We start from the raw sequence: 52,243 nt of genomic DNA, 5'->3' as shown, positions 1-52,243 counted from the left end.
GGATTTGGTGAATGGAAATTATACAGAAGAGAAGGAAGATGCTGCCTTTTGGAAATAATTTCCCTATCTTTTTTATAATTAAATCACCCAAATAAACCTGTATTATCATGAGAGGACTGGATGAAGCATATATATTTTGAATGCAACTCTTACCTTGCAAAATTCCACATAGAGGAACTGATGTTCTGAAAGATAGGAAGATGGCAGGTCTGACAGTTTACAGGTGACAGCTTCATACTAGGGTTTGGTCTTCTGACCATTTTGAACTGGGCAATTCATTAGGACCCCTTAGAGGCTAGACTGCCTGTAAATTAGTGGAAGCCACACACACCTACCAGCCTGTGCTTGTCCCATGTCATAGACATCCATGTGTTCCTTTTGAGTAACCTGGGGAAATGAGGGTCAGGGAGAAAGGGCTGTATTGTCTTGCATGGCATTTTGGCTACAGTGAAAAGGTTGCTGAGACATGCTGCCCCCAGTGTGACAGTGCTGCACTAGCATGAGTGTGTGCATTTCTCTGCCATTCTGAGCACTGTCTTAGTTTAAAACTCAAGGTTACCTTTGCTCGGGGACATAACTTCTAACAGCTGTGCAGCACATCTGCGCTAACAGCCTGATCTAAAAAAAGGAAGACTAAAATGGTACGTAGATAGACTATAGAAAGCTAAACAGAAATGGTTGTCCAAAACCTACCTTTCTGGGTTCACCCTACTTTGCTAGGCACCTCTTCTTTTTCGTGAAAAGTTTCTTAGGTACCTGTGATTTGGCAGTCTGTGCAAACCACCCTAGTGTGAGCATCTGGGACCCCATCACCTTTGATCAGCCTGCTGCACAGAGAGCATCATACTAAGCCCAGGACACAATGAGCACTTTCAGGAGAAAGTGCTGTGTTCCTGTCTTCCCTGTGTAGGAGCCAGGTAGGTAGAGTACTAAATCACATGAGGCCTTGATTCAGTTCCCTCAGCTTCCTAAGAGGATTCAAAGCCACGTTTCCCGCCTCCGAGCAGAGGGTCTTCAGTTGTGCCAAGGTCTCTTCCCATGGAAGCTGGGCTTGCTGGAGCAAAGAGTACCCTATTCATAGGGCTGGTAGGAGCACATTTGAGAAGGAACTGTTAACCTACTGAGAAGACACTCATTTAGTCCAGGGTTTCTTGCAGTCTGGAACTTGTGCTTAGGTTTATTTTTATTTTTATGCAGTGCCTCTTTAATGTATAAGGAGCCCAGTACTCCCCTCTCACAGCTGAGTGCCCAAGCTGCGAGGTTGCAGACCTTTTCCTGGTCCCCCCTAGAGCCCCATGAATCCTGCTTTCTTTGCTTCTTAGGCTCCTGGAGACACCTAAGTCCCTCTGCAGATCTAGGTCCAGGAGTTTTCACCTGTGTAAATAAGACCGCCACCACATCTCTGTCATTCTAAGAAATAAGCAGTTCTGTGTTTATTTACTGTATTTAATTCTAGCACACTGTAAAATAACAGTGATATGTTTTTGAAAGCATTAACTGCCTGCACTGCTTTCTCTTGATCTTAATTTCCTTTTGCTTTCCATTTCCTATAAAAGATTTTGCAATGTCTTTGCCTCTGTTTCTTTCAGATGCAGTTATTTACTCCCTTCTTTCTCCCCACCCTATATCCCTTTCTCCTGGTTCTCCACACATCGCCTTCCTTCTTTTCTTTGTCCTAGTTTAGCCCCCTCCAAAGTGCATCTTGATGTTGATGTTCTGGTCTAGAGGTAATGAAGCAATGAATTGGGGTGATTGAAATGTAGGCACAGGTGGGAGGGACAGGCATACATGATTTAAAAAAAGGGGCAAGGCCGCCGAGTGTGAGGTACACCCGCAGCAATCCCTGTAGACCTTCATGATTAAACTCTAGATTAACTGAAAGAAGGGCAATATTCAAATAAGGACCCACGGTGGTGCTTGGCATCTCACGGGTTTCTGCCTGCAAATCCTGCCCAGGGGCTCCATCTTTTGTTTGAGCCTCCAGTGAGGGAGGTTTTGACAGCCTGCCCTTCTCCCCGTGGGGTCTGGGGGCTGTGTGGGAATGGGGACTCGGAAGGCAGCTGTGAAGCAGGGTCTTCTTCAGCTCCCGGGGTCTGAGCCTCTGGACTGCTTGGTTTTGGGAAGGAAAGAGAAAGAACAATGCTTCTCTGACTTCAATCATACTTTTTATTATTGTGACCTGTGAAAGAAAGAAGCACTCAACTCATTTTAATACCTGTATGCTGCTGGAAAGTTACCTTTATGACTGGGACTGTGTTATAGGGGCTGCTGTCTCTGAGGCATTTCAGCAGCTTTCAAAAAGAGCTGCAGCGTGGGGGAAAATTGGAGGGAGAGAGTTTCTGGTCCTATTCATGGTGTTGCCTGGGGAGAGCATAACCCAGTGAAGGCAGAATGCAGAGGAAAGGAAAGTGAGGAATCTGAACTGTTGTCCTCTAGTCATTTGCTGTTCTTAATAAGCAGCACAAATACTGTTATCAGCACAACAAAATTATAATTATTATTTTCTAGCAAAGACCTGATTGACTGGATCACTACTTTTAGTACTGAGGTTGTTAATATACAGGTTCTTAGGAGATCATTATTATGTACAAGATTGCTGGAGTATTTGAATGGGTTTTTTTGCTCTCCCATTATCTTTGATTCTAAATGTAATTATTCTCAGGGTGATTTTTTCTGACCCTAGCTTCAGATGGAACAAGCCTGGTGGTCTCTGACTCATACCGTACAAACAAACAAAAACAACTACTAAAAGAAATAGCAACTTAACAGCAGAAGAAATGTGTTTGTCACATTTAAGCAGTGGACAAACGAGCTAATTTGAATCGCTTAGTGCTTGTATAGTCACAACTAAACAACCCCTGTAAATTAATTGTGTGACATGTGATTCCCAATTATGTAAAGCAGTATAATAAGCTTTGAGGATGGTGACTGTCATTAGTTATATGTACAGGACTGTGGAAAATTACTTTTTCTCTTGGCCTAGAGAGGCACAAAATAGTGTCTTCCTCGAACAAGCAGAGGGTAGCTCTGTTTTCTTCTGTTTGCAAATTGGGTTTTGCGTATGATTTGAAAGGTGGAGCTGAATGTGAACTGCTTACATTTTCTTTAATTTGGCTGTAGAAGATGGAATTCATTGGGCTCCGTCTGTTCAAATGAACTTTAAGCAACAATCAAGGAAAACATTTATGCTCCTCTCTACATATGTAATAGTAATATGTCTTGTGAAGAAGACATAATGGAACTGGAGGCTTAGGTTACCTTCGGAGAGCAATACAGGAATGTTAACTACTTATGTAGGCATTAAAGGCATTTTATAAAAGCAAGCAGGTTTTTCCTGTGAGGTATTAAAGTGCCTTATTTGATGTTTCTAGGAGTTGCCTTTCTTCTGGTTATGAAATTTAAAATGGGGAAACCTCCCTACCAGCTGTCTCAGTTCTGTTGGTCAGGAACCCCTGTATGTTTCTCCTCCAGTAATCTAACTGTTAATGCATTTAATTGGTGCTCCCAAAGCAGCTTTGAAATATTGATAGATTTTAAAAACATCTGTAAATTATAAATAATTTTTAAAGTTCACATTTCTCTTTTGAATGCCCATTACAGAGTATTAGTTTTCAAGCCATTTAATAAGTTATGAGACAAATGAGTGAGTTTAATGTGGGGTCATTGATGTGAAAAAAATGTGATGGTTGAAGTTGCAGCTTTTCCAAAACTCTGTACGTTTCTATTGAAAGTAAATGGAGAATATTATGTAATAATGTATATTTAATTTAAAGTGACTGTGAAGGTTAGTACTATCTGCTAATTCTATTGAAAACTTCAAAACCATAGTTTGTTTCAGTGACACACATGTTAGGCCATCACTGAAGTCGTGTTAATGCTTAAACACTGTCCTTTGGTCTTCTAGTTATTTAGATATATTCAGCACACAGCACAATATTGTTTTATTTCAGCAATACCTAACCTCTTCATTTACTATTTGTTCACACCTGCATATTCCCTTAAGATTCCTTATCTCATTTTCAAGGTAGCCCTGCAGACAATTAGTGGTGGTAATAATATAAAATGTGTCCAGCACTAAAACCTGAAACAGCCATTACAAGTAAACTATATGATATATAATAACCACTCCACTCAATTACCTGCACAAAAATGCAAGGGTTTAAAACGGTGGAGCTCTATCATACATCCAGTTAACTGACCTACCTACTGGCTATTTAGACCTTCCTTTATTAATTTAAATTCTATCTTGTAGCATGTTGTCTGGTAAATTAGCAGGGCTGGTTTTTTTGTGTGTATTGTCCACCCCTTTCAATATGCGTGTATGAGCACATATATGTGCACCCAGTGGTATATGAACAGGTCTTTGCCTGGTGGTGGGACAACACATAATAACTACAGAACAATTCAATGCATACAGGTGCTTTCATAATCCATATGCCTGTGCTAAGTACGTAGTAGATGTGTTTATGTGCTGCTGGCTGGTGTACATCATTTGTTATCTTTAGTATCTATTGCCGTTGTTATAAATTTTGCACCTGTTAAAGAAGCCTCACTATTTAGTACTTCAGATGGGGTCCTGGAGTTACTGTTAAGGGGACAAAGTAGTGAGAATGTATCAGCAGGACCCGGAGCCGGGGGTGTTTGTCCAGCTAGACTGCGGGGCTTTCTTTTTGGTCGGGTCCAGCAGCTTAAGCATTTTGCCAGCTCTGTGTTTCAGGGGGAGAAGGGATTTTTCTTGCAGGGATGGCTCAGACCTGGGAGATATGGGTTCTGTTTCCTTCTTTGCACAGATTACTTTTGTAACCTGAGGCAAACCACTCCAGCTTGTCTGTGCCCCAGTTACTTGAGCAGCAAAACGGGGAAAATAGAAAACTGCTGCTTACAGGATATTGCAAATATTAATTTGTTCGCATTTGTAAATTCTGTTCTATCAGAGAAACATTATGTATTATGACACAGAAAGGTTTGCTGACATTTGCTTTAGGAATGTGTCCATTTATCTAGTGGCAGCAAAAACATGTTTAAATCGTACAGAAAAATAAGGCGTGATAAAGCAAGTGCCCTGAAGCATATTCCAGCCAAAGCATGCATATGTCATAAACCTTCCTGGTGACTAAGTAACGTTTTTCCAAAGCGATACTGTTAATTCAGTCAGCAGCACTAGGCTTAAGATCAGTTTTAAGACCTCACGATTACTGGAGTTGGCACATGAGTGGCTGACTGGTAACTCCACAGAGGTGCTTTTGTGCTCCAACGCTTCCCCCTTCCTGCCTCCCCATTCATGGGATAACTCCTTCTGGTATTACTTCACTTTTCTCTTAGTGAGCACTTTCCCCCATAAATATGACTGAACAGGTGTTACTCTGCTACTAACTGAGTTTCCAGCTGTCCTCCTCCAACACAGACCAGGCAAAATCTGTTGTTTCATCCTATTAGACAGACTAGAGAACTGTCAAGCCTGAGATGGAGGTCTTCCTCGCAGGATACGGTAGTTTTGTTGCCAGAAGATGGTCAGGAAGGCCTGGCTGGCTAACAAAGACAGTCCTTCAGCTGCTGGGTGTAGTTCCAGTTCTGCATCCCCTTTGGCAGCAGCACAGAGACTGCTGCAGTGTGGCCAGCCAGCAAAATTAGGAAATAAGGACTTCTTTTATTTACTCAGGCTGCTGAATCATGGGCACTCCTGTCTGCTTGAAGAAAAGTCAGGCAGCTCTACTTTCCACTGGAAGTCTCAGGAGTGCTTGGTACTTTCATCTCAGAGTGTTCACACACTTGTTTTAATGTGCTTTATGGAAATGGTGAAACTCAGCAAGTACAGTTGGTGTAGAAAAACATCTGCACTAACTATGCACACACATTTGCATCTTTAAATAGACTTTTAGGCCTCGTAGCCGATTTCCAGCAAAGTTTTTTCATTGTGAGTGCTAGAGCTTTCTTAGAGTCAGCGAGTCTGAAGTGACTGGTTCCAAAAATTAAAAATTTACATGGACATGTTAAGTGCATCACATTGAAACTCAGAATACTTGCCATAACACAAGAAAGGCATTTACAGTAAGTAGCACTTTGTGAATCTGAAGGAAAAAAAAAATGTTGATACAGGAAGTATATTCTGAAACTCCATAAACCCTCTGTCGAATATCTAGAGCCTTTCTGCTCTCAGATAGATGTGACCACATCTGGGAACTTGTATGTGTGTATCTGAATTTGGTCCAGAGTATTTTAAAACAGCTTGTTAAAACATTAAAAATCAGTATTTGTAGTGTTGACATAACTTGGGGGCTAGGTGTCTGCAGATTTATATACACATGGCTGTATGCAGAGTATCAGCAAACCATTCATATTTTCTGTGAGAGTGATCAGCAAAAAGGAGTTTGAAGTCCTTTACCATGACAGCGGGTCAAACTTTACCACCAACAGAGAGCTGGCTCTGTGTGAAGTGCCCCGGGGAAAGCGGGAGCAGAGTCCTCATCCAGCGGGGACCTTCTGTTTAACTCCTCTGCCACAGCTCAGCGTGCCCAGACCTGTGTGCCTAATGCCTGTGCACATGGAGTCTCCTCAGCGCATGGCAGCAAGTGGCGGATTGCTGCCATTTTGAAGGACATGCTCTTTGTGGTTGCATGTCAATTGTATGGGGCAGCATCTTTGTGGGGAAGAGTGGAGAGATGGCAGGACAGGCGGTGCCATCCCTCACGTCCTGCTGCAGCAGTAGTTACCCTCAGTCCAGGTTTCCCTCTTGATCGCTGTCCCCAGATCCGTTCCTAGACAGCCCCTAAGCTCACTGGGCGCCTTAGTCCATCACACACACTGTTCCAGTGTTCAGGTTGGAGTCTGCACAGCCAAAGTCACTGCAGTGAAATGTTTCCCCTGTTGCAGAAGTGAGCTTTCAAAAGTCCTTCTGCGGGTGGCTGTCGGCCGGCAGCCTCGGCTTTGGGAGTGCGTTGTGTGAGCACAGCCCAGGGGCCCTCCCAGAGCGCGGTGGCCGGCTGCCGGTGCCCCTTCCGCACCGCGCTGGGGGGAAGCCAAGGAAGTGTGTTGGCCTCATTGTTAGGCTCGTACTCAGGAAAATCCTGTTGTCCTCCGCCGTGCGCGGTGCAGAATTCCCCCTGCATTGCTGGTTCTTCTGTAGCTCTGAGAGACTGAGAGGTTTTCACGTTTCAAGTTAAAAGGACACAAGTTGGACTTTTAAGTGGTTTCCTCTTCTTTTTGCATGAAGAGATTTACTCTGCAGAATTATTATGGGCTCGGATTAAAAAATCCCACAGCAAAGTGACACACAGAACCATGTATATCTGCCGGCTGGAAAATAAGAACCGGCTCTGTGCTATGGTTGCACTATTCCCCCTCCACTTCCTTACCTTGTCTAAAAGCTAAAGGAGAGACCCCCAAAACAACCAAGGAGAATTGGGTGGGGGAAAGTGGCTGCCAGTGCTTATGCCGTGGTCACGCTCCGTGCTTGATCCCGACCCTGCTGCCAGCCCAACAGCCCACTGGGATCCAGGAGCTGGGGGGAATAGTTGTATAATAGGTAAAACCGAGCAGGCAGTGCCCACAAAAAGGAAGTGATTTACTACCATGTCAGTGATGGTACACTATTTGCAACACTTACTATATATTCCTCTAAACATTTATACAATAATATATCATTTCTGTGTAGGATATACATTTTAATACTAAATTTGGTTACAAAATATGTTGCCTAGACAGTCACAGACTATTTTTCTTCACTCCATTGCTTGACATAAATTCTTGTTTATCTGCTGGCAGTGGTTGTATGTCAGACATATATTTGATTTTTAAAGGACAAAAGGTTTTTCTACTTAAAAAGCCTGGCTGAAAATGTTAAATTAAAATAAAATTTTAAAATCTAGCAGAAATTAACATCTTTTTCTTTGAATAGTTGTTGCACTGTTTTGATCATTTCCAGTTGCACAGTCAAACCCAGCAATGTGAAAAGGCAGTACACAGATTTGCATCAAAAGTCGGCTGTGAATGTTGCAGTCATTAATATACTAACTTAAAAACTCACCTGGCTGGTATTATTTAGTGTGTTTGACAATGCATAACTTTGCTTCAGTACATTGGGAAGCATTTTATCAGGTAATAAAACTTTTGCTGGAAGGGGAGAATTTTTATTTTTCAAATTTAATCTTGAAAAAACAAACACCTTTGTTTGCAGTTCAAAGACATGGTACTTGGGCTAGGGTTTGGTTTTGTAATGTAAATATATACCATTAGTACAGATTCATACGTAGGTAAATGCAGATATATATTTGTGTGTGTCTTTGAAAAGTCTGTAATTTGTGAAGCCGTCCTCTTCAAGATATAAACAAGAGGATAAAAATCCGTGCAGTTTCCAACTTATCCTGAAAAGCATTGTGTCAATGGGCAGGCATCCAGGAATGGTGTTTGGTTGTTTTCTCAGAGTTCGATGGTTGCCATCTGGCATTGATAGTGAGATGGCGTTGTCATCGGTTTCTAGATGCAGGAAAGGAATGAATCCTCATCTGTTTCCTGTGGATAAGCAAGAGGTTGATATCTAGTAAAATCTTGTTACCTTAAAGAAAGCAGGCTTGGAATATGTTTACATAATATAGGCCAGCTCTAACTTTTATGTCGGTGTAGTAAATTTGAGAGTGTCCTGAAGATGTCAAGAAACTTACTACCTTGCAAGAATACCTTAAGAAAGATATTTTTCAAGATGTTTCTTCTGTCTTTTTCTGCACTATTACTGTAATAAATTTTACTTTTAAAAGGGAAAAAAAACCAAAAAACAAAAAACCAAGCATTGCCCCTGGAAAGGAATAAAAGGATTATTTGATGTAGAGTGGTCTTTCAAGCATTCTTTTAATATTTTTAAAGAAGTTTCAGATTAAGATAAGTGTGATCGTTATAGTGTTGTAGTCTATGTTTAAAACAAAATGTGCAAAAATTGTAGAGTAAATCTGTTGAAAAAAATAGTTAACACTTGCCTTGTCTAGAGTTGAGGTGGTATCATGGGTAACTATTGTAGTTTATTATCTGGCTAGCATTCCTGTTTTGTCTTTTCCTTGTTACTCATAAATCTTTCAGCTTTTACCATAATCATTTATCATTTTTCCTGTTGCCAGTTTTTTGCAAGTTGCTTTGTCTGTGATCACCTCACAGCCCAGGTTCTGCTGGTCTGAGGAAGTTCGGCTGGCTGAGGCCTTTGCAAAAAGGAAGAAATGGTGGGCAACCTCTTGAACTTAAAAAGGAAAAAAACTGCTGTTCACATCTGACCCTTTTGAAGCTTTCTCATTTTCCTTGGTCCTGGCTGTTGGTTTGTTAGTTTGTTTTGAACATTTAATGATCCAGCTGCCAGCTTTCAGTAACTGAATTGTATCGTTACTGCAGAAATCTGGTTGCACTTTATTAGAGAAAACATCACTGTTTATACTGTTGTCCTGTTCCTCCCCTGTAATTTTTCCTATTATTGTTTAGAATTAACACACAAGTCTCTCAGTAATAGCCTTTAAAAGATTTCTGTGTTCAAAATCAACTTCAAGGGAAAAAAAGCAACCGTGGCAAAGCAGGGGGAATCTTTTTATTAAACATTAGGCATGTGGGTTGACTGTATTAATTTTAAATCATTCTTGTAATATTTTCTCCTTTCCTTTGACTCTTCAGATGCTCACATAATATGCAAATCACTTTACAATGGATACAAAAGAAACATTAAATATATTAAAATCTGCATTTTAATAATGTGTCAATGTATAATACATATCCTGCAACTGAGAAAGAATGATAAAAAAGCAATAAAAGGTAATATAGGCACAGAACTATTTAATAACTTTTAATGTTTTACAGTCTGATAAAAATAAATGTGTTCTTGAAGCTGTTGGATACAGATGTAAGAAATATCCTAATCTGAGTTTAACGTCTTTTAGCTATTTAGGAGCAGCAGATCTGCGTTGTTCATATGCATTTGCTATCTCCTTTGAACTGTAGGGATTAAGTTTGTGGGCATGTTTCTTTTTCATTGTAGATGGAGTGGATGTTGAGGATGACCCCACTTGCTCATGGCCAGCATCATCACCTTCTAGCAAGGATCAGACTTCCCCAAGCCATGGAGAAGGTTGTGATTTTGGTGAAGAGGAAGGAGGCCCAGGGTTGCCCTATCCATGCCAGTTTTGTGACAAATCGTTCAGCCGCCTCAGCTACTTAAAGCACCACGAGCAAAGTCACAGCGACAAGCTCCCTTTCAAATGCACGTATTGCAGTCGCCTCTTCAAACACAAACGGAGCAGGGACCGCCACATAAAGCTTCATACAGGAGACAAGAAGTATCACTGCAGTGAGTGTGATGCAGCATTCTCAAGGAGTGATCATCTTAAAATTCACTTAAAGACTCATACGTCCAACAAGCCATATAAGTGTGCCATTTGTAGACGTGGATTCCTGTCTTCTAGTTCACTGCATGGTCATATGCAGGTTCACGAGAGGAACAAAGATGGCTCTCAGTCCGCTTCCCGGATGGAGGACTGGAAAATGAAAGACACTCAGAAATGCAGTCAGTGCGAAGAAGGCTTTGATTTTCCTGAAGATCTTCAGAAGCACATTGCAGAATGTCACCCCGAGTGTTCCCCTAATGAAGACCGATCTGCTCTTCAGTGTGTTTACTGTCATGAACTCTTTGTAGAGGAAACGTCTCTGGTGAATCACATGGAGCAGGCTCATAATGGTGAGAAGAAGAATTCATGCAGCATTTGCTCTGAGAACTTTCATACTGTGGAGGAGCTGTACAGCCACATGGACAGTCACCAGCAGCCAGAGTCGTGCAATCACAGCAACAGCCCGTCTTTGGTAACTGTGGGCTACACCTCAGTCTCTAGCACTACTCCGGATTCTAATCTCTCGGTGGATAGTTCAACAATGGTGGAAACGGCTCCCCCTATACCAAAAGGTCGTGGAAGGAAGCGGGCAGCTCAGCAAGTGCCAGATATCACTGGTCCTTCAAGTAAACAGGCAAAAGTTACCTATAGCTGTATTTATTGCAACAAACAGTTATTTTCCAGCCTTGCGGTTTTGCAGATACACCTGAAAACTATGCATTTGGATAAACCTGAACAAGCCCATATCTGTCAGTATTGTTTAGAGGTGTTGCCATCTCTCTACAATCTGAACGAACATCTTAAGCAAGTCCATGAAGCTCCGGACCCAGCGCTGATTGTTTCTACCATGCCTGCTATGGTGTACCAGTGCAACTTCTGCTCTGAAGTGTTCAATGACCTCAACACTCTTCAGGAACACATCCGATGTTCTCATGGATTTGCCAACCCTGCTGCTAAGGACAGTAATGCATTCTTTTGTCCCCATTGCTACATGGGATTTCTTACAGATTCTTCTCTGGAAGAGCATATTAGACAAGTCCATTGTGATCTTAGTGGTTCCCGTTTTGGTTCCCCTGTGCTTGGAACCCCAAAAGATCCAGTGGTGGAAGTATATTCTTGTTCTTACTGTACAAATTCTCCAATATTTAATAGTGTTCTTAAATTGAACAAGCATATCAAGGAGAACCATAAGAACATTCCTTTGGCACTGAATTACATCCACAATGGAAAAAAATCCAGAGCCATGAGTCCCTTATCTCCTGTAACCATTGAGCAGACCTCTTTAAAGATGATGCAGGCAGTTGGAGGTGCTCCTCCTCGTCCTGCAGGTGAATATATTTGTAATCAGTGTGGTGCTAAATATACTTCCTTGGACGGTTTTCAGACTCATTTAAAAACACATCTTGACACTGTCCTGCCAAAACTGACCTGCCCTCAGTGCAACAAGGAATTTCCGAATCAGGAGTCTCTGCTAAAGCATGTTACCATTCATTTCATGATCACCTCAACCTACTACATCTGTGAAAGCTGTGACAAGCAGTTCACTTCTGTGGATGACTTGCAGAAACACCTTCTGGACATGCATACATTTGTGTTCTTCCGCTGCACCTTATGCCAAGAGGTTTTTGACTCCAAAGTCTCCATTCAGCTACACTTGGCTGTGAAGCACAGCAATGAAAAGAAGGTATACAGATGTACGTCTTGCAACTGGGATTTCCGCAATGAGACTGACCTACAGCTTCATGTTAAACACAACCACCTGGAAAACCAAGGCAAAGTACACAAGTGCATCTTCTGTGGCGAGTCCTTTGGTACGGAGGTGGAGCTGCAGTGTCACATTACTACACACAGCAAGAAGTACAACTGCAAGTTCTGCAGCAAAGCTTTCCATGCAATCATCTTGCTGGAAAAGCACTTAAGGGAAAAACATTGTGTTTTTGAAACGAAAACTCCAAACTGTGGAACGAATGGGGCACCTGAGCAGGTTCAGAAAGAGGAAGTGGAACTCCAGACCTTGTTGACAAATAGCCAAGAGTCCCACAACAGCCACGATGGCAGTGAAGAAGATGTGGACACATCTGAGCCTATGTACGGCTGTGACATTTGTGGAGCAGCTTATACCATGGAGACTCTCCTGCAAAATCACCAGCTTCGAGACCACAACATCCGACCTGGAGAAAGTGCCATAGTGAAGAAAAAGGCTGAACTTATTAAAGGGAATTACAAGTGTAATGTGTGTTCTCGAACATTCTTCTCTGAAAATGGGCTCCGAGAACACATGCAGACACACTTGGGACCAGTGAAACATTACATGTGCCCAATCTGCGGCGAGCGGTTTCCGTCTCTTCTGACTCTTACTGAACATAAGGTCACACATAGTAAGAGCCTAGACACTGGGAACTGCAGGATTTGCAAGATGCCCCTCCAGAGTGAGGAGGAGTTTTTAGAGCATTGCCAAATGCACCCTGACTTGAGGAACTCCTTGACGGGGTTCCGCTGCGTGGTGTGCATGCAGACCGTGACCTCCACGCTGGAACTGAAAATCCACGGCACATTCCACATGCAGAAAACTGGGAACGGTTCTGCCGTGCAGTCCACAGGGCGTGCACAGCATGTCCAGAAACTGTACAAGTGTGCTTCTTGCCTGAAGGAATTCCGCTCAAAACAGGATTTAGTGAAACTTGACATCAACGGCCTGCCATATGGTCTGTGTGCTAGCTGTGTTAATCTCAGTAAAAGTGGTAGTCCAAGTGTCAACATCCCTTCAAGCAGTAACAGACAAGGCATGGGCCAAAATGAGAACTTGAGTTCCATTGAGAACAAAAGCAAGGCAGGGGGACTGAAGACTCGATGTTCTAGTTGCAATGTTAAATTTGAATCAGAAAGTGAACTCCAAAACCACATTCAGTCAATCCACAGAGAGCTTGTTCCAGACAGCAACAGTACACAGCTGAAAACACCACAAGTATCTCCAATGCCCAGAATCAGCCCCTCCCAAACTGAAGAGGTAACCCTTTTTTCTTTGCTCTTGACACCTTCCATCCTTTTGGAAAAAATCCCCCTTTTTTCAAGCTGTCTTGCCTCTTGTCATGAAATGCTTAGGCTGAACCATGTTACATTTCCATCTGTAGCCATTAGCTAGTAATGACTTGCTTCTTGATATGCCTTACATCTTGGATTGAATTGTGAGGAATAGGACTAATTCCAGTCTCCCTAGGATATTGTCTTCTGTATCACTGAGGAGACCTATCTTCATGCCAGCACAACTGAGATCTGGAATCTTATCCTTGCTCCCTTACGCATTGGAATCCCCAGCTAGGAGTTGTGCTTACGGCAGAGAGCATTAATGACAGAAGAGTAGAATACAGTGAGCCAAAATGCTGGCATAAGGCGTGGATTTTTAAAAAATATTTGTGAGCAACAAATTGAGGGGGTTTTTTGTAAACTGTGTTGTAGACATTCATTTTCCCCTCTTATAGCATGTTTTGATTAAGTAGAAGTGCAATGCTAGCCTAAGGTAAATAGGGAAATCAGTCTTCTGGAGGCACTTCCTTGTTGTGTTTTTCTTTCCATTCCTGATGAACAACATTTTGATGTCACTAAAACACCTACTGCCTGATGATTTAAATCTCATGCATACAGCATAACTTAGAAAGTAAATATCAAACTCCTGAAAGATCTCATCTGCTTCCTCAGTCACCAGTGACCAAGTAATAACACCTGTATACAGGGAGGTAGGGGGGTCATGTACTAAGGGAAGAGAATCTGTTTCGCTTTCAAAAATGTTATCAATAGAATGACTTAGAGTTAATATTTTAGGCATAATATATTGCATAATGACCCCTTACAGTTCAGGAAGCCTAAAAACACAGCACAAACATGCTAAGAAATAATAGCTTTTGCTTCAAGAAACCTTCTAGCCTGTAATGGTACAAGCTTGGTGCAACCCATTGCTGTGAATATGTATGGATACCCTGTGGCTAGGAAGCTGCTGCTCTTCCATCACCTGCCTCACTCCCTGTTTGTGAGCCCATCCGTTGATGAAGAAATCTCTCAGCATATCATCCAACAGTGTTGTGCAAACTGGAGGGCAGGAGGGAGGCAGAGAGGGAGGAGGGGAGATCTGTAAGGATATGTGGTCCCGGAGGTAAGTATTTGTGGAGCTACCGAGAACACAACTGGAGATAGTCTGGAGAAGACCACTAAGGTAGCACAGGGCCTGGAGTGCCATGAAGAGGGAAGTGGAGCTGGGAGGTGAGGGTGAAGTACCAGGCAGGATGCATCTGCCAGTGAAGGACCCTGTGCTTTCATGACTTCTGCATCTCCAATTTGTACATTGGGTGGTGGTGGGGGACACTTGCGGAATGGGATGTGGTGTGGAGTTTATGGAAGGAGCGGGCTGTTAGACTGAGAACCACAGCTCTAAGGAAAACCTTCTTTTCAAAGAAGAGGGAAAAGGAATGGCCCCCATTAGGGTGCAGTTCAGGCTGTTGATGGTCCTATAGTACTGCTACTGAGTGGGAACCACAGGATTACCGACTGCGTGTTTTTGATAGATTCAGAGTCATCCTAGTTTCTGTTTTTGTCATCTTTCCCTGAGTGACTACAAGAAATCTCTCTTCCCAGTCATGTTGGAAGCCAATTCCTGCTACCTCAAGCACAATCAGAATCACGTATGTTATGAGAGTTACCACGATAAAATGTTACCAACTTGTCTTTCTCTTGCTTGTAAACTAGACAAAGAGAGATTTGGAGGTCCTTTGTGGTGATATAAGGTCAGTTACCTTCAGTGTCATCAGTGACTTCTTCTTGTGCTTGGGTCAGGTATAATCAGAGTTCTTATGTCATCTGCTGATGGCCATCATGTTCCTCTTCTTACTCCTTGAGATTTTTCTCTTAGAAATGTATTTAAGAGGAAAAAGTCTTTTAAACTACAGCAAGATTTTTTAATAGTATTTGCCTGCTTTCAAATCACCATTTGCCTCCTGCCCCCATTCAGAGCATGTTAACTGATTTTTCAGTGTCTGTGGTTCTGTTCTCCAGATAAGTAACCTAGACTTTCAGATTCTTTTCTCATGGGAAGCACAAAGCTATCAAGTTTCTGATAGAGCATTAGTACTTCTGGATGTCATAAATGCGTGTTTGTAAAATCCTAAAAGATAATTTATTTTTCTAACAGATATTACTGGTTTCAAATTATAGTGATGCCAGCATTATAGCAATGAGAATCAAAATTGAAAGTGGTAATACACAAATGTTTAACACTATAGATTGGATGTCCAGGATGAAGGAAATGAAAACATAAGCATATAACACAAACAGTAAAAACAGATTTCTAAAATTTGTTATCAGTCAGTGGCTTTGCTACTCCACTGGAAGGATATTTCTTGAATTTAATGGGATGTTGAAGATGGCTACTTCAACATGCTATTTTGGGGAATTTTTCAACCAGTAAACTCCATAATATTAAGGAGTGAAGATTTCATTTGCATTATTGAGAGTCATGTGGTTTGAGGCTTCAGCCATTATATAAAGAAGATTTCATTCCAGAGGCAAGAAAAATATGGAGACTAGTTTTCAGACCATTAACAGTGCTCAATAGTCTTTGTTGCTCAGTAATACATGACTATGGTAAAAGTACTAGAAAATACTTAGATAGCACTAAAAAAGTCACTTCTGACTTCTTTGCCAAGTATTCTCATGGTTGAACTAGAAAACTTCCCTTTTTAGCCTCTACTCAATTGTGTGATAAGGTACAATTACTTTAACATGGTATAATGTCATCTACTGAGCTATCACCTGCTGAGCTCACCCTGCTTGCTTAAGTGAAAGATGTTGACTTGAATCATCTTCACTGAAAGTTACCTTTTGGTTGAATTGGGAAATGGTGGGCAGTACTCATCATAGAATCATAGAATGGTTTGGGTTGGAAGGGACCTTAAAGATCATCTAGTTCCGGCCCCCCTGCCATGAGAAGGGACACCTTCCACTAGACCAGGTTGCTCAAAGCCTCATCCAGCCTGGCCTTAAACACTTCCAGGGAGGGGGCATCCACAACTTCTCTGGGCAACCTGTTCCAGTGTCTCACCACACTCACCTTTCTTCTTAATATCTAATCTAAACCTACCCTCTTTCAGCTTAAAACCATTACCCCTTGTTCTGTCACTACCTGCCCTTGTAAAAAGTCTCTCCCCAGCCCTCCTGTAGGCCCCTTCAGTTACTTGGAAGGCTGCTATAAGATCTCCCCAGAGCCTTCTGTTCTCCAGGCTGACCAGCCCCAACTCTCTCAGCCTCTCTTCATAGGAGATGTGCTCCAGCAACAGTTACAACAACTCAAGGAACAGATCAGAACTCATTAAGTCACCATACTGCTCCATCTAGTACCTGTAAGCTATCAAACTCACTTAAACAGGCAGGTTGTGGATAGCTAGCTATTGAAAGGGCTCTGAAATTGGTGAATCTGTAATGTGTTCTTTGAACTTAAAGAGATGCTGAATTCAAGTTGAAGATTTCTTCTAAAGATCCTGAATTATTACAAGCACACTGTTAGGCTAGGTTAATAATCTTGGTGATAGTTAATATTTAAAAGTGAAGAACAAGGTCTGATATGGTAGTGAATTGAGAGCTAGACATCAGTCCTTTTTCTGTCACTCATTTGCTGTGTTGACTCAGACAAATCCTCTTGAACATCTCTGCTTCATTTTCCTTATTGAGAAAATAAGATTGATAGTTCCTGAAAAGTGTGTTTCCATGCTTAATTGTGATACATTTTTTGTAAAGCACTTGGAAGAGAAAAATCAGTGTTCTAAGAAAAACTGTGCAACCTTGCTTCTCTTGCTCTTCCTTAATGTGCTGTTATGCACCTAATGAGAGAACTCCTGACTCAGCAGAAGGTGTACCCTCACTTCTTGACCTTCATGACTTCTGTGCATGTGGAATCATACCAGCATAACTATACAATAATAATTATATTGTTAATTGCTTAGCTGACAAGGGAGGAAGGCATGGTCTCCAGCTTACACCAACAGTTTACTTGGTAATCCTGTCTTATGCTAGTGTATCTATATGTGCAACAAATCTTGGTTTGGGGTCCTGTTGGTACCTTCCAGAGTAGATGCTCAGCAAGCATAATTACTTCTGTAAGTAGCTTAAGTTATGTATCACTTTGTTCCATGAATGTGAAGCTCATGTGAATCCTGTATTACCTGTGGCAATGCAGACAGTCCTTCATTAATAATACAAGAACATTCTGGGTTTTCTGGTCCTGAGAAGAGAAGGAGCAGTGCAAGTACACTGCCAAATTACTGCAAGAATAAAGATGTTTATTTAGGTGTTGCAAAAGCCTTGCAGAAACTCACTATAGCAGAGAGTATCAAAAGTGCTGGACAAAGGAGAGAACTAGCAACTGTCACACCAGCTGAAGAACAGAATAAGTGTGAATCTGGGGCTGCTCTTCTGTCGTGTTGTGGTTGTGCAGAGATGTATGCCAGGATGGGCATGTCACAGCAGGGGACACTGGGCATATCACAGCACCATTCTGGAAGGAGCCATGAAAGGCTGACAAGGAGCTTGTGGAGATGGGGTCGCAAAATTCAGATGCTGCGGAGAGCTGGTGGCTCCTTGAAACTCAACTTATCTGTCCTCGGACAAGTCCAGAAATGGTACCAACCCAGGAGAAAGAATGGAGCTCAGGTAGGTGTACTGTTCTATCATTGCATTTTTTTCTTTTTATTCTTGAGCCCTGCATCTACCTTTCTTGTCTTACTGTTCCTCCCCCCTTCACAAATCACTGCCAGACTCACGAAGACAGAAAACAGGAGTTGCCTTTTGAAGTAGCTGGTTTGTTTCAACAGCACGCATTGGCAGTCAGAGGCAGAAAGAGAGAAAAGACTGCGAGCAACCCAGAAATGTTCCCAGACGCGCGCTTTTGGCAGGGCCAGCAATAGCATTTTAGCAACATAAATCACCGTGCTTTTAATTGAAAAAAAAAATGCACTGAAATCAATAGTCATGCATTTAATTGAAATACATAAGGAAATTAAAATAATCCTCCTCATCAGCCATCCAAGCTGATCATTCTGACTACAGGATTTTTATGAATAAGCATCTACACTTATAATGTAAACCTAAGAAGTAGTGTCTTGGGTTTCCTGTCAGTGAATCCAGGCCCAGAAAAATTATTTTCATGATGGAGTTTGGATTTGGGGACAGAAAAATGTAAAGAAGGTTTGTTGCTGGCACAAAGATTTGGCTTTGAAATAGTTTGTGGAACGAATCTATGGAAAACATATTTTCTGCTTCTGGAGTTTCAGAATAAGCTCACTAAAAATACTATTTTTGTCTTCTTGCATCATTTTGACATTGTTTTCAGGAAGGTATTGTTTCAGATGTGACCATATATATTTTTAGTAAGGGCTACCCTGTTTTTTCTTGCCACAGTAGGCCACCTTCACATTACACTGTGCTCTAATTTCTGGTAGTACCACTGCCATGGACTGGCTGACAAGGTACAGGTTTAGCATTTCTCTTCTCTTCTCTTTGTCTTTACACTTTCAGGAGAGAACTATCAGACAGAGTCCTCTCTGAATTTAACAAGGATGTTGTTATTTATTGCCCTCTTGCTGTAATTCCTACCAAAATTAAGCAGCAAACTTCCCACTTTCTCGCACCCACTGTGAATTCAGTCTGTCGAAAGAAGCCCATGTGTTGGCTGGGAGCTGCTGAACAGAAGCAAGAGGGATAACTGTAGTGAGTTTCCTTAGTTTCTTGTCCACTGATCACTAAAATCTAATACTGTTTGTCTGTCTTGTTATTTGCCAGAGGCTTCAGATGGGGAATTTGGAGAGGCACCTTCACACATGTGGAAAGCTTTGCATGAGAGGAAGAAAAGGATAATGTGTTCTCCAAAGCTTTCAAGAGCACCAAACCAAGATTTCCATGAAACAATGCAGTGGGGCAGAATGCCTACTTGAAGAAAGGCAGAAGAACTGGAGAGGGACACATAAATGTGGATTAAGACCTTAATCATCTCTAGAGAGGGCAAATGTAGATTCAACAAAGCTTTATGAGACAAAACATCCTGAGATATGTACTCCAACTTGTCAGCTTTGTAGCCCACTATCCTCATAGGGCTTTCCCTATACATGTTATCTGTGGGCCAAGTGACCAGGGTAACATACCATAATTTCAGTTCTGCACAGCCCCAGTGGAAAATCAGAACAGTTATGAGTATTTGCATTCTGACCTCAGAATTGGGTAGAAAAAATAAGAAATTTCCCCTAGTTTTCTGGCCTGGTTATCTTGAGGAACAAAACTTGGGAAATCATGACATGTCTTTTTGTCTGCTGTTTTGCATACCTCTGGAGAGTTCTCTCTTTTTCTCCTCTTACTTTTGGACTACTCTTGGCCAGTTTCAAGAAAAACTTCATAGATTAATAGGAATCTCAAAGCCTGTAAAATTTTTACAATGTTTGGGAAGAGAGGTGACCCAGCAGGTGATAGAATCCAGAGAAGAAAGAGGCCTTTAGAGATCCAAACTAGGAAGATGACTTTAACTGAAGTTCATTCCTTTTTTTTTATGCAAAAGTCAATCAATCACAAGAAATGAAGCTATAAGAAACCATGCTCTATTCTTTGTGGTGCTCATAGACTAACTTTTTAAGTGACTGTAAATATTTTGAGAAGTGTTTTTTATCACTGCTCAATAAAGTTGTTATATGTGATGTGTGTATTATTTGTGTCATACATCAAACATAACGCCTGAATTTGTTACTCTGTCATCAGGGAAATAAAATCAGTTAACCATTAATTTAAAACGGATGTGTAGCCCCAGTACTGCTTGTTTCATGAACTTGTACAAAAAGAACACAAATGAGCCACCCGATATGTAGCATCTTGTTAGAGTCCTCTTCTTTGACCTGCCATAGCTCTGTGATGGCTGGTAATTTGTCTTATGCCTGATTGTTCAAAACCCTTAGATACTTCTTCCTCCTGCCAAACCCATCTTTCATTTATTCCATTTACCGCATTGTATATACAATTTATTGTATAAGATACAACCTGTAGATATGATAGCAGAAATGTATCTCCTGCTAACATCTGTCCTCACCATGGGACATTTCAGGACAAGAGGCAGTGGGCACATACCAAAACACAGGAGGTTCCCTCTAAACATGAGGAAACACTTTTACTGTGAGGGTGGCTGAGCACTTGCACAGGTTGCCCTGAGAGGTCAAGTATCCTTTGAGATATTCACAAGCCATCTGGACATTGTCTTGGGCAGCTGGCTTTAGGTGGCCCTGCTTGACCAGCCCTGCTCTGGCTGGACCAGAGACCTCTCTGGTTGAACCCCAGAGATCAACCTTAACCATTCTGTGAATCTATGGTTTCCACCATACTTTCAGCCTACCTACCAAGTATACGGTGATGGTATCCTGTTCTTACTTGCTGGTTAAACTTTTGTTGCTAGTATATGGCTTCATAAGTCAGGGAACAAAGGGGTGGGACCTCTCCTGATACTGAGCATCTCACTACAGTTCTACCAATAATGATGTGGAAATCTGGGAAAAAAAGCTGCTGCCCACAGTTTTTATTACATGCCTGAATTCCTCAGGATGAAAGTCTCACAGGCATACATTGATCATTTGTAAGACCTATGAAGGGCCTCTGAGGAGTGACTTAAAAATACAGCCACTTACAGCCACTTAAGAGTTGCTTGCTGCTTGTGTACTCAAAAACAAGGTGGAAGGTAGGAGAGAAGGAGGCTATTTGTCCCCTTCAATTATGCTTCCACAATTTTGGTATCCTGCATGGGATGGACTTCCTCTGTTTCTTACCTCTTATCCAGATTCAACATTCTATGCTAAAGGCACACCTCATGGCCTTCCGTATCTGGAAGGCCACCTCTTCCTCTCTGCATTTTCCGATACGAAATGGGGTGGTTCCCCAGCAAAGAATGATCTGAGACTCCAAGCTTCCAGATTTCCTTTCATACTTGTTTTCCCACTGCTTCAACAGTCCTCCCTTTACTCTCTGCTCTGATGGCTGGAACAGGTTCAGTGCCAAACCCTAGGAATACAAAAACCTTGCAACCATTGCTGACAGTGGCCAACTTGCAATTAATCCTGTTCTGCTGCTTCATGCTTCTTTTGTAGACCTAGGCAGGGAATGCCTGTATCACCTAATGATTTTCCTGAACTATCTGTCTTAATCATAAATCCTTAGTTTTTCCTGCTTCACAGCTGGTAGTCCATGTGATGGTGGTTGGAGTCCTGCAAACTTAGAAGTATGACATTCTGCTTCTGAAACAAATTCTACAATCTCGTTTTTTCTGATAGGGAAATGGTAAACTGCAGCTCCATGCAAAAAGAATTGAGCTTGTTACAGGATGTACCTAAGAGGAACTGCTGGAATTTTAAAAAGTAATGTGAATGTAAAAGATTATGAAATGGGACAGAGGGAATTCTGGGAAGTTCCTTTAGTTCCCTTAGAGAAAAGCAAGTATGTCTTCACAGGAAAAACGGCTAGACACAAATCATTGTGGGTAGCGTTGAAGACTGGCTTAGCGGAGTGCTTGTGTCGCTGGTACACCACTTCCTTGGGCAGCTTTGCTGCCCCAGGAGAGGTTTTTCAACTGGGCACGCAGTCAAGCATCATTGCAATGTCAGCAGCTGTGTGCCACCTCAGATGCTACCAGTGTATTTGTTAACATTGATGTGGCCTAAGAGTGTCCATACAGGGTAGTACTATAATTACAGCAGTATGATTGTAGAACTCTGTTCATGGCATATTTCATAGTGTAGGCAGGACTTTGTAAAACCCCAGTCTTGCCAGTGTTATGTGAATCCTTCATTTGTGAAGTCCCATTGACTTCCCCAAGTGCAGAGCTAATTGCATGAGAAGGATCTAAGGGGTTTAATCCTTCTCCTGATACTTCAATGAAAATTAATTTCTTATATATTATGTATGAGTAATATATTTCTGTTTGTACATTAATATTAATGTTGCATATTTTTGAGCACAAGTTCTATTCTGTAGGATTGAATTAGCTTGGTAAGTAATAGCCCAGAATTCTGCAGGAATAAAGGTTGAGTTGCAAGTGGACAATTAAGGGCAGGGGGATGGTCCTGAATCTCACTTTGGAAAGTGAAATCAATCAGCATTAATTTTCTGTAGTATGGGAGAAAAGTGATTTTACTGTTTAAATTAAACAAAATAAGGTATATAAAAAGCCTGCAATTTTGCCTTTCTGTTAAAATCTAGAGAGCTTTTACAAAATTTGTGATGGAGAAAGGAGACAAAAGAGTATTCTCTTGTGCGTACTTGCAAACTATTAATTTTATTGGGCTACATCTGTTGCTGATTGTTGGTGAAGAAAGTAGTGGCTTTATTGAATGACAGTCTGTCTCAGTATGCCTTTTTTAAAACAAAAGGAAAAAAGCAACTTTAAAAAGAAAAAAGTCTTATCAGCTTACTCAGAATATCAGCTTTCTGTGTCTCAGACCTTCTCTACTGCCTGTGCTTTGGTGCCACATCATCTGTAAAATTATCAGCGCAGTCTTGATTGTACTTTCTCCTTAATGTCCATAGCCATGCAGCTGCTCTGATACTGAGATGCTGAATGTTAGGATGCCTCTTGATGGGTTAGCAGCTCTCTGGCTTCAGAGGATCTCAGGTTGGCACCCTTCTTTGATTTAAGTGCAATGTGAGGAGACAGAAAGAGGTGGGGATGCTGACAGAAAGTTCAGTTGCTGACACAGTCAGCCTTAGATGCCTGAGCACTGCTCAGCACATACGCTTGCAGTGCTCACAGACTCAGCCTCACCCAGGATCAGGCCCTAGGATAGAAAGACAGAAAGAGGTATATTTGGTTTTCAGATCCCAAATCAAATTCATGGTACTTAAAGCTGTTTGTACTCATAAACTATGTAAACCTGATATGAAGTAATTGAGAGAAAATAAATATACAGCCACATGCTACCAGGTTTTAGAGTCACTTTTCTGAGAGGTACCTCACTTCGTGTGCTGGTTTTGGCTGGGATAGAAAATTAACTCTCCCCCAACCAAAACCAGCACACTTCAGTACTGAGTTTCAAAGACACAGGGTTAAAGGATTAGAGAGCTCGAAGGGAAAAGATGCAATTTTTAAATGTTGCAAGATGTGGTTCTTTCTGTTAGGAGATGTGAGACATTGCAAACTAATGCACTTCATCAGGCAGGGGAAGGAAAGGTGTGTAACTGAGAGACACTGAAGACAGATGTGATTAAATGCAGAATCCAGAATGTAAAGGTGAAAGACAAGACTTAGAGTAGAGAAGGAAGGACTGCTAGAATGAACATTTGTATTTCTGCCTTAATGTATTTTGTGTATTAAAGCAATAAGTAACCATAATGAAATAAATTAGAAAAAATAACATTTTTCCCCATTTTTCGTTTTGCTTACGTTATGGGATTCATTGTATTCTTTCTCTAGGCATGTGCACTCAGACCCCGTTATACTTAAGACTCTGCTGAACAGAAGCAGAACAGAAAAATCCTCATAAAATCACTGTGAACATGTTTTTAAAAGCAATCAGGAAATACTAATTAAAGGATGTTGTATGAGCAATGAGAAGACTTAGCAATTAGTCAGTTCAGAAAAAATGCAAGATGACAGTGCCCCATAAGCAAGATAAATAGCTAACTATGCAGTGAAACTGGCTGACATATGCTTAGTTCTTTTAGAGCTTAAGGTTGACAAAATAAGCATCCAGGAAGATAGAAAAGAAATCCTCAATTAAGGTAGTGTCAAAAATAATCTGAGCTATGATGAAAAATGGCTAAATGGACAAATAGGCTGGAACCATGGTTGATCTTGTGCCTCATGCCAGGCCAAGCACACTGCAAACGCTTAATAAAATAACGATGTAAAAAATCAGCTGGCAGCACTAGGAGTTAGCACTGGCAAGTTGCTGTCATTAGTGTGCAAGTTTTAACTTGGTTTTGCATATGATTCATTGAAAGCTATTCACTTTCCCTTGTTGGGTTAACTTTCTGTTGGTTTAACAGGTTGAATTAGCTCCACCCTGGATTTAATGTGGGGGAAACTGTCTGGGAGAGGGGAATTAGAAGATGTGGGAGGTGTGGCATCTCTCTTTTGGTGGCAGCAGGTTGTCTTAGCTGTATCATTGATCCATGCCCTTGGTCTGTGCTGAAACTGAGTGGAAGAAGCCTTGAAAGTCCCCTTTACTGGTGTGACAAGGGTAAAGAGCGTACATAGTTGTAAACAGGAGATTATTGTTAGGTTAACAGGTACACGTCAAAGCCATTTTTGGTTGTGTGTGCAAGAGAGGTGTGAAAGGAGTATAGAATAAACCAGGGATGCCTGCCTGCAAACCTGTACACAAAGGAGTGAATGTAGACATGGTGCATTAGAAGCTATAAGACGTATTTCTTGTTACTTCTCATATAGGAAACAAGTATACAGTTAAAAGGGGGATGCGGGAGATCTAGAAGTGGTATATGTAATCAAGGAAACCAATACTGTTGAAAAAACGCTTTGTTGTGGAGATTGTGGTGTATCATCCCCATGGAGAAGAATGAAGCATGGATTAGGTATAATATAATGGAATGTAGTGTACAAAAAATGATTTACAAACCCAGAAAAATATCCATCCCAAAATTCTCAGAGAAAGGAGCTGAAGATGAAAGGAAACATTAAGCAGATAAATTTACAGTCTTTTAAGAGGTATCAACAGCCTGGGAAAAGGCTACTGAACAGACATTTAACACGGGATGTAGGGATTATGCATAAAATTACTGGTTTGTGAGCTTGATTTAAACAGTGAAGAACATCAGAGAAAGGCTAATCGAAGACATGATAGAAAAACATCTAGAAAGTTTGGAGTTAGTGAAGGATAGAGGACAAAGATTCACAAAGGGAGGATCATGCTTAAAATTTTCAATAAAGAGTATTTTGAGAGAGTAGCCACAAATGCTGACAGAGAAGCCTATAAACATGATTTACCAGGATTTTAGCGGAGGTTTTGAAATGGTATAGCACAAAAGACTGATCTGTTGGGTAAGTAAGTATGGCATAGGGAGAGATACTTTGTTTGATTAAAAAAGAAAAGAAACACTAACTTGGGTATGGAAAGCATAGGAGTCTTGTGAATTAAAGCAAGTTAGGTTTGAAGGGTGTGAATAATAGAAAGCCTTAAGAATCATTATTTGCACCAATTTTGTTGAATTTATGCAGCATATCAGTAGTCTGGAAGAAAGAATAAGTAGCAAGGTGATGAAATTCATTGATAATACAAAACTGGGGAAATGTCAGAACAAAATAGGCAGATGATAAAATTCTGAATGACTTCGACAAGGAGGTGGAGCATGGGCAGATAAAGTAGTACAAGCAGATCATTTTCAAGTAATATAATGAGTCTAGGGAATAGAAAAAGAAGAATGTATGGATCCCTCAGATAGTCACAGGACACAGAAGGCTACATAGAAGGATCTTCTACGTATTTCTGAAGCACTTCTGAGTAGAAATGTAAATCCTTTATTAGTTGTTTTACTTTGTTTATAAAAGTAAATAAAATTCTAGACACAGAACTGAAGTACCAATTGAAAGACCATATTTTTGGGCCATTTATAAAAGGAGCAATGCTTCCTTTGACATGACATGGACACCTTGGGCACCTTTATAGGAAGGAAATTCTGAAAACTGCAAAGTGACAAGTGAGGATCAGGATAATAATTAAAGGTCTAGGTGACATTAATTATTCAAAAGGTTAGAGAGACACATGCGTATGCTCTGCATGGATTGAAGGCCCGATCCAAAGCTCATTAAATGTAGTCAGAGAAGCTTTGCATGCCAGAAGGCTTTAAATTGGTTCTGAAACCAGCAATGCAAACGAACAGGAATGCGTGAGGCAACCAGATTGCCCAGTGCTCTTGTGAGACACCTAGGCCAAGCATTTCTCTTCTATGACAATTTTGAGTGGCCCCAGGGATGACTTGGGCCTCAGATTTATACTCAGCATGTAGGAAACAAATTGGCATTTAGGTTCTTGACAGGAGGGGGTTTAGCGAAGGGTTGTGGGCTTGTTTATTTAAGAGTTTTTACGAAAAGATGAGGCCACAATAATAGAAGAAATAAAAGGAAAAACTTCAACCACTTTCTTAATCCCATCTGATAATGTATGTGTTGCTCTCCTCTGGAACAAATCTTGGGAAGTTTTGCAACAAGGCACAGTTTAGAGCACGGTACAGCTTCTCCAGATACCATACTGGTCCTGTCCAAGTCCATATGGAAATGGACTGGTAAGGGTCTTCTGTGGCCCACCTTTGCTGCTATGAAATTACTCTAACAAGAAATGTGCATCCACTTCTTTTTGTGTTTGTAGAGGAGAATGAGAATGTTGTCACGTTTCTGTCTCTGGCAGGAGGCTGACAGGTGTCCTCTGGCAAATGCAGTGGTGGCAGGTTAGGGTGTGAGTGCCCCCTGCTTTCTCAAGGTGTGCAGCTGATGCGCCCTGGGCTGTGAGCTGGAGCAGCAAGGCCTGGGTGCCTGCACTGTCCTGTTGACTCCCAGTAGGCACAGGTGACTGGGACAGAGGGGCAGGGAGCTCCTTGCTGCAAACAGCTCTAGCAAGGCAAAGCAAGGATGGCTGTCACAGCCCTGTGCTTCTTTCTCTGCAGCCATCTTGTATCGCTAAGGGCTGGAGACACTCAAGAGAGATTCCGATGCCTCCTTGAGTCACAACCAAATTTTTCTTCTGTGCTGTGCTACGCAAGTGCTGCAAGGCTTCTTCCCTGGCTATTCAGGCAAGGGACTTATTTCTGTCTTATTTGCCCAAGTTTCCCCTTTGTGGGAACACAGAGTGAGGAGGGGCTGAGTATCCCTCTGGATCTCACCCCAGTAGGAACTGGGAACCAGCCAGGAAGCACATCACAACCCAGGAACTCCAGTTATGAGTCTTGTGGTTCTGACAAAGCTTGTGAGACTAAGATGTAACTCAAGTGAAAAAGGACTTCCTTAGAATGTGAAACATATGGAAATAAGTATGTGGGTTTTGTTCAACGTGGTGTGAAAATGACTGGGTTTGATCACTTTGAAAATCTAAGAGTAAATGGAATTTACTGAGTTTGCTTTTAAAATAAAAGCTTAACCATGCACGAGTTTAGACACTTTGAGATGACTGTGTGTTGTGCTAATAAAAGTTGATGTCAACATTTTAGAATATGTTTGGAAACAAAAAAGAACTAGCGTTTGATCAAGCAGCAGTCACAAAAACATTCTTCCCTTCATGATAAAAAGAAAACCTCTGTATGTGATTCTGCAAATATGTCAGATCATTTTGAAGAGGCTAGTAAGTGGTAGTAAATTATTATTTTTGTTGTTGTCAAATGAGTTTATTTTTGGCATTAGACTTCAAAAAAACCTCAACCTTTGTATATGTTGTCACTGTGTACATCAGTCATAATTTTGCCAACAATTCTTGGCATGCAGTCTGCGTTACTGTGCTAACAAGAGAAAAGACCAGCCATTAAGTTTATGTTTCTTTGTTTTTGAACAAAGTCACATATCAGGAATAATGCTAGGGGTATGCTAATAAACAATATATACTGCCAGTCATCAGGGAGTAAGAAATATTTTCTAACTAGTTCTAAAGGGAAACGATGTTTTTAAAAAAGGGAGAGTGATTGTTATTTATGCAATATTGTTGTTCTATATGTCAGCATCAAAAAGCATCTTGTAAAGAGCTTAGCATAATAAATCTTTGATCGTGACTGTCATTATTTAGTGGTCTCTGATAGATCTAGATGTAGTGCAGTGAGGTTAAATTTACCAACTTATAAGAGAAATTCTTAGACTGAATCTGAATTTCTACCAAAGTTACCAGTCACAACAACAACAAAGACAAAAAGTGTTGTATCTTTTAAAACAGCAGGCTTTACAAATTCTAACTGTAAAACTAAGTCAAAGCAGATTTGTTTTCTGGGTGCCCATTGATTTTGTTTGTCTACATAAGGATTTAACTTGGTTACATTTCAGAAAACTAAAGTTGATTTAAATGAAAAACAGCAAAAAAGGCTTATGACTGTTTCCACCAAGAAGTGATGCAACACATTTTTTATTGTCATCAAGAAATTAAAATAGCCTCTGTGTATGAGAAGCAATGGGAGATTTGTAAAGAGGAGTCCACAGGAACACTTAATTTCAGAGTTGATTTTGATTAATCACTAATTTTTCAGTTAGCTTGGTAAGACAAAATGAAATATGTTTTTAAAGTCTTTATGTCTTCAAGCCTTTATGTCTTAAAGTCTTCAAGTCCACTTGAAAGTGGAAAGAATACTTAGTGGATGGGCACTTTATTTGTCTGGGACAGCCCATCTAAATTTAGATGCTGATAACAAATCCAACAAGCCTTTAATAATGTTTAGCGTGAGGGAAAAATCCCCTTTCTTTAAATATAATCAATAATACCAGCTGCATAACACTCTTCAGAAGTTAAACATATGCAAGACAGGCTGTATTTTTGATGCATATTATCCAGTGAACCCTACTTCCCCAACTAGTATATATGGAATCTGCAATTTACTACATCTATGCCAGCTTTTTGTAACTTTACATTCTTTAAAAAATATATGTTTGGGTTTTTTTTTTTTTTCCTTTTTGCTGATGTAGGCAAGATCTGTGTACAGTCTGTGGCTGTACAGAAAGATACGTGTCTCTTGAGTTACTGCCTTAATGTGGCAGTTCAGGGCTTACCTTGCCTTCAGTGCATCTTCAAAACAACAGTTGAGCTCTCCAGGACTTTTACCTTAGGACTTGAGTCCTTGATACTACAATTGTGCGGTTGAATAATTTTATGAATCTGACTTGTCTCGTTAGGTGCCTGGATAACTGCAGATTTTAAGTCTTGTGATGAAAAACCAAAATCTTACTTTTGCATATTCTCTTAGTTTTCACTTTTAAAGCAGTACTTTTCAGTATCAAATCTCTGGCCAACTCAGGTCAAGAAAAATAATAAGAGAAAATACAATCACAATCTTAGGATGTTGAAATTTCTTGGACAAGTGGTGTACCTTGTAGAAAGTGAAAGCAGATCTCTTCTGAAAGCCACCAAGACACAAATGAAGAACTTTTCCTGTGCACCAAAGACAGCAGAGTAATGCATTTCCTTGTTTATAATGAAATTTGATCTACTTACAGCATGATTTTTAAGTAAGTCAGACCCAATCTAATGCGGCCAGACGGATTGCTCTCTGGCTGGTTTCCAGCTAGTTTCCTGTTTTAGTACAGGCTTGCCAATAGATATTGAAGCAACCACCCGGATACAGTAACTGTTTGTGCAGACTAGGAGGGATTTTTCCCTCCTTTAAAGATGGCAACCTGATGGACCACTTAGAATGGTGCAGAGGAGATTCTGCAGCCCAGTTCAGAATGAGGGAGAAGCAGATTTCTGATTTCTGTGTTCTGTTCCTGGCTTCTCCTCAGTTCTGTAGTGGGCCTAATACATTGGTACAAAAGGAAGGATTCACATTGATTTCAGTGTTGTTTGGATCACATCCCACCTATCCTCATTGCACGTTGCCTTCCATGAATATAAAGCTGGTGTTATAGCAATACTAGTCTGCCCACGGAGTTAGGAAGTTGAGAAAAAAGCAATCTCTACAGAGTTTCAGGAAACTCAGATAAAGAGTACAGAACTGCAGAGTCTTATTTTTTAATATTAATAATTAAGCCTTAATGAAAACACTGCTGGAGAGCTTTAAATGACCACTTTGATTTCAAGTATTTTGAGCTGTAATGAAATGGTTCCAATTGTATGTTTCAGTAAATTTTATCTACCCTTGTTTCTTTAGAAGAAGACCTACCAGTGCATCAAATGTCAGATGGTTTTCTACAATGAATGGGATATCCAAGTTCATGTTGCAAACCACATGATTGGTAAGTGAAGCACTAAAAATTCTCAGACAGATAGCCATTTCTCTCACTCATGATCATCATTACCTCTAAAATTAAACAGAGTTAAGGAGAAATTAATTGTGCATCCATCAATGATTAACCTAGGCATGATTGATTTTTTTATTCATATTATTAGACTTGATAAAGCATTAGCATATTTTATTTTCTGCAAGGGCTAGTTTAGACTTCTGCAGAGAATTATATATCCACTGCCAGTCAAAACACAGGTGATTAGCAAATTAAACTTCTAATCATTTTTGCATTATTGAAAACAAACTAACAGGAATGGTTAATGAACTGGATGTTAGCTTTCCGTAGAGTTTTAGACAGGTTTTAATTTCAGAAGTTATTATGGTAATGACACTACTGTGTACTTCTGAAGCACCTCAGTACCAAAATCAAAACTGGTGAGTTTTTGTCATTAGGAAACATAAATAATTCAGATAGCCATAAAATAGTATTGTTTGTTGTGTTTGAGCAGTCTGGAAAAAAAGCCTGAATGTATCTGTATACAATTAGATACTATAATTTATTTGAAAAAGTATGGAATTGAAGTCTTCAGTAATGGAATCTTCACTTTAAGGTTCGAGCATTTTAAAAAGTCTTTTAGGATTCCTGAATTGAAGCCTGGCTTGATGTTTACAAGGCTGTTACAGTTGTAAACTGGAATAAAACAAAAGCTGCTTTTTCTTTGATATTCATATTTTCCTATTATTTGCTTATTCCCCTTAGATTACCCATAATGTTTTCAATTTGGTAACCACTCAGTAATAACACTAAGAGTTCTATCAGTCAATTAAATTTATCAAGCACATCATTTGCCCGCTAATAAGATAACATTGCCAGGGTTGTCTCATTTTGTTTTTAGCCTCTTTTCCAAATTCCACATTTCAAGCCAGAGATGGATACCATTGATTTTATACTCCTGCTTCCCTTTGGTGTTTTTCTTGCTATAATAACAGAAAAGCATTCAAAGCACAGACCAAACAATATGACATAGAAGCTAGTAATTACATACCCAACAGAAGAGAATTTGCTGGGGTTTTTTTCATTTTGTAACTTAAAAATACTTAGTTTGATGCTCATTTTTTTTTTCTTTCAAGGTAACATGCAGATTTCTTCCATGAGCACTAGTACTTTGGCTGCACTGTAAAAGCAAGTTACCTGCCAAAATGTAATAGCCCATTTTCCTGGGTATTTTATTAATAAGTTTTAATACAGTTAGAGCATGAACATTTTACATACTTTTCATACAAATGAATAAATGCAAACGACAAGCTGGTTTTGTAAAGGAGCAAAGCGATTTGCCTGTTGGATTAAGCCTTAGTTTTGATATTTTTTGTCTTTGGGGAGGAGGTAATTTGTACTGCTTCACAGTATTCAATCTGGGTCAGTAATGTGGAATTTAAAAGTAGGTTATTACCAACAACAGAATTCACCATTTCTGCTGTTTTCTTTGAATCCAATGTTTGACATGTTCTTAATTGTAGCATATAGTGACATCAAAATGTGGCAGGGAATACGGGTACTGTGGGTCAGAATGCTGGAATAGCAGAGTGGTGTGTTTACTTGCCACTCACTTCCCAAGCACCTCACATTTTCAGAATCAGAGCCCACTTATTTCATAAAATGCTCAGATTTTCTTTTTTTTCCTTCATTTTCTGAATGAGTTTTAGTAAAGGTTCAGAATGGGAAGAGAGAAAGGAGGAGAGAGTTAGTGAAGCAGGACAAATCCAGTTAGCTAGCTTCAGCCTGCAGATCTGAAAAGACTGAGATTTTCTTAAACTGAGATATTAACTGCCTATGTTTTATTTCTAAAAGCTGGATGAGGTTGAATGAGAAAGAGAATCTTTTAAAAAATATTTAATTGTTTTGTCTATGTTGTATCTAATCATGCATGATATTGCTTCATGACATAACCATAGTGACAGAGATTTAAACGTGCTTAATATAAAATCTTTCCAGTGAAATAAAGAAGGAGCTTGTAAAACATGCAGGGAGATTTGCCGGTCATGCTTGTGGTAATCTGTGTTCAGTGGAAGATTCTTATCTGCACTGCCAGACCTAACAGTGCAGCTCCTAATGATGTAGCCTTGATTAAGCAAATGCAAGGGGATTTTGTGTTTGGGTGGAGTGAAAGGAATATCAACATTCCGGAGAGTTTTGAATGTGACCTCGAAATCGAAGCACAAGAAAAAATAATTTCTAATCTCCAATTCTGTTAGCCTTCTCACCATTAATTGGATTTTTTCTTAGCTATCTTTCTAATTTCACTCTTCCCCCTCCCCTTTAATTTATATCATTGTTCACAAGCCTTTTTCCAAGACCATATTCTGTCTAGAGAGAAATGTTCAAGGGGTGACATCAAGCTATTTAAAATTGGCCTCAGTTTATGTGCATCTCTAGGTAGGCTTATAGTATTCATATATAATACAGAAAACACGCACACAAACACATTTGTGTGAACGTATATGATACATAACGCATATATATCCCCATAGATATCTGCGTGCATATCAGTCTGTAGACTGAAAAACATATTAAATGAAAAACTTAAGTGAATATTGACTTGTTGACACAGCATATTTACCAAACAAAACCCCCTGTTTTCCTAAACACATCGGTCCTTCCCTTTTTTACGTGTATCTGATAAAATACGTCTTCCTGCCCTGCTTTCCCGGTAGGAGACAAGCAGAACAAGATGTAGTGTCTTCGGTCCTCTGAGAAAGGGAAACTAAGAAAGCTTCAGGAAGAGAGAGAGAGAAAAAAAGGACTACATGCAAGAGAGAGGGAAGGTAATCTGGGAAGGCAGGCGTTGAAAGTCAAACAGTGTGATAATCCCTAGATCAAATGTAGGGGCAATGAGTGCCTTTACTGACATCATCACACAGTGTCAGGAGCTGTTAATTCCTCTCATAGTAAAATGCTAGCATTATCTGTGTTGCGGTTATTGGTGGATGTAGTGTCTTCTTACCTGAGGGACTCCATAATGACAATTCAGGGAGAAGAGAAAGGGGAGGCAGCTGGGACATGGGACAAACAAGAAGGTGGAAAGACATTTGTTAAACCACTCAGAAAAGGGTGGGAACCACTGATAGTATTACATGCTCAGCCAGCTGAGGAAAATAGTGGCTACTCACCATCCTTGTAGCAGTTTGGGAGCCTAGAAAAGTTCATGGTGTCCCATCTAATTACTGTGCCCCTTGAACATGATCCCGGAGTGTAAACTGAGTTCATGTTGCTGACATCCACAGAGAGAAGTTGCCTTGTGGAAGGTCACTGAGGCAGAGATATGTTTAGAAAACCCCAGTGTGGAACTTAGACTTTTAAAATAGGGAAACTGGAATTACTTTGTTGACTAAAATATCTCCACTGAGGGGGTAGGTATTTTTAGGTTGTGTGTATGTGTATGTTTTTGTCTAATCAATTATAATCTCAACTAGACATTTAGCAGGGGAAGAGGGATTAGAGGCTATTTGAAAAGCCTCTTACTCTTCTTTGTTAGGAGGATATATAGTGTTTTTACAGATTTTATTATACATTTCGATCAATTCAACAAGAGGGATTATGCCACCTAATGGAAAATAAAATCTGCAGATGACCCAGTGAAGTGTAACCTTAAGTATCTTTGACAACAATACAATTTACATTAGTTATTATACAAGTTATATATTAAAATGATGTCATAAGTACGGCTTTCCTCAGTAACCATATGTTCATTACTTCTAGAATTTCCCATTTTAACACTGTTCCTCAGTCTTTAATCAGACCTTCTCAACATCTTTGTGATGGGACAGGGCAATAGCCTTTTCCACTGAATAGATGACGACAAAGAGGCAAAGAAGTGGAATTCCTTGCTTGGGTTAAGTGAGTGAAAGTTTAAGAGTTCTGACTGCCAGATCTGTCTGCACATTTCTAGACACTGTGCTTTGTCAAGCAACACCCATGCTTACTTGCACTACACACTGATTCAAGCTTAGGCTAGGGGATGCCAGCAGACAGAAAGTGAGGCAAAACCATGGTTTTTTTTTAAATAGGCTTCTGTTTAGGCATTATTTTGGACCTAGGTGTAAGCATGTACTTTTGTTTGGATGATCATGAGGATGATTGCCAAATGAAAGCATGTTTGTCAGTGTGTGCATTGAAATCTGTTGGTAGAGCAATTTCTCAGCTTTTGAGTGGGAAACGTAAATCCAGGCACATTTCATATGGGTTTAGGAAGTGCTGGCAAATGCGGTAATTTTTCAGCAGCCTTCTTTCTATTACTTTTCTGTTTGAGTGGAATATGTAGCATTTTAGCAGCTTTGTTTGAGAAGATTATATTTCCGGGTGCATGGTGTCTTTGGAAAAGGGGGAAGCTTTTTGGCAGCCCTTTGTTTTGCTCCCATAGTTTACCATTGGCATTTGGCCTGATAGGGTAGAAAGAGAATCTGCCGTTGTTTGTGTTCTGTTTGCTGCACTCTGCTGCTCCTCCTATTAATTTCCTTGTTATTTTAAGTAGACAAGGTAAACATTGTTTTTTTCTTCCACTGATTCTTTTACATCTGTAGTAACTGATGCAGTTCAGTGTAGATAAACAATTGCTGTAACAGTTGCCTAGGATTTTGCACACGTGGACATACAGAGTGGATCAGAACTGGTGGAGTTTGGACGCGTTTAACTCAGAAAAGGAATTATTCCATATAAAATTATGAGTCTCAACAGCAGTAGTGTAAATTTGTAAGTGCTCTGAGTAAAGTGCTGTTAGGCATGAGATAATGTAAAGAGATGACATTGCCAAGAACTATTTATGAAGAGCTTAATTTTTTTCACTCTGATAATTCTTGACCAATAATTACCAGCTTCTAATTATCTATTTTAGTTAGAAGGAAATCTCTATCACTATGGAGGTTGGCATTGCAACTAGCGCATAAATCCCCAAAGAGGTAAATGTGTTCCAAACAGCCACAAACAACTGTCTCATGAAACACAGTGAGCAAATTGCGAGCCGCTGGCTGTGCACAACAGAGCAGCACATTTACCATTGAGGACTGATCAGGCTGACAAAGAGAATGATAAAAGGGAGAAACAGCCACAATCTTTGTAGTTTACTGCTACTTTTGTCAATGGAGAAAGCAAGCCTGTGTCACTACGGCTCTGAAAAGTCGAGGGGGTAAGAGTGTGATGGTCAGGTTTCAGTACCTTTTTGCAACCCTACTTTTGAAAATTTTTGTATAGGGAATTTCTGATAAGTAAACAGACTTCTCTTTTTTAACCTTTTTCAGTATTATGTATAAAACACATTTTGTGAAGTCTGTTGTGGTGAGGAGGGGAGCTTGTTTTTGAGGGGAGGATATTGTGTAGCATTGAGCAAGGTAGCAGGTATGAGCAGGAGGAGGAAATGAAGGGAAAGGAATAAAGATACCAAGCACCAAAGTTAGGAAGCAAATGGGAAAACAGGATGAAGCAACCCTGCAGTTGACAAGAAGAATTCTAGCTTACACCAGCAAATACCTTGTTAAGCCCCAAGTAAACAAATCTATGCTGGAACAATTGTAATTTAAAAAGAAGAGTATATAGAAAATGGGATCTAACATTTTAATTTCTCTGCAAAGAAATTTTACAGCTGTGTTTTACAATAACAAGTAGTATGTAACCATTACAAGACTTATAGACACATTTTAGTGCAACTCATTATTTTTTATTTTTTCAGTGACAATGATATAAGTATATAATATGTATATATGCTTGTGTGTTGTGTGGATATGCATGTTTGCATTATGCATGTATTAACTGCATGCATAATAAACCTATAAAAATATATCATCTTAGTTGCCTCACATTTGTGCAGTGTACATTATGGTACGTGTGGACAACATCACTGATGTCAAGACAAAGAAAACAACCTCAATCGGCTTTCTGGAGCCCAGGAAAATTTTAGTCTGGTTGTAATAGCATATGGCATTCATACTTTCTGTTATTTGTCTAATGCCTGAGGTCATTAAAAACCATGATTTTCCTTTCACATACACAGAAAGCTGTGCCGGGCAACTAATACTTGTTGCACTGTGTTGACCACAGGTAATACATCTTCTGAATGTCAGTGCTGTACGGTAAAACTGACGTTGCAAAGTCTCTCTTACCTGAGGTTTAGGAGAAAAAGTATCCAAAGATAACACAACTACACACCAGAGGAGGAAGGAGGTGGAGACTTCCTTCCTTCAGTCATCTTTCACTGATTCCTCAGTAGTAAGAAATAGAAATTGTCAATTTATAGTGAAGTGACGGATCATAACCTCATAGCATCAGAAAAGCATTTGGATGCCTGGGAATCTCCTATTTCCAGGCAGAGCTGATGAGAAGTTGTCCAAAAGTTAGAGGAAACTTGGTCACTTTGTCTGCAAAATGAGGAGATGTAATTGAAATACCCAGGAAAAACAGCATTTGGTGTTAAATCTGAGAAAACGTAGGTTTATTCTGTGAGGAGCTGGGTTACAAACTAGACAAAATCTGGGCTGTTTAATACTAACAGGAAGCTACTCTCCTGTGGGCAATGCTGGCTTATTTGAAAAGCCCATAAAGGGTTTCTGCATGGACCATACAAAAGGGATACTTTCTCTTTAATAGCCATCTGTACAGGAGAGATGAGAAGTGGGCCAGGTCATCTCTCCTCAGCTGTCATGATATTAACGTAGGTAATGGAGCAAGCTCTGCGTTCTGCTGGGTGTTGTTTTTCATAGATGTTCATCGATTTACACAGATAATTCTATTTATTTCTTAGAGTTGGTCCAAGCAAACCAGGCAGAATAACAAACACCAAAGCATTTCAAATGACTTTATCTTTGTTGTTTTGTAATGTAACTTTTGTCTAAAAAATGGTGTCACACCTACTGTGCAGATGGCTGCATGATTTGTAAACCAGCCAAAACATTTAAACAAATGTGTGATCTGGGGATAGATTAAATAAAGGATAAAATGGAGTGTGGACCACAAATTCTAATAATCAGATGATTTTAAGTTGTGTGTAGTGTGGAGCGATGGTAGCAGCGATAGCAGGGAACGCTTGCCAATGACAGCAAGGTGCCTTACAGATCTCAGGATGGAGCCTGTGGCCTAGTAGGCCTCAGTTTGAGAGCGGCACATTTGCTGTACAGCTGGCAGCTCTGTATGGGGACATCAGATAAAACTTATGTAAAATGAAGTGTTATTGCTTAGTATGAAATTGTGCAGAGAGGGAATTTGCAGACAGTAACTGAAAACAGAATTCATGGTACCAATGAAGCAGACTGTAAATATGAAGAGGCTTTAATTATCTGCGCAATTTAACAAAAAATTCAAGATGTATTTGGAAACAGCAAAGGCAGCTGTAAACATGGTCGAGCGGCACCGTTCACTGGGCTGCAGGTTACCAGTGTCACCTGTCCGGGCTACAGGCACCCCGCCACCCCCCTGCCCCCGGGTGGGCGCTTCCACCCACCGAGCTGCTCTGCTTGGACCTGGCGCTCCATTTCAGGGGCTGGGAGCAGGAACGGACACTTGCTTTTTGAGACAGCTTTTAGGAAAGACCATTGGGCTTTTAAAATCTCAAATGGTTAAGTCAGGACACAGCGTGCAAATACTTATGAATCCTTTATTTATTTATTTATTTATTTATTTATTTATTTATTTAGTGAGTGGGGCACATTGCACTCAAAAAATCCAATAAAATAGAAGGAAAATGTCTCATTATTAAATAATATTAGTAGTAGTAATAATAGTGATGACAATACTACTAAAAGAAGCATTTGAAAAATGTCCACAATTTGGACCGCAGTTCATTTTGTAAAGAAATGAAGCAAAGCACACGTGAGCTTTAGATGTTTCCTGCAGAAATGCCTGTGGTATGAATAGCACTTGATGAAGGGGATGCTACCGACAGGCAACGCCAGGCAGTGCAGGAGTTGTTCCTTTCCCTCTACCTGCGGTAAGATTTTCCTCCGAGCTGCTGCAGCGATATACCGTGCATGTTAATACTTAGGCACCTCAGGACTGAATTAATGGCATGGTGTCAGCCTTCCCTTTTGTTCTTTGTTGCTGACCATTTGTATGGCAGGCTTTATCAGTAGCCTTGGCGCATTCCTCCGGGCCGTGTTTAGCTGTCAGCACAGAGGGTAGCCTCACCATCGCTTTTCTAAATCGCCCCTGTTCTGAGCAGAGAAGCCTCTGATTCTTTGATGGAGTACGTCCCGAGGTTTCTCCCCGCGATGTAAGCGCAGGAAGGGAAACAAAAGAAGCCAATATGGAGAGTGGGTGTCGAACTTCAGCTGCTCATATTGTTGCATTTGGTGAGCTGACGGGGTTTCGTAGGTCACCTTTAGAATTATGCCTATGACAGCAGTAGCTACCTGCCAAGATTGCAAGGTATCTCACAGCTCTCAGGATGGAGCCTGTGGCCTGGTAGGCCGCCGTTGGAGGGGTACACATTTGCTGTACAGCTGGCAGCACTGTATGGGGCAGCAGTGTGGGCTGTTAGGGAGCTGGAAAGGAGACAAGCATGAAATTTCTTCTAACCCCAACTCTGTTTTTCTGTACTGTTGGCTGCTTCTCAGTTCCTTGACAAAAAAACCAATCAGGCACCCTTTAATCCGCCTGTGATTACCAGTGGTATAAAAAGAGAAGCATAATGAGGAAAAATGCCTCGTTTTGTTGCCTTCAAAAGCCAACAAATTGGAGTTAACTTGACAGGAAGTGGCTTAATAATTAGATTATTTATTTATTCCTGACACATATCCCCCTGTTACTAGTCTCAGGAGATCCTGTAGATGGTACGATTTTCAAGCTGCCATTACTTCGCTGTCTTCTGTGAACAAAGAAGCTACTGTCTATCAGTCAATTAAATGCACTCTTTAAGCAGAGGCTGAGAAGTCCTCAATGGATAGAGCCCTGGGACATTGTGGCTGATGATTCCTTTCTCTGTACTGTACATCACACTCTCAACTACAGTCCCCACAGAGATGGAATAAAGTCATGCATTAAAATATCACTTGTTGATTTGTTTGCTAATGAAGAGCCATTGAAATATTTGTGTATTTCTGTGGCAAAATTGTTGATAAAAGGACTCTTTGCTTGCATATCTTACTTCATCTTCAGTAAGCGCTTCTTTAAGACTTACTAAAATTAAAGTCAACAAATTAAGGAAAAAACAGAGAGATGGATAATATTGGTTTACTTGCAGTTCCCATCAATGTAAATAACACTGAGGATAGCAAGAAGAGAGAAAATGCAATAATAGTATTTTAACCATGTCTGTTATAATTTTCTTCATTAGTAACAATAAGGATCTCTGGTGGTTTTTTCCTGGTAATATAGTGGGCACCCATTTCAGATAATAAAAATCCTAAAGTATGCATTTAAAAATTATCCTGGACATGTAAGAATATTATATTTTTTTTAAACAGGGAAAACTTGAGACTTTGTTTCTGGTTTTTGCATTTCTTTTTGTATTTTAAATATGCTCAGTTAACAAAAACTTCCATTATTTAGAGATTAACTATGTGCAGCTGGTTAGCTTCTTAGTTGAGAAAAGTACATCCATGTCAAGCTAGTTAGTAAAGCTGGTTAAGGGTGCATGCTTAATGCAAAATCATCAAAGTTGTCTGAAGCTGGGGCTTCTGTGCTTAAAAACACCCTCCTCACTCCCATCCCGCCAGTCTTATTAACTGGATTTCTTAATCTCTGTGTATTTGACCTCTCACCGTTCTTCCTTCACCCTCCCAAGATCCCACGACACCAGAGTGAATAGGTGTGGACCACATTTTAGGCTGGGCTGGAGAGAGGGGATGTTTGAATTTTTTTTTCCAGAAGTTGACATACATGTATACCTTTCTTCACACTGAAAAACATTAATTGGCAATATCCATCTGGAGTTGATCCATGTCTTATGCTGCTTGTCTTAAAGACCGATATTTGCTCTTAAGAAATATAGATAGTGCTATAGCAGTTCTCCAGTGAACTAGCTCTGTTCTGAATTTAGCCTCTGTATGACCATTTACACCTGCAAAGAAAGCCTGTAAGTGCTATGATATATATGTATATTTTATATATATATATAAAGTAATTCATACCAGTATTATTGTTTTCAATGAACTTGACAACAAGCTATAGGGAATTAATTCAAACCAACCTCAGATTAGAGTGTTTCTTATTCCTATTCTGTTATTCCAACTCATTTTATTAGAAAAAGCTCAGATACTCAGAGGTGTTCTATAATAGAAAATGAATTTGAAACCCATTCATTAATTGGTGATTAATACATTTCAGGATTAGTTTAAGCAAGGCCCTACCTCCTGCCCAGTCAAGTATGTTCTGGTTAATATCCAATTATCTGCACCTTCGTACTTATTATGTCTTAATATTTCGGATATGATAACCAGAAACTTGAGAGTAATGCTAATGAGGAGCATAGAACAGGAATTAACCAGTGACACACTCAATGATCCTTACTGAGGAGAATAACTCCTTCTGTCTCCTCAGCATAGTGGTCGAGCTGCCACCGTGCTTTCTGTAAGCAGTACTTTCAGTTCAGCCTTTATGGGAGCTTAGAAATATATTGAGGTAAAAATCCTTACTTTTGCATGCTGCATAGACCATGTCTGGTCAGAGGATACTCCTGCACACCCTTTTTCACAGGTGGGCTTAACTTCTTTCAGTGAAGCCAGTGGAAAATCAATAGTAAAGTGAAATGATGATACCTACTTAAAATACAAGCTGTTTTGTGATTGAATGCACCCTCTTCTTTTATACACGGGTGTATGCATGTGTATATAAGCTAAATGGCCTATCTGTCATGTCTTTCAGCTTGTAAGACAGCTGCTTTAGCAACCAGCAAACCAGATATAAATGTCTGTTAAATAAAAAAAAGCCAAACCAAAAAAACACCTAATTGATAAATGTGAAATGTAAATATTGCCAAATTAAAATGTTCTGTGCTCAAAAATGTCAAGCCCTTCATGTTCAATCTCAGGATTTGTGCCTGTGAAAAACTGTTATATGCCCTCTTAGTGAAACATGCAAGTAAAACCATGGGACCAACATATCAGTGGGGCAGAACTGAGTAATTTTGTCATGTGGCCTTAAACTAACGTAATTATAGAGGTAAATTCAATGTATAGGGAAAAAGAAAGAAGAAACATTCCTTTTGGCAGATTTATTTTTCTTAACTAAGCTGCTGTTTGAATACGTTGTGCAATTCAGGGCATTAGGAGAAGCCTCAGAGGAAATGAAGCAGTGGGCAGAGTGAAGGAGACCTGCTCAAGGGTGCAAAGCCACATAACACATTATTTTTATTACATGAATATAATCCGATATATGTGGTACTTATCCAAGAGACTTTACAAAATATGCTATTCATAGTGTGTTGGACAAAACCTATTTCAAAACACTGCCTCATTCACTGTGCTTGTACTGAAAGGTATGATTCTCATGTTTGGATTAGACTGAACGATAAAAGGAATAGTATATTTGTGTAATCAAAAGCAATCGTAAAACACATGTACAGTGGCCACAGTTAAGGGATATGCCTGTAACATCCTGTTTCGGTTTTCTTTTTCCAGTGCCTAGCCATACAATTTGAATTTTCTCTCACACAGCACTTTATATTAGAGTGTTGTAGTTCAGGACCTCAGCAGTATATTCTTAATATCTAGCTGTTTGGCTAGGCACACTTTCTCCCAACCCTCTCACAGGCAACCTTCACAATGAACCCACTGTGCTTCTGGCTTCATTGCTTTTCATTGCACACCTATGTGAGTGCCAAGACGCTAGATAACTGCGCAAAAAAATCCCCCCCAAGCCCCCCAGATGAGACTCCTGCAGAGCGCTGTGTAATTCATTGAACAACTTGGGAGATGTTGATGTTTACTACCTCGTTCAATTAGACATTCAGAGGCAATGCAGCCTTCCATTTGCTTCAAAGTTTGGTTAAAAAGCCTAACCCAAATATCACTTAGTGCAAAGTGTGATTTGCAAACTGTCATAACATGATCAAATCAAAACCAATTTTCACCAGAACAGTTAAATAGTCTTCTCTTCAGCTGAGTGACATTTCCCTGCCAGATTTGAACTTTTAACCCACATTGCTCCTTGTGTGCTGTTATTCAAGTCAGGCTTAATGGGGATGGTATTTTTAACCTTTTGTGATTAAAATATAACTAAGCTTAAAATAAGAAGGCTAAAATGAAAACAAATGAAAATAAAATGAAATAAGTGAAGAATGAAATAAATAGGCTTGGGCAGAGAGCTAGCCTAGAAAGCTTAATCTTAGGAGTAGTGCTTAATAATGGAAAAGTTCTCTATCTTTACCAGCTGCTGCTTTTGCACCAGTGATGGAGTGTGCCTAGCAGTACAGACTGGAATTGTACCACCAGGAAAAATCCTTCATGGTGGTGCATGGGAGCAAATTAGATGACAGAAAATAGGACTCTAATTTCTATGATATGTCACCTAGTTTATCATATTTTACATCAACTGCTGCTTTTGTGCTGCATGTGCATCTCTTTCAACCCTTGCAGTGGGTCCTCCAGGCCAGCCTTTTTGTGGGTTGACGATTTTCTTTGTCTCCTTCCAGCTAAAGCTTCTGTAGAAGAACTTCTCTTCTCTGACAAGAGAAGCACTCTCGACACACTCTAGCTGCCTTTTTTTCTTAAAAGTATCCTTCCCATTCATCTCCTTTAAAAGCAGATTTGGAAGGCTCTTTGAATTCTCCTACACCATTATCTCCCAAAAAATACTGTTAACTTTTTCATGGCATGACATAGTCTTTCTCTCCTTTTGCTTTGTGGTGTTCTCCTTTCTTGTTTGGAGTGGGAACTCCTTTTTTCCAAGTCTTTTTTTTTTTTCAAGTCTTTGCTTGACAGGCTACAAAGATGATTTTTGTTTCACGGTGTCAAAACAGGAGTCAGAATGGGTGCAAGTTCGTGGTGTTTGCAGCGTTCCCAGTGACTTCTTCAGTAGCCTAGAACAAGTTGTTGAAATGTGAAATGGAGACATCACTTACCCACGGAGATTTTCCAAGACAAATTAGTTAATGTCCATTAAGAAGGAAAAGTACTGTAATGCTGTAAATAGCAAGCTATTAAATTATTTGTGGTTTTTATTATCTCTTGGCTAATGGGGAATTCTGCTACTTGCCCTAGAGCTCCCAAATTTGGTTCATGTTTCCTATCCATTTCAGAGGCCAGTTTAAAAAAATTGTTCCTCCTCTTTTACCATATCATCACTTCTCACAGATGTGATCCAACTGATTTCTATTCTTGACATCACCTTCTCCACACAACAAAAATTGTCCTTCATTTCTTCCCCAGTCAGAACCAGTTAACAGAAAGAGAGTTAACAGAAGTTGTAATGACTTCCATGAGTCAATAACATTGGCTTATTCCTATTCAGAAATTGTCCTTTGTCACTGCAATTCTGAAAGTTGCTTCAAGGTCCATCTACTCTGTGGGTCCTGTGTCTTGCACAAATCTCTTTCTCAATTTCTATATATTCTGCTAACATATGAAAACATTTCTCCCTTGCCTAAACCAGTTGCATTTCTTTGTCTTCCTTGGCTGTCGTTAATTTGCAACCAGTTATTGCTGTGCTTTGTAACGAATTTTTGGGTTCACACTATAAAATATCTTGGCAGTCTTTAGCTTCAATTGCTTATTGTGGTGTTTTGCTAAGTCTTATAAAAATGTCACACTTGTGCACCTTCAGAAGAGTTTTCATTTTTCAGTATTCTCTGCTGAAATTACCTTCTTTTTAATCTGTACTCCTGATTCAGTACCAGCTATAGCTGGCACCACGGATCTTGTAGCTTTAAATAGTATGCCTTAATATTGCCCCCTTTGTATGCTGTATTGTAATGAAGCAGCGTCAGTAAATTGCAGTGAAGGGTGATTGTTGCATGGGGATGACAACTACACCTTGGGGTCCATTTGCACCAGATTATTTTTTTATTGTTGTTATTACAACCCATCTTCTTTACTCTCTTGATGCCAAACTTGCTGTTGGACATCCACACAGCACAGGGGATCTTTAAAAACATTTTGGACATCAACTTGTCTCTTAGGTACGCACCAATGACTGTTCAATTCCAGGCTCTGGTGTCCGGGTGGCTTTGCAATACTTCAGTGATGCCAGCTTGGTCTGTTCACTCGACTTGCGGTGTTCATCATTTGCTCTTGAAAAAATTAGTTTGTTGCTGATAAAAGTGACAGGCGTTTCTTGCTAACCATTTCCAGACAGGAACAATACTAGATTTATAGCAAGTAAAACATGCTTTTCCCCTTCTTGCTATTCCCCATACGTTTTACAATACAGAAGAGTGCAAAATTGATATTGCTTGAGCTGTTTCCTTTCCTTTTGGCACTGTGTTCATGTTCAAAGGAAGAATTATAGCAGTGGTGTCAGTTTATCACTCAGCGCCATGATCTCAAGGAGCCTTCTGCAAAATTCAGTTTCACCCACGTAATAAAAGTTATTATTGTTATAAAGATACAAATATTTTAATAAAGACATTTTCTTTTCAAAAGTCTCTCCAATTTACAGTGTCAATGTGAACAAGCTTCTGCAAGGTACAGTGCAGATTGCTGCCTTAGTTGTACAAGAAGCAGCCTTCAGCCAGGAAGGCAAGCTTTAACTGATTTGTCAGAGGATAAAGTGGAAAATAATTATTGATTTCGTAAGTGTGTAGGCCAAGAAACGATCCTGTGTTCTGCAACAACAGAGCAGCTTGTGAGACCATAGCTGACATACTTACTGGAGGTACAAAGAACCGTTGCCCATTCCCATATACCCTGGTCAGTGTGGTCTGATGCCTGATCACTTACGCTTTGGACAGGTTTGATGATAGCAGCGTTCCTGTCACCCTCCCACTGCAGCCTGGGGATTCAGCATCCCCACTGGTGCTCTGCTACGGGCTGGAAGTAGAAAACTACAGCTCTGTCCCGTGACTCGTGCAGTGTCACGGCTCCCAGGTGTGTCAGCCTGTGGCTCTAGTGGCCACATCCTTTGGTGCTGTCCCTGCCAGGACTGTTTGCACCAAGAGAAGTGTCCCAAAGCAGGAGTGTCACAAGGGTCCCCAGGCTCATTTTGGTACCTGCATCTGTGTCTGTCACACACAGGTAAAAATTTTAAATGGGCTTGCGTGGCACCATGGTACATTAGGAATTGTAATGAAAAGGTTTGATCTTGAAAATATGTAAGTATGCATATGATTTTATTCACATGAATAGATGCCACAAGCTTCTTTTTATACAGGAATAAGGCTATATATGTTTTCAAGTGTTTGTAAGATGGGGACCTACGTTGCAATTCCAAGTGGTATTTTAACAACTTGTTCTAAATGTGGAAAAAAATATCTATCTTCCTTAATGAAGTCATTGTCCCATTAAAACAATTTTTTTCCCTCAGTGATACCAAACATGAATTTTGAGCTGTAATTTGGATTTTTTCCATCTTTATGAAGATGATACTTTTTTTTCTTTGGAAAGCAGCTTTTTTTTTCAGTTTCTTCTTTAGCTTAATACTGTGGCTGTGTAGCATTCCCAATTAAATCAGGAATTAGATCTGACACACCTTGAACTGAACTATCAATTCTTTTAAAACTGACACCGGTTCCACACTATTCGGTCGTACAAACTTCCGATTATGGGCCAGGGAGCATTGATTTTTAGCTGTCATTTCTAGCACACACACAGTACAATTGAAATTTAAACCTTAATCCAGTCTTTAATGCAATTAATTTTTAATGTGCAGTAATACTAATTGAAATAGCCTGAATTTAGTAAGTCACCACAAGACATTTTCAAAAGTGGGAGTCTCCAGTGAGAGCTGGCAGGCCAGATAATCATTGTTATAGTGTTTACAGAATAAATGCACACTCTGCAGGCAATCCCATATGAAGAGATTTTTTTGTTAGTTTATATTAATATATTTCATTGTGGATTTAAATTTGTTTTCAGTGGTTCCTACTGAAACGCATCTGTTGTCTTGAACTAAGTTATTTTGATTTTGTTTTAATGGGAGTGTTTATTTTTATAGAATATTTTCAGTCCTATGTCTGTATTTTTAACATGACTGTCACCATGTTATGTAGTTGTCAAATGCTTTGTGATGTGCAGAGAAACGTATTCAATTTCCTATCTTTAAAGTGGTCAGCCACGCAGTTGCTATGTATGATAAACCAAAGCTGCATGTTCTGTACCTGACTCTTTTTTCCCCTAGGTTTGCCTTTCATATAAGCAATATATCTTGTGCCAGCCCAATTTCACTACATCGCTTTTAATTTTCAGACGTGATCTTTTCAGATATTTTAGCAGGGAGGGATGGAGAGGGCATTCTAACTGCAGAGGAACAGATCTCTCACAATTAACCAAGGAGACATTTAATAATTTTTATAATAGCAAGATGCCATCGCTACATTTATCTGATAAGAAGGAATACTTCTTAGAATGCATCAGTTCTTCTGATGAATAGGCTTGTACAATGTTCAAAGTGAGCACCAATATTAAGTGAAAAAATAGCATGCGCTTTATATCATCCTTTCATGTCTTTCACTTTACAGTATTTAATAAGCCAATAGCACTGTTAAATATTTAGCAAAGGTTCCCTCAAAACCTTGCCATATATTCAAATGGGATTTTGAGACATTTTGCAGCACATCATAAGTAAAAATTATGCTTTAGTTCTTGAAATGCTTGTAACATGGCATATTTCCTAAAGGAAGTGCAGGACAACATGGCATAAATACATTCAGCAGATTTCACACCCACAGAACACCAGAATTGATTCCCATTTTTCGGATTAAGGGTTCAAACTGACTCCCATTTTGTTAGAATAAAGCTGCACTGAGTTTGTTTGCACAGAATATTAAAACAGCATTATAGCATTTAGCAAAAACCCTGCAACTCACAGTGTGGTATTTTAAAGGCTCCTTACCAGTACATCGTTTGTAACAATGAACATTTTCTGAGTTGGGGGTGAGAGAAAAGCAAAGATCAAGTTGTTACCCTCTTCTGAGACTAAGATAGTTCATCACTAGGTAGCACTTTTAGGTTCTGTAGTATGCAAAATAGAGATTTAATAACATAGTTGCTGCATGATGTTGTTAATCAAACAATAATAAATCATTAGAACCCTGTCTTCTTTGACAAACGTCTGCATGTTTCAGATCCTTGTTGTATGCTAATTAATCCTCAGTAAGTGCTTGTATAATAATTAAATGTCTTGCACTTAAAATACAGCCAAGCCCATTTGTACTGTTTAAGGAGGTGTATCTCGTGTTATCCTCAGAAGGAACTTGGGTTCCATCTGTGAAGTGATGGGTATTTACCTGCTTCTTGGGATATAACTTGCAGATTTTAGGTGCTGTGCAAGACCTGCACACCTTTTGCCCCTGTTCATGTTTAAGAGTAGGCGGCAGAGGTTGCGTGAGCCTGTCTGGCTGTCCCATCAGCAGGTTTGCCGCTGCTGCCTGGGCAAGTACGTTCCTGCCCCGTGCAGAGGCAGCGCAGCGGTTCTGCAGTCTCTTGGCTGCAGCGACAGGTAAGGAACAGCTTTGCAGGTGCTCAGCTGCCTGGCTTGAGGCTCCTGCTCCTCTGTTTCCTGGGAATAGCTCCAGTCCTCCTACTCATTACTTAGTCTGTGAGCTGTATGCAAGAATTTAAGCCCACTGAAGAACTATATTTTCAGGTGTTTGTATAAAAAGAAAGGCTGTCTGCAGTGGGTATAAGCCACACTTAGTGTTGCACATAGTGGTTAGTTTAACCCCTGAAGGTGGAAGGCAGTATTTTTCTGCAAGTTTTTTTTTTCAGTTTAGGTGAATATATATATTAAAAAAAAAAAAAAAAAAAAAATTTGTATTAGCAACTAATACTTGCCTTTTTAAGATATTTTAGAAAAATAACTCACTTTCAAAGAAACAGCAGTGTAGCCTGTTTACAAATTATTTGGGTCTTATTTAAAATGTTGGATATATTTTGCTTGGGAAATCATGTTCATATGTATGGCGTATTTGTTTAAGTATTCAAAAAATTAGAGTGTTAATTGCATGCATGTGTGTGAATATAAGGAAAGGTCTATATAGTTATATAGGGTAGACATACTTAATATGCATAGCTTGATGTATGTTGACCTCAGGTTACGAGAGTAGAAAATCCCATTTTCCAGCTTGTTTCAAATGTAGTAAAAATGCTGCTTCAGTTGCTTTATGCTACTCACATTGGGAAAGGTGCTTATACTGTGATAATTATCATCAAGGAATATTAATGCGTTCAGCATTTGTAACCCAAAAACTCATTATAGCTTAAGCTGTGCATCATCTGTGAAGAGAGAACTTTGCCAGAATTCGCTCTTCACAGGGGTTGCCTCCTGCTTGTGATGGAGTGGTCAGAGTATTGTAAGAGGTCACTTAGGCTATTTTTGAAAGCTGAAGTTTTGCAATTTTTGATTCACTACCTTCTGTCTAAATAGCTTAGCATTCTTCCCTCTCCAAAATTTGCTTTTTCTAATTGAATGCCTGGTGAAGTGCATAAAGCTAAAAGATTGCATCTCATTATGTGCAAGAGGCTAAAGGTGTAGACATAAATATTGCACATCAAGGTCACTGAGATTTCAGGGTCCATATTCCATCAGCGTACATGGATTTGCACAAATGCCACTGTCACTCATGCTAATGGGAACTAGCCATTCCAATCCTCTGGTCTTTGAGAAGACTTTGGTTTCTTACCTGTATTAAACTGTTGATGGTTTTGGTAGCAACTTCCTCTGCAGTATTTATGTATTCTGGGATCATATTTTGGTTCCTTATTTCACCATGAAAAATAGAGTTTATAATTTTTACACCTCTGTTGTCTGTTTGGAAAATTTACTTGGGCAGCTTGTTCAAAGCATTAGAGCCCAATTCTTTCCTCACTCGAGTTTCACATCAATGTCCCCCAGCTGACTGAGCTGATTTACATTAATGTTGCTGAGAGGAGACTCAGTCCTCTAAGGATTATTTTGTATTTTCATTAGTATGTCTTGTTGTGAAAGTCTGTATGTGGCTATACATTACAGTACCCAAATATATGCTAGAATGGTTACAGAATAAGATGACCAAAATATCTAAAAATAATTGATGCCCTACAACAAAGAACTTAATTCATGTGGACTTATAATTTAAATCTTCCTTCCAACTAAGCACTTTTTGCTTCCACCCGTGGTAATGAAGACTGTAGCAGAGCCAAAACTGTGTTGTTCATTGCTACTGTTGTTGGATTTTTTAATATGGCCAGGTTTATTATTTGTCCTCCCCAATATTGATACATGGCTTGCTGTTTCTCACTTTTAATATTGCCTTATGTTGCATGTTGTAGTTTGCTTTATGTTAGGCAGAGAAGGCTGGTTTTTGTGGACTGCTTTGTTTCTGAGGTCAAGATGTGAACCTGGCCTTGCTCCTGGGAGGACTAGAAAAATCTATTTCATAACTTTCTGCAGGCCTCAAAGAAGGCTGAGAAGGAAAACACAAAACCCACAGGCTTAGTTTAGACCCAGTGAAGAGCTGGATTCATCAATAGGAAAGCTTGCAGCTGATCAGCTTTTCTTGTCCTGAAGAGTCCCTGCTGTCAGCGCATACTCCACTGATACGGCAGAGCTTTGGGGAGCCATGTGAGTCTTTTAAACACCCACACATTTGTCCAGAAATACCTGACTTGATAATGTAGAACAAATCTGCTGAAGTAAGAAATTGCTTGCCTATTAAATCACCAAAATGAAGGGCTCAAAAGATAGGTAAACACAGTCCTTCAGAGCAGAGTGAGGGTATTATGGGCTTGCCCAGTTCACTGATGGTGCATAACTTTGGTTTGTGCAGTAGAGTGCTAATGCCTCATAATGAATGGCTATCTTGAACCAAAGAGAGATTCTCAGCAGGTGAGAACATTGTTGATGGGAAATAATATGGCACTGTATCTGCTGTGTGGATGTAAACTTAATAATCTCTATGAATTTTGAGTAACCCTGCTTCCCTTCCAAAGAAACATTATGAAAAGATTGCTTCCACATCCTTCAGATACTCACTGTTCTTGTGATAGATGCCTCAGTCTTTACCTTGAGGTGCTGGAAATGAATGTGTGTTCTTTGCAAGAGATAAGGATGTAGGCTTTAGAAGGAGCAAATTGTATTTTCATGTTAAGTTCACCATTTGCACTTGATGTGGTGAAAGCCAAACGTGAAGAATTGCTTTTCAACATTATTTCTCTGTCTTCTGTGTCTCAAGACCTCTGAGTTATTATGGTAAAATGTTCTATTACATGTAATAAAGAAATGTTGGAAAACTGGAAATAGAGCAAGATTGCCTCTATCGATTTGGCTGTACTTGGATTGCTCTAGCTACATCTGAAATCACAAAAAGGATCATCTTTCTGCAACATAATAATGTTACAGAAAAGCCCAAACAATCTGCATTTGCTGAGGGCATGACAAATGAAATCATTATCCAATTTTAACAGTTCCTCCTTTTAATCAAAAGGGAAGGTGGTGGGATTGATTCTTATCCCACTTACAGCAACACAGCTACGCTGTCTTCAGTGAGTTGCCAGGTAGGTGATTACGATGAAGTGTAAGCAAATGCTTATGACAGAGCAAGTGAAATCAGTATTAGATCCAGCATTTGTTCTAAAAAATATTAACATTCACTCTAGCCTTATTTAACTCTTTAAAAAAAAAAAAAAAATCTATTTGTCAAAATTCATATTAAAGCATTGTGAAAGATGGGGAATGAGCATGGAGACAGCATCTGCTTTTCAGCCAGACCCAGAAAATACTTGCATAATTTTTAAATTCATCTGGATTCTATTTCATGCACAAGGCTTTTTGTTAATATTTACAATCTTAAAACTGCCTCAATTTTTTTTAAACAATAGGCTCTTTATATATATATATATATGTGTGTGTGTGTGTATATAAAATAAGTACCATGTTTGTCTATATGGTTTATTTTATAAAAATCCAAAAGCTTAGAGATTTATTGTATGTGTAAACTCAAAACTGAGCAGATTAGATATTGTAGCATGATGTTCGAAGGAGAGCTATTGGAATGGTAGAATTCTTGGCTTGGCTCCCTCTTCAGATGTAATTGCTGCTTCATTAGGTCTTGGAAGAGTTTCCTATGGTTAAATTTAATCAAATGGTTTAGAATGGCAAGCTCATGCACACAAAATTCCAATACAATTCAGAATTTTTAACAAGATTTCCCTCAAATCTTTTTAAAACAAATATTGTTTAACACTAACTGTAGATTCTGAAGTAATTCTTAGTAGCTCATCATAATGAATAAAGTCTGATTAGAATAGTCTGCATAGGACTTGGATGCTAAAGGGGAGTCATCTGTTGTAGCTAAAACCTGCTTGCCAGTAGCCTGTGCAATTAAGTAGCAAGACTCTGGTGCTCTTTTAGCTGTATCGGTGGGCAGCTCTGTGTTTTTTTTCTGAGTATCTTTTACTCATGTAGCTATATTCTAATTCACTGTGTTTTAATTAGCTTGGCTTGCAGCGTTAGCTGTTTCAGTTGATGTAGTTATCTTGAAGACTTCTTCACATACTTGAGCAGAAGTGAGCTGCAGCCTTCTAAAGCACATCCATGGGTGGATGGGAGAGGCTGGTATTAGAAATGGGTGAGAAATGTGAAAAAATGGTTCAAAATTACATGAAAGAAGAAGATGGGGGTGAGGGGGGGTTGAAAGGAGAAACAGAGCCACTCTCCTCTTTCCAAAGCCACTGAAAACATTGGAAGTGTGCAAGAACCACACATGAAGTACAGGTGCAGCACACATTTATTCCAAAATAAATGATAAGAAAAAATTAATTATTACTGGAACTGTGGAAGGAACGAGAGAACAGATAAATGAAAAGAGTGTTTGTTCACAATCCATAACTTATTTCAAAATGTCAGCTTTTAAAGGAAT

General features: G+C 39.7%; 1 protein-coding gene across 1 annotated transcript; it reads left to right on the top strand.

The window, feature by feature from the left end:
* The first annotated feature begins 5,943 nt into the window (after positions 1-5,943).
* ZNF521 (zinc finger protein 521) lies at positions 5,944-30,299 on the top strand. Its single transcript, XM_010169663.2, has 3 exons — positions 5,944-5,959; positions 10,004-13,356; positions 30,198-30,299. Exons 2-3 carry the CDS (start codon positions 10,444-10,446, stop codon positions 30,288-30,290), a joined length of 3,006 nt encoding a protein of 1,001 aa, XP_010167965.2. The 5' UTR covers positions 5,944-5,959; positions 10,004-10,443; the 3' UTR covers positions 30,291-30,299.
* The last annotated feature ends 21,944 nt before the right edge of the window (positions 30,300-52,243 follow it).

The sequence above is a fragment of the Antrostomus carolinensis genome, unplaced genomic scaffold (assembly GCF_000700745.2).
Source record: "Antrostomus carolinensis isolate BGI_N321 unplaced genomic scaffold, ASM70074v2 scaffold47826, whole genome shotgun sequence".
In the NCBI taxonomy this organism is placed as follows: domain Eukaryota; kingdom Metazoa; phylum Chordata; class Aves; order Caprimulgiformes; family Caprimulgidae; genus Antrostomus; species Antrostomus carolinensis.
The sequence above is the reverse complement of the archived record's forward strand: the minus strand, read 5'-3'. Positions and strand labels throughout refer to the sequence as shown.

Coding starts and splice junctions, on each gene's coding strand:
- ZNF521 (XM_010169663.2), top strand. CDS start 10,444: ATGCAGGTTCACGAGAGGAACAAAGATGGCTCTCAGTCCGCTTCCCGG. Junction 13,357..30,197: donor GCCCCTCCCAAACTGAAGAG/GTAACCCTTTTT, acceptor TTGTTTCTTTAG/AAGAAGACCTACCAGTGCAT.